Source organism: Peromyscus leucopus, chromosome 2 (assembly GCF_004664715.2).
Source record: "Peromyscus leucopus breed LL Stock chromosome 2, UCI_PerLeu_2.1, whole genome shotgun sequence".
NCBI classification, from domain to species: Eukaryota; Metazoa; Chordata; class Mammalia; order Rodentia; family Cricetidae; genus Peromyscus; species Peromyscus leucopus.
The window spans coordinates 9045801-9117889 of NC_051064.1; the positions used below are offsets into that span (position 1 = coordinate 9045801).

Genomic DNA, 72089 nt, shown 5'->3' on the forward strand with positions numbered 1-72089 from the left:
TTCCCAACAAAAAGCTGTTGGTTACTCATGAAAAATGTGCAGAAACTGAGAGACTTTGGAGCACTCAGTACTAAATGAAATTTCTTCATCAAAACTTTCCTCTCAAGGCCAAAGGATCTATATGAAAGAGGAGGAAGAAAGATTAAGAGTCAGAGGTGGTGAATGACTCAAGGAAACAGTGTCTGCCAGACACAAGAGGACTTACATACATGTGAACTCGCAGAGACTGTGACAGCACTCACAGGACCTGCATAGTTTAAGCCAGATACAATTACAGAGAGGGGCAAGTGGACATGGGCTCTCAAATCTAACCAAGGAGCTATTTGTAATTAATATCTGCTTAACCAGGGAAAATCACTCTTATCCAACAGAGTGTCCGTATTTATATCAATTACACACCAGGGCAGGACCATTGCTCAGAAATATTTGGCTAAAACAAGGTGAAATAGAAATCCATGAGGTTTTGTTGGGGGGGATGGTCTTTTAGTTCCATTTTGTTATATTTTTACATATTTTCATTGATTTTTGTTTGTTTTGATTTTCATTCTATGCTTTTATGCTTCTTTGATTTGTTTTATTTTCAAGAATATACGTGTGTGCATGTGTGAGGGGGTGGGAGAGAGGGAGAGAGAGACAGAGAGGGACAGGGGTGGGGATTTGAGTGGGTAGTGAGGCAAAGAGAATCTGGGAGGAACTGGAAGGAGGAAAACCTGATCAAATATATTGTATGAAAGAAACAGTTTCCATCTATTATTTTCAACCATTTGCTACTGAGAATAACATTTGTTGTCTATTTTTAAGTTTTCTATTAGATTTTTACTCTTTTTAGTAACATGTTATATTCCTATGCTTTTGCTTTTTTAAAATATCACAATCTTTACTGAAAGACAAACAATATGATTTTATAAAAAGTATATGCCGAAGAAAATATTTATCCCATAAAATATGTGCAACTAATTATGTTTGTTTGTTTTGGTTTGTTATTTTTGTTTATATGAACATTTTTGTGATTAATTCAGGGAGAGAGGTCAGGTTCATTCTCTGAAGTTCAGCTAGGTTGAGATTTATTACACTATAGTTACAGTGTTTAAATTTCTTCAGTGGTGGCTACTATTTTTTTTCCATATGCTGAATATGCGGCTTTAGAGGAATTCATCAATATCCTTACTATACTCTCAAGGGCCCTTTATCTCAACACCTTTGCTAAAGAAGGAAATCTATGTTCTGTACCTGTCCCTTAACAATAGAATATATTTTCTTCTTAACCATTTCAAAATTTTTCATTTCTTTCATTTTTTAGGAAGTATGTGTGCCTGAAACACAGAATTAGGTTTCCCAACATCATTTTGCTCATGGTAGCATTGAAAGTCTATGTTATAATAGTGTAATATCATCAATATAAACAGACTTTCTTTTGATATATTTATTCTCCCATGTACCAGAACGACCCTTTGTGTCCTACATAATTGTCAGTAACTATTGTGGACATGGTGTGTGGAAGCAAGTGTCTTAATCTACCCTAATAGTTATTCAAGTTCATTCATTTAGAAGGTTTTAAAATTCAGCAGCATAAACTTTCCAATTTTTACTTACACTAAATTTAAAAATGATCACTAGATAATGTGCTTAAAATAATTTGAGAAAAATTCCTAGTATCAGTGTTTCCACAGCATGTAAATTATCCTCAATTTTTAAAATGGTATACTCATTAACGTACTTGTTCCCTCAAAAAGCTTATGGAGTGTAATTTTTATAAACAATTAGTGCAATGAAGAGGATCCAAATCAGCCAACAATGCAATGTTTTCAAACACAAGTCTAATGAAAAATCTCCAATAATTTTGTAGACAGAAATTCTGGAGGAATCAGAGCTTGCATTATACACTGAGGTTAAATTTATAGTGCCAGTGAATAAATGAAATTCCCAGTTGATAAGTGATTATCATAAAAGGAAAAGACATCATAGTAGATGCCAGTTGGCAAATAGTACATGAATTGGCAGTCTCAGTTGATGCCACAGACTGAGTCAAAATCCTCATGGAACTGTCACCTCACCCATCGAGGTGTTCTGTGTACAACACGGTTAGTACATTTTTCACAGGAAGACTGAAAATTTCTGATGCTTTGCCTATTCAGCAAAGGGACAAAGGAAAACAAAGAGGATTTTGCTTTGGTTCAAATGTATTTTGTGTCTAGAAACAAACTGTAATATCAATTTTTGAAATTCCATTGACAGATACAGTGTATCTTTTAAATGTGCAATATTACTGTGCAAATAGCTTTGAGAATTAAAATATATATATACACTTCCTTACTTGGAACTTTGAGGTGAAATGCACAAAAATGTTTTACAAGTACATGTTTATTGCACTGAAATTGAATAAATTCAAATTGCTGTATATGAAGAACAGTCTCTGTGTGTGAGAGGAAGAGTTTAAAGAAGTGTAATATTTTACTGGAATGGATGGACTGTGGCTCTAAAGCAGAAAAAACTGAGACTTTAGATTATAGGATAATTCTGGAATGGGAGGGGAAGGACAGTTGTCATCATACGAACACCAAACTGACACCTTGAGCTCAAGAAACACTTTTCAATTCTTGACCTACCTTAGCAAGCGACACTTTATTTTAGCCCCATCCTATGGCTTTCCAATAGGCACAAAGCCTCAGACACTTTTCCTCAGAGTCAGTACTTTGCCTGTGGCTAATCATATGTTGTGCTATTTGTAACTAGAGATAAGTGGATTCATTAACAATAGAAAAATTATTCTTAGGAGAATCTTGAATCTTAGTGACTTCTTTTCACACCTGTATGTACAAGATGATATTAAATAAAAAATTATAACTTGTCATTTGTCCAAAAATTAGTCTTTACCATAATTATAATTTTTTAAAACTGTTATAGGTAGATAATTCAAATATAAATATTTGCCCAATGTATATATCATAAGGAAAGTCATTAAAATATTTATAACATACAATAAGGAAAAATTTTCTTAAAATCTATTCATGTGCATGATACATTTTATGTAACTTTGACCCAGTATTATATACATAATACATTGTACAAAATAAAAGTGCACTAACCCATGAGATGCCTCATGGGTAAAAACCCCAGTTGACAAGTCTGATAACCTGAGTTCTAGTCCCAGTGCCACAGGATGGAAGGAGAGAATGGACTCTGTTAATAGCCCTGTGACTTTTACAAGGGCACCATAGTATGTGCACCTCTGTACACATAAATAAATAAGTGCAATAAAATATTTTAAGTACACAGTTTTACTATGCCATACACAAATCTTTTCACTCAACAGCTTAGTGAGACAGCTTTCATGACAATTTAATACACTGGTATGATGCTTTTATTGACACTGTTTACTGTGTATACACACACACATGCACATATATACCACATATTTCTGAATAACTCTTTAAAGATATGTGTATATATTTATGGGCATTCATCATCCCTTTATTTCTTTAAGTGAAATAAATCTGAAAATGAATGCAAACTATATCTCAAAGCTCTAGGTCTATATTCAAAGCTAAAAAGTTACAAGAATGTTGCAAAATATTTAATCATATTTGGATTATTTTTTGATGTGACTATGTAGACTCATATTAAAAAATATTTCTATATTACAAATATGATATATTTTATTTTGTATTTTGTAATATGCAATAATGCCTGTACTTCCATGTTTAACCCAACACTATTTACCATTGGTAAGAAATGTAAATAGTATAAATGTCCATCAACTAATACATAGAAAAAGAAAATGCAATATACATATATATGTAACAGACAATTAAAATAATGAAAATCTTTCATTTGAGACACGGATTGGGCTGGACATCTTTAGGGCAAGTACAGTCAGCCAGCACAGAAAGACAAGTATTTCAAGTATTTCTTATTTCAATGGGAAAAATAGAGACCAAATAGATATAGAGAGCAGATTAGTCCTTGTTAGAGGCAGGAATGGGATAACAGAGCAAATACAGACAGTTTCAATGGAAATAAATTGAAAGTTAGGTATGAGAAATAAGTTCCAATGTTCAATTGCCCAGTGGAGTGATGCTATCATAGATAATGCCATCCCATCATATGTTTAAATTAACAAGAAAAGAAGACTGTGAATGTCATTATTGCAGGTAAATAAAAAAAATGTTTTAGGTAAAGAATGCCTAGTTTGAACATTTCATAATGTGCACAATGTTAAAACTTCATTCTTCACTCATAAATATGTACAGTTATTGTATGCATACCGAAAACAAAATAAAAATTTAACGAAAACATATATTTGAATTAGGCAACACTTACATCCTTACATAAAGCATAGGTGGTTCTCAAAAGGACAGTCAACAGCAGAGCTTTCATTTGAAGACTTGTCTTCATAGGCATCACAGAGTTGGAAATTGATGAGGAACAGAATCGACTATAAAAGACTCACAAAACTGTGGGTCATTAACTTGAGAATCAAAAGTCTGAGAAGGCATAGTCTGATTTTCTGTCTCTCACTGCTGCCTCATCTACGCAGGTGAAGTTATTATCTCTGGGACACTTTTCTTTTCCCCATCTGCAGCATGCTTCTGGATCTCAGTAGTGAGTGAGAGACACACAATGCAATAAAGATCTTCAATTTTGAAATGCTAACTTAAACTGGGACCCATATTCCTTTTTATTTCATATCGATGACATATTCTCTCACAGTTAATACATTTATTGATGGAGATATAATTTACACATAATTCCTGTTTTCTGCAGTTTAGTCAAACTTTAAAATATGTGCAATTAATAAACTAGAATGGAGAAAACAACTTACGGCAAACATTCAAACTACTATTACGCCTTAAACTAACCATACAAATGGCCCAGCTAGGCAATGACATTTCATACTAAACATCAGTACTGTTCATCACATTACCACACAGGATTACTTAGGAGCTGAACTAAACAATTATATGAGAGGTGTAGACAGGAAAATACAGCATTTAATAAGGAATAACTGAATATGTTGAATGAACATTACACTGATTCCCAAGTCTCTATCTTGACTGCCTCATAGGATGATTAAATAAAACAGAATATATTTTTTAAAAAGGTAAGATTCTGCTACTGAGCATGGTCTGTCTTGTTGAAAAGTCAAATGTGATGTCACATGACTTGTCTTTATCCTAAGTATGAGAAGTTGGAATAGATTTCCTGGTTTCAGAGGCCCTGTTAGTAGTGAAGTCAATAAGGCCACCATGAACATCCAAAATGATCTAGGTTAGAAGGAAGCACAGTACAGCATGGGGTGGCAATAAAAGAATAATACAATAATGGAGACTGAGATGGAATATTTAGCTCGAACTACCCAAATGCCATAGGAAATATTTAATACTTATTTTGAGTTGTTCCGTTTTTCTTTATGATTATATAGCTCATGTCTGTTATTTCACTCTGCGGTAGTCAGCAGTCCTTTGAATCTAACCCGCATTGTATCTAAACATGTTGGTTTACAATCGCCTTTTTATGCTTATTAGCAATGACTACTTAGAGCTTCCAACAGTGTCTGCTATTTCATGCATGTGTGTATTTTATTTTTATTTTCAAAGTAAACATTGAAATTAAATTTCTGTAATACCAACCTTTTTATTGTGTATACATTAAAAGTAAAGGGCATATTTAGAATTTTATACTTCACCATAAAGGATACCAGTGTGTTCTCCCTTCCTTTATAGGATGATAACAAATACACTCAGCACGATAGCCACTGTACACACTGATGTGAAACCTCTTGCTGTTCAACAAAGATATTATCTGGAGAAGCAGCTCTTTTTGTAAACAACAAAAAAAGTGTGGCTTTCCCAGCCTCTCAAAGGTGATAATGTGTGTGCTGATCACAATGCCTCCTGACTACAGGAAATCAAGTTATACCTACGGCTGGCATTTTACTGTAATTTCACAAAGTTCCCAATTCCAAGTGAATTAGTAAGTATTCCCCAAAATATCTTTTCTCTCATAGTATTTCCCACAACATAAACATAACTGATAACAAAATTATTTGCTCACAAGTCTGTAAAAATGTAATTGAACTTCCATTATGAAAAGTAAAATCATTTCTTGAAAATAGTTTAATGTCTTCTATTTTTATTAGAATATACCATTTTCAACAACTTACATACATAAAATTCCAGTTTTGTCATGTTGATGTAACCAACTGTCTTATTAAATAAGAAACACAGAAACAATGTAAAAGAGAAAGCCAAGAGGTCAGAGCTCAGAGCTAAATCTCACCCTTCCTTCTGCTGTCCCAGCTTCGCGAAAAGAGACCTACTTCCTGTCGGTTAGTTTTTTTTAAAGTATGTTGTTCTGCCTTCTCATTGGTTGTAAACCCAAACACATGACTGCCTCGTCACTGAATGTACAGCCCCCTAGGTCTTAAAGGCATATGTCTCCAATGCTGACTGTATCCCTGAACACACAGAGATCTTATGGGATTAAAGGCGTGTGCCACCACCGCCACACTCTTGCTATGGCTCTAATAGCTCTGACCCTGAACACACAGAGATCTTGTGGGATTAAAGGCGTGTGCCACCACCGCCACACTCTTGCTATGGCTCTAATAGCTCTGACCCCCAGACAACTTTATTTATTAACATACAATCAAAATAATATTTCAGTACAATTAGATTACCACCACATTTCCCCTTTTCTATTTTAATAAAAAGAAAAAAGCAAAAGGTTATAACTAACAAAAGAAAAACTATATACAAAAGTACAATAACTATATACAATATATACAAGTAATAAATACCTAAACAGGTATTTGACAAATCAGAGAAAATAATTCCATTTTCTATCCTATTTTGGTAAATCCAAGATGTATCTAATGCATTTTCTATCCTAATTAATTTTCAACTATAACTAACTAATCTTCAACTCCCTCAGAGACCCAAGAAGGGAATAATATTAGCTAACAAAAATAAAAACAGGAAGTGCATCCAAGCAACTTCCAAAAAATTTTGTGAGTTGACAGAAACAGCCAGCTGCCTGGGCAGTCCCCTGAGGTTTCTCCGCAGTGTTGGGGCATCATCTTCAGCCTATAGGCTCAGTGTATCTGACAGACTCATTTGGAAGTAGGATGTACACAAGGTCAACAGTTCAACCTCACATTGGGTGAGAGCAGTCCACGTACCAGAAACACCTGAATTCCATTAGTGTTCTGTCATGATTCAGGATTTTAAATTCTGGAAATTGTTGACAGTTTTTAAATTCAACTGTCCATTCTTCTTGGCTGTGTATATATGGCTTCATCTCAGCATCCCCTTCTTCTCCACATCCCTCTATTAAATGCCAGTCTACTTTTGAGAGGCATGAGCTTTCAGCTGCTGTTCCATTGTACAACAGAATCCATCGGCCCTCTGCCTGTTAAGCTGCTTTGAAGAAAAGGGCACCGTACCTTTTCCGGATGCGAAGGCCATTTCAGGGATGGGGCCGTATTGTCCTGGCCTCAGAAGATGCCTTTTGATAAAGCCATAACCACACTTGTTTTGGCAAGAATCAGTAGTCCCTTGTTTCGTGTTCTGTCTGTCCATTTTGTCCTGTTGATTTGAGGATACTTTGTTGTCCAGTGGCTAACTTTTGCCACAAGGAAAGTTGACTCCATATGCAGTTTCTTCAATGCCCATATTTTCCCTGAAGTAGATTAGTACTGCCAGGAGCTGACATGTCTCAAAAAAGAAAATTTTTCTAAGTTATTAAAACATTTTAAATGCCATATTCTGTAGATCTCTGAAGGGTTTGAAGATGACCTGTCTAAAACATCTCTGCTTAATTTTTAAAACATATCTAATATGACTACAAGTTCTATGATAATGTCTAACTACTAGCTTTCATTTCTTTATATCCTAATAGTTGATAATAATAACATTCAAGGATCAGAAATTTGCATTACATTGTTAAATGGATGGAATAAATACAATTAGAAATATACATATAGCATTTTCTAACAATATCAGTTTCAAATTTGTATACAATATAAAACAATCCAATCCAATGTAAAGTATTTAAAATTAGTAATTGTCTTTTTCTTTTCTTTTTTTTTTTTTTTTTTTTTTTAAACAAGAACCTTAAATCTAATCTCCTTTGCTTAGCCTTTTTCCTAACCCTTGACAATAACTTGTAACCAACCCCCCTAAATACTGAAAATTATCCCAGACCCAAAACCCATTAAAAAGACCAAAAAACCACCCGCCCCACACCACCTCTTTGGGAATGTGGGCGTCGTATTCTTAAAATTGCTTCCTGCTGGGTATGGGCGAAGTTTTCTTTATCCTGAAAGAAAAATTTTAGGTTAATTGTCAAATTCTAGGAGAGGTAACTATATCCTTCATTATCCAGTCTGTATATAATGCCAAAGTTCAGGGTTTATCTCAAGTCCTTATTCAAGTAGTCTTTGAGACTGGATCATCTCAGCTAGTCATCTCAAATTTGCTCTGAGCACCTTGTAGTTCAAAGCTGATCTATGGATGATGTTTGTCAGCTTAATGATATTATTATTGTCCACGTGGAATTGTTGTTGTTGTGGGGCCCCATCTTCTTTCTGGAGACTTCAGTTGATGTTAGGCCTGGCCGTGATTTCCTGCAGAAAACTGGTAAGAGACTCGAGCACAAAAACATATATATGCAGCTAGCCTTTTTTTTTTTTTTTTTTTTTTTGGTTTTTCGAGACAGGGTTTCTCTGTGTAGCTTTGCGCCTTTCCTGGAGCTCACTTGGTAGCCCAGGCTGGCCTCGAACTCACAGAGATCCACCTGGCTCTGCCTCCCGAGTGCTGGGATTAAAGGCGTGCGCCACCACGCTGGGCTCTTGCTATGGCTCTAATAGCTCTGACCCTGAACACACAGAGATCTTGTGGGATTAAAGGCGTGTGCCACCACCGCCACACTCTTGCTATGGCTCTAATAGCTCTGACCCCCAGACAACTTTATTTATTAACATACAATCAAAATAATATTTCAGTACAATTAGATTACCACCACATTGTCATACATTGTTATATTGTATATTTTTAATTAAATTTATTTATTTACTTAATTAATATCTCAAACCATAGTTTCCCCTCCCTCCTCTCCCCCCATTCCCTCTCTATACCTCCCCTCTCCCCTGACAATTTCACTCCTCCTCTGTTTCTGTTCAGAAAGGGGTAGGCCTCCCATGAGTATAAACACAGAGTCAGATATTGGGGTGAAAACCAAGAGATCAAGGAATAGGACAAGCCAGAGCCAACCTTACCTTACAAATTCCTCAGCCTCCAGAGAGAGCTACTTCCTTTATACTCATACCTATATTCTTTCTGTGCCCTGCTATCTCACTTCCTCTCTCTGCCCAGCTACATCACTTCCTCTTTCTGCGAGCTCTATCATTTCCTGTCTGTCTGTTCAGACCTCCAGACCACTATGGTTAACTACTGCTGGGGTTAAAGGTGTATGCTACCACTTCTGGCTCTGTTCCCAGTGTGGACTTGAACTAACAGAGATCCGGAAGAATCTCTCCCTCCTGAATGCTAGGATTAAAAGTGTGTGCTATCATTGCCTGACCTCTATGTTTAATATAGTGACTGGATTTTTCCTCTGATTATCAGATAAGCTTTATTGGAGTTCACAAATAAAATATCATCACAGCAAAATATCTATCACCCTGCACAAAATTCAAGTACAAGTGGATCAAAGACTGCAACATAAATCCAATAATACTGAAACTGATAGAAAAAAAGTAGGAAATAGCCTTGAACATATTGGCACAGTGACAACTTTCTCATTAGAACACCATTAGCACAGACACTAAGATCGACAATTAATTAATGAAACTTCTTTAAACTGAGAAGATTCTGTAAGGCAAAGGACACTGTCAATAGGACAAAATGGCAGGCAGCCTACAGTATTGGAAAAATAATCTTCACCAACCTCATTTCTGACAGAGGGCTAATCTCCAAAATACATAAAGAACTCAAGAAACTAGACATCAAAACAACAACAACAAATAATCCTATTAAAAATGGGGTACAGCCGGGTGGTGGTGGTGGCGCACGCCTTTAATCCCAGCACTCGGGAGGCAGAGCCAGGCGGATCTCTGTGAGTTCGAGGCCAGCCTGGGCTACCAAGTGAGTTCCAGGAAAAGGCACAAAGCTACACAGAGAAACCCTGTCTCGAAAAACCAAAAAAAAAAAAAAAAAAAAAAAAAAAATGGGGTACAGATCTCAACAGAGATTTCTCAACTGAAGAATCTCAAATGACCGAGAAACACTTAAAGAAATGTTCAACATCCTTAGTCCTCAGGGAAGTGGAAATCAAAACAAATCTGAGATTCCATCTTATACCTGTCAGAATGGCTAAAATAAAAAACGCAAATGGCAGCTAATGCTGGAGAGGATGTGGAGCAAAATTCCAAAATTTATTTGAAAATATCCAGAATTATTTTTCTTATCCAAAACTGCAAACTCCATGAAATTCCATACATAAAACACAATTTTATATGCCATTCTTTATTGATGGGTGAATTCTAAAGCCACTCCTTGTAGCGGTAATGCCCACATTACCAATACCCGTTCACCATGTCCGAGCGAAGGGCTGCGGATTAAAAATAGAGACAAGAGACAGCGAGTCATTTGCCATGACTGAATGCCGAATGCCGTTTATTGAAAGAGGGAAGAAACCTTAAATACAGGCTTACAACACAAATGGAGGATCCCGGAGGGCAGAAGTTCGCTACCAATGGTCTACATTCTAGACCCAATGTTCTACATTCTTGCATCTAAGTTGTTTACACCACATACAGGATGTAGGAACAAAGAACCTCTGATAAGAGCTCTCTGGTGATCCTTAGGTGAGAAGGAGACCGGCAGGGAATCTGAATAGGGAGGACATCTGGTAAAGGTCAGCAAGCAAGGCGGAAGCCACTCACAGTCGGGGGCCAGGGCCCATGGCGCCCACAACTCCTAATTAGTTTTAAACATTTTGATCCAAGTTAGAAGTCTACAATGGATATTTAATTAGGAATTACTACTTTACAAATACGCAGATTATTAATTTATCAAGCAATTAAATATGCCAAGGTCATCACACACATAGGTGAGTAGAATTCCAATGATGAGCCTATGTACCTGAGGCTTCTACAGAAATCTAAAATTGTTAAAAGGTTGTAATGAATTGTTGTGCTTCTGGAGGTTAAAAGGCAGGTGACATTTTAGCCTACAGTCCTCACAATATCCTGAAAGGTAGATCATTGCGAGCTCTTACTAAAGAACTGAGACTTGGGCATGCTAATGCCATCTGTACTGCCAGCATTCAGGAAGCTGAGGCAGGAGGATCACAAACTCCAGGCTAGCTTGTTTTTCACAGGGAGTTAGACTGTGGTAAAGGTAAAGGCCCCGTGTTAAAAAGTAAATGAACAAAAACAGCAGTGGCAAAATCAATAAAACCTTAACAAGAAAAAAATGGAATGAAAAAGGATAAAGAATTAATATACACAATTTACTGAGTGATTTCTAGCAAACTATTCAATTGGTAAGTTTTTTTTTAAAAAGTTTCATTTGAATTAAAGAATCTTTTTTTCCCTTCTTTTATTTTATTTTATTTTACAATACAATTCAGTTCTACATATCAGCCATGGATTCCCTTGTTCTCCCCCCTCCCGTTTCCTCCCCTCCCCCCTCCCAGCCCACTCCCCATTCCCACCTCCTCCAGGACAAAGCTTCCCCCAAGGACTGAGATCAACCTGGTAGACTCAGTCCAGGCAAGTCCAGTCCCCTCCACCCAGGCTGAGCCAAGCGACCCTGCATAAGCCCCAGGCTTCAAACAGCCAACTCATGCAATGAGCACAGGACTCGGTCCCACTGCCTGGATGCCTCCCAAACAGATCAAGCCAATCAACTGTCTCACCTATTCAGAGGACCTGATCCAGTTGGGGGCCCCTCAGCCATTAGTTCATAGTTCATGTGTTTCCTTTCCTTTGGCTATTTGTCCTTGTGCTTTATCTAACCTTGGTCTCAACAATTCTTACTCATATAAACCCTCCTCTTTCTCGATAATTGGACTCCAGAAGCTCTACCCAGGGCCTAGCCGTGGATCTCTGCATCTAGATCCCTCAGTCATTGGATAGGGTTTCTAGCAAGACAATTAGGGTGTTTGGCCATCCCATCACCAGAGTAGTTCAGTTTGGGCTGTCTCTTGACCATTGCCAGATGGCACATTATTTTTTTCAAATTCAAAAAAATTTTCAACTTACTTCCTGGAAAAAGTAAAAGATAAAAATATTAGAGAGTATTTGAATGTCTATATAAATGGATTTATATCATTCTGATACTGTATGTTCCCTGTATTCCTGATTGTTCCAAGACCTTTATCATGAAGGGGTGTTGGATTTTGTCAAATGTCTTTTCTGCATCTAGTGAGATGATCATGTGGTTTTTTTCTTTGAGTTTGTTTATATGGTGTATTACATTGACAGACTTTCATATGTTGAACCACCCTTGCATCCCTGGGATGAAGCCTACTTGATCATGTTGGATATTGTTTAGTTGTGTTCTTGGAGTCTGTTTGCCAGTATTTCATTGAGTATTTTTGCATCAAGTTCATGAGGTAGATTGGTCTGTAGTTCTCTTTCTTTGTTGTATCCTTGTTGTTGAATCAAGGTAATTGTAGCCTCATAGAAGGAGTTTGGTAATGTTCCTTCTGTTTCTATTGTGTGGAACAATTTAGAGAGTATTGGTATTAACTCTTCTTTGAAGATCTGGTAGTATTCTGTGCTGAAACCATCTGGTCCTGGGCTTCTTTTGGTTGGGAGACTTTTAATGACTGTTTCTATTTCCTTAGGGGTTATTGGTCTATTTAAATAGTTTATCTAGCCTTGATTTAACTTAGGTATGTGGTACCTATCCAGAAAATTATCCACAATTATACACAATTTACTGAGTGATTTCTAGCAAACTATTCAATTGGTAAGTTTTTTTTTTAACAAAGTTTCATTTGAATTAAAGAATCTGTATATTGCAAAAGTAACAGTGTCTTATATTAAAGCATCTCACTAATAAATTCAGGTAGGGACGAGGGTTTTCTCTTAAGTCCAGTTTCCACATCACAGTCATACCCATAGTGTGTTTTCATGTATTTCTTATTACCCCCAAATTACTTCAACTTGCCCAAAATTCAAAGGAACTTTAACATTGTAATTAATGATTATATGATACATACCCCCCACCACACATACACATTAGGAGAATTATTGATCTACAAGTCCCTTTTCATGATTATTACATACACATTTTGAACTAAGCTTTTATTTTTCTGGTCATGCATCCTAAGTTTGAGGGAAACTGCCTGTTTGATGCAAGTTTTCCTGTTAGTATGACTCTCACTGTGCTTTGTGTAAATTCAACTAAAAGAGTGGGAAATTCAAAGACTACAAAATGATTTTTTTTTCCACCAGCTGCTTGTGGCTGACTAGGCAGATTGCAATTAGAAAGCATTCCACTCTAGCTGGTCCTACAAGAATACAGGATGATAAAGAAAATTGTGTACTACAAAGGGTCCAACATCTGCATAATTTTAGCTTGTACAAAAACAAAAGGGATGCAGGGGGGTTGTTTGTGAATACAGAAAAGACAGAGGATCTGCTAAGATGAACTGAGTTGGTGAGTTATGAGAAGTGGAGATGGTTGCACTGTGCTCACCTATGAGCCCTGTATGAAGGTCAACACCTATTTCAACTGAGTTTGCCTCTCCTTTTAATAAGGTATGAACAACAAGAGCCTGTTTTATTAATTTTTGCAAAATGAGACATAACCCAAAGGATATACTGTAAACTACTAAAACTTTAATTAAAATGCTTCAACAGAGGAACTTTATTAATATTTTATATCCTGACTCTAATAAAGTTTCCTAGTACACTGAAAAAAAATCCAAGGATAAATATAATTCCTAATATATAATTATGATTATATATCTTATAATAAAGTAATTGGTCATAGTATATGACACAACACATGATGCTTTGGATTAGGCACTAGGCTAACATTGTTTTTATATGTGTGCTTTTAAGATAACAGGCAGTTTTTGACCAAGTACTATGTATAAAGAAAGCCTCCATATACATTAAAAAATGATCCTGCAGCAGGTATAAAGGAGTTATCTGTAGTATAGTAGATTCCCTTCTGTGGCCCTGATTCTTTGTCCATCACGGTACTCACACCATTTCTGACATGACTTGCAGGATTTCCTACATCCACTTTCATCCACACCCTCAAGCTACTGTAAATCTGGATTAGTGTTGCAGCTTACTTTTCTCTATAGGGTCTCGATATACAGTGTGTTAGCAAATGCAAATATAAAAGAGGCTTGGGAATTGGTTGTGCCTTTCCCTTTATCATTTTTTCTCTATAGGGTCTCGATATACAGTGTGTTAGCAAATGCAAATATAAAAGAGGCTTGGGAATTGGTTGTGCCTTTCCCTTTATCATTTTTCCTCTTCCAGACAATTTGCCTCAGCTGGTCTTTGAGGGAATGAAAGAAATGTTAACTGAGGCAGCTGAAGGCATCATTTGTAAACCCCTCGTTGCACATGTAACACCAGGCAAGGTCAGCAGAGCTGACCAGCGAAACATGAATGAGAACAGAGAGGTCAGCAGAGCCTATTGCTAGTCAGCTGAATTCTGTAAACTCCTGGGCCAAATAAAAAATGTGCCTTTTATACCACTGAGACCGTTCAGCTCCCTGATATTCAACATTCTTATGGCCATAATATGCTGAGCCAATGCATGAAGAGACAAACTATGACACATCTGCAGTTGTTTCCAAATGGCATGTGATATTAAGTGGAGAGGAGACAGCACTTGTAACTTACAACAGTGAGTTAACTTTTTAATAATGTGCAACTCTCTTTTATCTCTTCCTTCTATGTGCACTTTTTGAATGCATGATTTCTCTCAATGAAGAATAAGGCATGATCCATGAGCATCTGTGATGAGTTGTTAAGCCAGCTTGGGGTTTGTCAATCATTACTTCTAGGAATATCGTTGAGGGCATTTCCAGGAGAAACTAACATTTGAAACAGTGGACTACACAAGGAAGACCTGTGCTCACCTTAGTAGAACTTAACAGTTCACACAACTGGCCACTATTTTTCCCAAACCCATAGACATCAGGATTTCAGTGGCTGAATGATGCCTTCAGCTGCCTCAGTTAACATTTCTTTCATTCCCTCAAAGACCAGCTGAGGCAAATTGTCTGGAAGAGGAAAAATGATAAAGGGAAAGGCACAACCAATTCCCAAGCCTCTTTTATATTTGCATTTGCTAACACACTGTATATCGAGACCCTATAGAGAAAAAATGATAAAGGGAAAGGCACAACCAATTCCCAAGCCTCTTTTATATTTGCATTTGCTAACACACTGTATATCGAGACCCTATAGAGAAAAGTAAGCTGCAACACTAATCCAGATTATGGCACACAACTAAAGAGCTGAGTAGATTAAAAAGGAGTAAAACAGCAAATTTATTCTTTTATCTAGAGCTGGCCACTATTTTTCCCAAACCCATAGACATCAGGATTTCAGTGGCTGGCTTAAAGAGTTTGGAACTTCCACCAGCAACAACCCAATACTCTCCAGATTTCTCAGGTCTTTGAAGTTAAAATGAGCTATGTGATAGCTTTTTTAATTTCCTGGCCTGAAGATGCTATATTGTAGGGATTCTTAGCATCTGTACGTACATGAGTCAGTTCCCATAATCTAATCCTGCTTGTCTGTCTAGGGATCTAAAAAACAATCTTTTGGTAGATTTAGAGTAATATGGTACCCTTCACTGGAACAACTTGTTGACACATCTTCTATTGTGAGTATGTGTGTGTAAGAGAATATCAAAAGAAAATTGTGCCAGACAACTTAAAAGGTAATGGAGACTTTATTTAAAACCACAGAAATAAATGAGAGAAATTAACTGGAAGAAACTATCAGAAAGTACCAGAGGACATTAGTGGGAGGCTAGTCATTGTCAAGAAACAGTAACAGAGTCTGCTTCCCACAGAGAAACTGGGGTCCTTATGATTCTACTCAAAGAAAAGACTCTCAAGTCATTAATAAAGACATTCGTAAGTGTGTAAAACTGGCAAAGGTCTGTGAGAAAGTTTGCATCTCAAAGGAACAGAGGTAGAATATCCAATTTTGAGTATTCTAAAGCAAATCCTCTAAGAAAACTGAGTTCATGGACTAATAGGAAGAAACACATTAGAGACTTTTGTGGGGCTGAGGGGAATAATAAAGATGCCTTGGTCCATAGGGCAGGAAAATAAGAGGAAAGGAGGAACTAAAGTATCATATCCAGGTATGTTGTTATTTTCTTTCAACAGGGTTATATTCTTCCATTTATACCTTCTTGTCCCTTATAATTGACTGCAATCTTTGCATAGAATGACTTTCCTGGTCATTCAACATTCATGCAACATAAAAATACCATCAGCACATTTTTATTTGTCAAAGAAATAACACTGACTTGTACTCTGCCTGTGCCTTTGATTCTTGTTAGGTTCTAAAAAAGCACTGCAACCACTGAATTAGAGAAGACTGAGCCATTGCTCCTGGGAGAAATATAAGGATATGAGCCTCTGCTCACAATATTTTTGTCAACCAATCCATACATAATCTTTTTTTATGGGCATGAGTTGAAAGTTGTCCTATTGAATAAATAATGTTGATTCAATAACATCAAAGTGATGGCCAATAGTACTTCACATTTTCTTTTACTATTTCTGCTGCAAAAACTAAAAATTACCTCATAAAACATAATGCCAGAGAAAAGAATTTTGATGTGGCTCCAAATAAAGTAAATATTGGAAATTTTATGGAACAACCTAGAAATTCAGGCAGAAGTATACTTTTGATTTCCTTGATTATAAGATAAATACTTATAATTTTACTATAGTAAATCAGGTATATTAGTATTAGCATAGAAAAACTATCAGATATATAATTCAATATAATTACTAAACAATGTATTTGGTAAAAGGTATGAATGCAACATATATCCTCAATCTAATATCTTTTAAAACAACTTTTACTTATTTTTTTAAAATGTTGTATTGGTTAATTTTCAACAATTTTACACAGCAACCTAGGAAGAGGGAATATCAACTCAGTAATTGCATCCAGCATATAGTTCTGTGTGCACAGGCACATCCATGGAAAATTTTCTTGACTATATTTGATGTCAAATGGCCCAGTCCCACCTAGGTGAAGGTGAATGTATATATATATACATATATATATATATATATACAGTCTTGTGAATGTATATATATATATATATATACAGTCTTGAATATATATATTTCATATATATCTTTCATATATATGAAATCAGAACAAACCAGTAAGCAGTGCTCCTCCATTGTCTCAGCTTCAGTGTTTGTCTCCAAGTTCCTGCTTTACCTTCCTTTCATAATAGACTGTCACTTAGAAAGTTATGATGAAATAAATCCTTTCTTCTCCAAGTTGCATTATGGTCATGGTGTTTATCGTAGCAACAGGAAGAAAACTAAAATATGTGTATACAATTACAATATATCTTGCCCATATCTACCCATTAATTAATATTCCCTTGCAACTCCCCCTAATACCCATCTCCCATTTCATCTTCCTCCAAATTCCAGTCCTTCTTCTGTCATTTATTGCACAAAGTATCACCATTCCAGGTTTCAAGTTATAATTCAGAGTTAGAGTAATAAAAAAAAAAAACCAGCATGATGTTGGCATAAAAACAGACACATTGATCAATGGAATAGAATTGAAGACCTGAGCTCACACTCCTACAGTCACCTGATTTTCGTCAACTGCTCAGCAATTCTGATTGGAGAAAATACAACATCCCCAACAAATGGTACAGGGTAAACCTGAAAGCTCTTTATGGAAAAATTAAACTGCATCCTTATCTCTTACCCTGTGCAAAACATGATTCAAAATGAATAAAGGAAGTCGGCAAATTGTATTTTAGTGAGTATGGTCATGAACAGTTTTGAATTAGTCTTTTTCTAGATTTGTTCTATCATCAAACTTTTATATACACGTGTGTGTGTGTGTGTGTGTGTGTGTGTGTGTGTGTGTGTGTTTATATGAAATGTTTCAAAATCTGGAGAGCCTATTCTTCTTTTCACAATTATGTACAACTAACAATTTTGATCACAGAGATATGGCATTGTCAAAATTATCACTGTTATTAAAATACATGGCACACCAGGACACACATTAAATTAAGTATGTTTATTTCTATTCTATAATATAATTATTACACATCATCTGACATGATGGCATATACTTGTAACTCTATTCCTCAAGAAGTTCACACAAGGGGATTTCTGTGCCTTTAAAGTTGGAGAACAGCCCAGGCTACATCCTGAGTGGCAGGTCAGGTAGGACTACACAGATAACATGAAGGAAAGGAAAAAAAAGAGGAGAAATGGAGGGAGGAGCAAAGAAAAAAGAAGACAATATGACTACAAGTTCTATTGTAATGTCTAGCTACTAACTTTCATTTCTTTATATCCTAATAGTTGGTAATAATAACATTCAAGGATCAGAAATTTGTATTACATTGTTAAATGAATGGTATAAATATAATTAGAAATATACATATAGCATTTTCTAACAATATCAGTTTCAAATTTGTATACAATATAAAACAATTCAATACAATGTAAAGTATTAGTAATTGTCTTTTTCTTTTCTTTCTTTCTTTTTTTTTAAACAAGAACCTTAAATCTAATCTCCTTTGCTTAGCCTTTTTCTTAACCCTTGACAATAACTTGTAACCACCCCCCCCCTAAATACTGAAAATTATCCCAGACCCAAAACCCATTAAAAAGACCAAAAAACCACCTGCCCCACACCACCTCTTTGGGAATGTGGGCGTCGTATTCTTAAAATTGCTTCCTGCTGGGTATGGGCGAAGTTTTCTTTATCCTGAAAGAAAAATTTTAGGTTAATTGTCAAATTCTAGGAGAGGTAACTATATCCTTCATTATCCAGTCCGTGTATAATGCCAAAGTTCAGGGTTTATCTCAAGTCCTTATTCAAGTAGTCTTTGAGACTGGATCATCTCAACTAGTCATCTCAAAATTGCTCTGAGCACCTTGTAGTTCAAAGCTGATCTGTGGATGATGTTTGTCAGCTTAATGATATTATTATTGTCCACGTGGAATTGTTGTTGTTGTGGGGCCCCATCTTCTTTCTGGAGATTTCAGTTGATGTTAGGCCTGGCCATGATTTCCTGCAGAAAACTGATAAGAGACTCGAACACAAAAACATATATATGCAGCTAGCCTTTTTCTAGAATTAGTTAGTACTCTATATGACCATTCATATCTTAACAAAGTTTAAAATGTATATATATCTATATATCTTTATATGTTAATCTTGTAAATTTTGATATAAAATTCATACTTTAAGAAAAGTTTAAAGAATCAGAATAGAATCAAAGAGTTGAGATTAGTAATAGAATAGTCCCTTAATTAATTTTGCTTTTGTCCTGTACCATAGCAGAAGATGGCTCTTATTCTGGCATGATACAGGGAGTTTGCATTTTCCTTTTAACAACATGCTTGAGTTTAAAGAAGGAGAGAGCCATTCTCCAACTCCAAAGTCAGCTTTAAATTTTAATTGAACTGGGACTATTAGAAAACCAATAGTGTTAAATCTTTAGAGAAAAGCAGAAACAAACATTTAGGAAGACATAAAATTTTTTAGATAAGATATACCCATACACCGTTTCATTCTGTTTCTTGGATAGATGATTTGTCCCTTTTCTTCAGTTGTCTCATTTGTCCAGTGTTCTTCAGATTCCTTAACCTTCATTCTCCTAAAAGACAAAAACAAAAACCTTTCCCCAAGACTAATTTTGGGATGTTTCCTTTTGACAAGTTATTATCTGATTAAATGAAAAGGCATGTGTTATTGATACAAGTTAGTTTAAATTGGATGTTCATGCTGGTTGATGAACTATCACCTCCTCAATTAAGAGGTCTCTCTTGTTCAAATCGAACCTTTATCAATTTTGATGGTACCCACAGCTTATCTTCTCCTGTAGAAACAAAAGCAAAACCTCGTCCCCAATGTAATACATACCCTGGTTTCCATTCTGAGGTCAGCACATCCTTAAAGTATATAGGCTGATTTAATTCTGTAGTTTTTTCTATTATCCAATGTCTCTCTGCAGCTGTTGTTCCTTTCCCATTGGCATTCAGAAAATTCAAAGTTAGAAGAGCATTATGCAGTCTATTTCTGGGGGTTTTTGTTACCCATTTCTGTTTATTTAGCATATCCTTTAGAGTTCTGTTTGATCTTTCTATAACTGCTTGACCTGTAGGATTATGTGGTATGCCTGTAATATGCTTTATATTGTAATAAGCAAAAAAACTGTTTCATTTTAACAGAGACATATGATGGAGCATTGTCAGTTTTGATTTGTGCAGGTATACCCATGATGACCATAACTTCTAGCAAATGAGTGATTACAGAATCAGCTTTTTCAGAACTCAAAGCAGTTGCCCATTGAAATCCTGAATAAGTATCGATAGTGTGGTGTACATATTTCATTTTTCCAAATTCTGCAAAGTGAAACACGTCCATCTGCCAGATTTCATTTCTCTGAGTGCCCTTTGGGTTACATCCTGCTGGTAATGGCGTCTGATTGTAGAAGGAACAAGTAGGACATTTCTTTACTATTTCTTTGGCTTGTTGCCAGGTTATGGAAAAATCCTTTTTTAAACCTTTACTATTAACGTGATGTTTTTTATGAAATTCTGAGGCCTCCAGCACATTTCCTATCAATAATTTATCAATCTCATCATTGCCTTGTGCTAGAGGGCCTGGCAGACCAGTATGGGATCGAATGTGAGTTATATATAAAGGATGATTCCTTTTCCTGATTGTATCTTGTAATTGAATACATAGTGAAGTTAATTCTGAAGTATCAGGGATAAATTCTGCAGTCTCAATATGTAACACCACTCTTTCAGCATACTGAGAGTCAGTTACTATATTGAGAGGTTCTGAAAAATCCATTAATACCAACAGAATAGCATACAATTCTGATTTTTGAACTGAATTATACGGACTTTGAACCACTTTACTTAAATTTTCTGATTTGTAACCTGCCTTTCCTTCTTTGTTGGCATCTGTATAAAATGTACGAACTCCAGATATGGGTTTTTGCCGTACAATTCGAGGCAAGATCCATTCAGCTCTCTTTATAAGATCAATTCTATTGCTTTTGGGATATTTGCTGTTAATTTCTCCCAAAAAATTACTGCAAGCTCTTTGCCAAGGTTCACTTTCTGTCCATAATTTTTCAATGTCCTCCTTAGTTAATGGTACGACAATTTCTGCTGGGTCTATGCCTGCTAATTGACGAAGTCTCAGTTTTCCTTTGTAAATCAAGTCAGAGATTTTTTCCACATAAGTTTTTAATTTTTTATTTGGTTTATTTGGTAAAAATATCCATTCCAATATAATATCTTCCCTCTGCATTAATATTCCAGTAGGAGAACGCCTAGAAGGTAAAATAACCAAAATGCAATCCAGCTTTGGATCAATACGATCCACGTGTCCTTCATGCACTTTCTTTTCTACCAAGGCTAATACTTTCTCAGCTTCAGGTGATAATTCTCTTGGACTATTTAAGTCTTTGTCACCTTCTAAGGTTTTGAACAAATTAGTCAGTTCATCATTTTTTACCCCAACAATAGTTCGTAGATGAGAAATATCTCCAAATAATCTTTGAAAGTCATTAAGAGTCTGTAGTCTATCTCTCCGAATTTGCACCTTTTGGGGTCTAATTTTTTGTAGCTCTATTTTATATCCTAAATAATTAATAGAATCTCCTCTTTGTATCTTTTCAGGAGCAATTTGTAATCCCCAGCAAGGCAAAATTTTCTTTACTTCTTCAAACATTATTTCTAAAGTATCTGCATTTGAGTCAGCTAGTAAAATATCATCCATATAATGATAAATTATAGATTTAGGAAATTTTTTACGTATCACTTCCAATGGCTGTTGTACAAAGTATTGGCACAGAGTTGGGCTATTCAACATTCCCTGTGGGAGGACCCTCCATTGAAATCTTTTAACTGGTTGAGAATTATTATAAGTAGGTACTGTAAAAGCAAATCTTTCTTTGTCTTTTTCTTGTAAGGGTATTGAAAAGAAACAGTCTTTTAAATCAATAACTATGAGAGGCCATCCTTTTGGTAACAGAGTAGGCAAAGGCATCCCAGATTGTAGAGAGCCCATTGGCTGAATTACTTTGTTAATTGCTCTAAGGTCTGTCACCATTCTCCATTTACCAGATTTCTTTTTAACAACAAAGACAGGAGAATTCCAGGGGCTACTTGATTCTTCAATATGCTGAGCATTTAACTGTTCTTCTACCAGCTCTTCTAAAGCCTGGAGTTTCTCTGTTGTTAAAGGCCATTGTTGGACCCTTACAGGCTTGTCTGTTAACCATTTTAAAGGTAGAGCTATTGGTGTCTTTGGAAGATCATCAGTTATTGTGCCCTGTTCTTGTATAATATGGATGGCTGGTGACCACTCATTAGAATAATATCTTCTAATATTTCTCTCAGTAACATGTGTTAGGTTATGATTTGTTTCTGAGATTGGAGGGATGTTAATCTGAGTATCCCATTGTTGCAACAAGTCTCGACCCCACAGGTTCATAGTTATGTTAGCCACATATGGTTTTAATTTTCCTCTCTGTCCTTCTGGACCTATACATTCGAGCCATCTTGCACTCTGTTTCACCTGAGATAATGTCCCAATTCCTAACAGTTGAACGTTTACCTCCTGAAGAGGCCAAGTTGGATGCCAAAATTTTGGTGCAATTATGGTAACGTCCGCACCTGTGTCTACCAGACCAGACAACAAAACACCATTTATTTTTATCATTAATTTTGGTCTTTGTTCATTAATAGAAGTTTGCCAAAAAATTTTCTTTATGTTTTCTCCTGAATTTTCTATTCTCTCTGTTTCATCAACCTGACCAGCATGATTTATTCCAATAGGCATTTGGTTATTTAATCGCTCTCCAGAGCAGGGATTTTCTCTATGGCTGCAGGAAAGGTTTGAACTGGATTTGCACTGGGGTCTGCACGAGGCCCCTCTGGGAGTTTCCCGAAGACTGAGGCAAAGGATTACCCTGTCTGTCCTTTGTTGATCTACATTCGTTGGTCCAGTGTTTTCCCTTACCACACCTTCTGCATACTCCAGAAGGAAGGGGCATTCTGTTGCCATTGTTCCTTGAAGAAACATTGCTTCTAGGAATGACCTGTTTACAGTCCCTTTTAAAATGTCCTTGCTTTCCACACCCAAAACATCTAACATTCCTCAAACCTTTTGAAATTACTTCTCCTACCCACGTATCATCATGCTCATCAACCTCAACATTAATTGTTTCTCTAATCCAATCTTCCATAGGTGCAGATCTTGCCCTTAATGGCCTGATTATTCTTTTGCATGCTGCATTCGCATTCTCAAAGGCCAAAGATTCAATTATTGCCTTACCAGCTTCTGAATCCGAGACCGTTCTCTTTACTGCTGAAGCCAGTCTTTGTAAAAAATCTGTAAAAGACTCTTTTGGGCCTTGCCTCACCTTTGTAAATGACACAGATTTTTTTCCTGGTTCCTCAACTCTGTCCCATGCATTCAAGGCTGCCGTTCGACATAAAATTAGGGTTTGGACATCATATAAACATTGTGTTTGTGCTGAAGCATATTGACCTTCTCCAATAAGCTGATCCTGGCAAACTTGTATTCCTTTATCCCTCCATTGTTTTTCTATGTTTTTAGCCTCCTCCTTAAACCAAGTCAGAAATTGAAGTCTCTGGCTGGGTTCCAGAACACCTTGTGCAAGGTCCCGCCAGTCCTGTGGTATTATCCTATTATATGTTGACCAAGAGTTTAACATTTGCTTTACATATGGGGAATGCATGCCATAAGATACTATTGCCTCCTTAAACCTTTTTAAATCCAACATTTCAATTGGAGCCCAATTATTTTGTGTAGCCATCATTTGATCAGGCATCTGCTGTACAGTTACAGGATAAATTAAGGGTGACTGTGTGAAAACAGGCTTTCTTTCTGTAACCTTATGATCCAAACTTGAACCAACTTCACTGTTAATTTCTTCTGTCTGAATTTTTACAGGTTTAACAGGTTTTTCTAAAGGTGTTATCCTGGCACTTAAATCGACTATCTTTTTAAATAGTAAAATGAGAATAAGCATGGTGATAAACTGCATAATTCCCATAATACTAATCTTTTCATATAGTTGTTCCATTGTCAGACTGCCTCTAATTTCAAACAAAACCCATTCTTCCAATGTACTCAGGAAACCCATTTTTTTAAAATGTGGAAAAAAATTGTCTTTTAAATAGTTTCCTTTATGACTTACCAAATCTGCGTAGAACAGTAGAAATCCCAGTGAATTAAATCTGCGTAGAACAGTAGAAATCCGAGGGGATTTTCAAAACAGCCACCTAGTGTCCCAGGTGTAAATCCAAAGAGAAAGAGAGAGAGAGAGAGAGAGAGAGAGAGAGAGAGAGAGAGAGAGAGAGAGAGAAAGAGAGAACAAGAAAGCGTAGCTGGCTAAAGTTTAAATGCAGCCACGTGTTCCCTCTTGTGCCGAGTCAAGGCTTGGGTCTGGCTTCCTTAAACTCTGACCACGTGCGTTGGCTTTACAGGCAGGGCCCTGTTCGGCAGGGCAGGTCTGAGTTGTTTGTAGCACCGGCTTTAAGCAAGCTGCTCACATACCTAGGCCCGGGCTAGAAGCTGCCGCTGGGACTAGGAAGCCGGCAGCTCAGACTAGGAAGCCGGCCGCTTCCTGCCGCCGCCTGCCGCCGCTTGCCGCCCTTGCGGGAAAGCGGACCTGCCGTCAAGCCAAGCGGTTTTTAATGGATTCTTGTCACGTTGGGCGCCAGATATAGATGTAACCAACCGTCTTATTAAATAAGAAACACAGAAACAATGCAAAAGAGAAAGCCGAGAGGTCAGAGCTCAGAGCTAAAATTTCACCCTTCCGCCTGCGGTGTCCCAGCTTCCTGAAAGGAGACCTATTTCCTGTCTGTCTGTCTATTTATAGTATTTTGTTCTGCCTTCTCATTGGTTGTAAACCCAAACACGTGACTGCCTCGTCACTGTCTGAATGTACAGCCCCCTAGGTCTTAAAGGCATATGTCTCCAATGCTGACTGTATCCCTGAACACACAGAGATCTATGGGATTAAAGGCGTGTGCCACCACCGCCACACTCTTGCTATGGCTCTAATAGCTCTGACCCCCGGGCAACTTTATTTATTAACATAAATTCAAAATCACATTTCAGTACAATTAGATTACCACCACAATAAAGAGTACAGATGAGTTTAATGAAAAAATATTCCCTGAAACCTATGATGATAAACATGGACAAAGTTTTCTAGACTTTGTAAGTCAGTGTTGAAGAGACTAAGCATCTATCACTTCCCATTGGCCACTGTGTTAGTGGTACCTCTTATTTTGACAAAAGATCTGACACAAATAGCTGAAAAGTAGAGCAGTTACTTTGGTTCACTGTTTCATAAAACTTGTTCAATGACAGCTAGGGAGTCATGCTGGATAGGGAAGCTTCTTCTGTAGTTAGGGTTGCGTGGCGGACAGCTGTTCACATCTTAGTGGATCAGCGGGAAAGGTCACAGAACTGGAAGCAGGGTCAGACTACCACCGTCAAAACTCGACACAGGAATCTACCACTACAGGAGCCTACTGTCTCCCGAAGTTTTTACAATCTCGCCCATCAGCTTCATAGCTGGAAAACAAGTAGTCAAACACATGAGTTTGTGTATGATGTTTCATATTCAACTATACATCCATCAGGTAATACTTTTGGTAGCAATGACCTGATGAAATAATGAAAGTATAAATGTTACTGTTTCTTTAAGATTTATTATACACAATATAAATTAATAGAAAATTCAAGGACCAAATCAATCAGTAGTGTATAAAAACATATAACATTAAATATAACGTGTATTCAGTACTTTATTTACCTTATAAAAAACAAAAAGTGAACCAAACCTTTTCCAAGCTATCTGCCTGTGACCTGTAAACTTGTTTCTAGAAAAGAATTTCTAATGGGCCAGACATGAAAGCTTGCCCCTTTAGGGTTGTTCAAGCAAGCAGCGTTACAGGATAATCAGGCTTTAATGTGAAGGTCTGTACATGTGGTAGGAAGATGGACAAACCTGGAATTTAATCAACCCTAGTACCTTTAAGGGACCATCACTGAAGACACATGAACTTTCAAATGAAGGGACCCACAAATATGGGAAGCTCTGAGGAATATTTCACAATAGCAAAAACTTTTCCAAATCTAAAGCTATGAATTGCTTATTTTTACCATTAAAAACTGACATAACGCTTAAGGTGATGTCTTTAAAAAGTGCTAATATTAACTCTTTTAATTATAACATCTTGTCATATATATATATGTGTGTGTGTGTGTGTGTATACATACATGCATACATATATACATATGTAATCATTGTATCATACAATCATTGTAAGGAAACAAAACTGTGTTAAAACAGCATGACATATGTGGAACTATATCTTTTGGCTTTATGAATGTGTGTATGCTTTTTGAATTGAGAAAAAAATGAGATTTGGATAGTATGCTCTTGTTCATAGCACTTTACCACAATCATGGTATACCTAGAAGTAGTTAGAGATGCACATTATGTACTATGCTGGGATTTATACTCAGTGAACCAAATACAGACTGACAAGTAATTTTGTGCAGTCAGAGGTTTAAGAGTGTTTGATGCCTTTAGATATTGAATATATTAAATAAAATACCCGACTTAGAAAAATTACTTAAAATTGAAATATCAATACCCTTAAATAACTTGTTTGAAATATATTCACAGCTATTTATACACGTGTAACTTAAAACTGCTTTGTCCTAAAATAACAAATACATTATTTGAATATTATTATTTCACAGTTCACAAAATAGAAATTATTTACTAGCTGACTGTTTATAAAAAAAGTTCTTGGATCCTTGTTCACTATAGCAAACTGATAAACAGAACAAGCTTTTACATACTGATTATTAACAAATGATTATAAGTGAACATTTGTCCAGTTTTACTTTAGGCCTTTCATCACATAATTATATCAGAAGAATGGAGGCAAAGAGATGGACAAAAGCAGGAGCAATCCACTACTGCCTGAAGTCTCTTTTCCTTTTCCAAAATGCATAAAGCTTTCTGGAATGACTCGTCTACAAGTAAAGAAGAATATATAAAAGGAAAAGGACAAAGAGAAAGAGGAAAGAATACCCAAGGATAAATGTCAAAGTTTTAATATCTCAGAGCCATACTGTTCAAGTCTTCTCTGTTTATGCCAGTTGGTAGCAAAGAATCTAAATAAATTTACTCTGAAGTAAGTAGTGATGAATTTCTAAAACGTGTAATGTGTTTCCAAATGTGGATAATGGGTCAATTAACGTGGTAGGAGAGGAAATTGCTTACTTGAAGACTTGCTGATCCCATGCATAGGCCTGTAGTTACCTCAAGGGTGGTCTTCTCCCTGTGCAGAAAACCTAGAGGCAGCATATCTATTTAATAAGGACAAACACAAGATTTGGGAATGAAAAATAAAGTGAACCACTCATTTGTCCAGAACATGTAAATGAATAAATGTTATTTTGCTTATCTTACAGACACAGAGCTTATTTATTCATAATTTCTCTCATCTAAAAAAATGAAAATGTTCTACTGGGGCTGAACATTTTTCTACCTTCAGTGTAAAATTTCAACTTTCACAGATGTTAATGAAAGAGATGTAAGTGTATGGAAAAGACAACATGCACTGAATTATTTATAAAGGGAAACAACAAAACAGCCTAAAGAATACAGGCTCCTTAGAAGACCTGATGAAGTATGGAATGTTTTCTTTTTGACTTCTGATGCAGGCCTTGATTCATAGACCTGTGCACTCATCAGATTTAACCAACTCCTTTACCAGGATGCATATATACATTTACAGTGAGAATGACTAATTTGTTCTTCTTCTTATAAATAGCTTTTGTTATGTTATATCCAAAATTTTCCTTAGAAATGAGCATCCATAGCAAATTAAATCTGATATATGTTGCACATCACCAGGAAGGAAGAAAAACATGTATTGCTAAAATTGCCAGCTTTATATTATCCACAACCTTATGAACACTGAACTAACATTCCTAATTCATTCTTATTTAATAAGGTGATGTGACAGAAAAGAAGATACAGGTTAGAGATCCCCCAGCAAAGCAGATCAGGGCATATGGCACATCATTACCAGACTGGTTTTAATGGAGTTTTAGAGCTCTGAGTTTCACATCACAGTTGGTACCATTATGTATTTTATTGTTACTGCTTTCTCTTTGCCAAGTAAATATAGTAGGTGATTATAGTGGATTTTGAGATTTCAAAACAATTTCTATGGTTAACTTTGATTTTAGTTTTTGTATTTTTTAGTCATTTTCAACTCCAATTCATATGAGCAATTATTAAACATTTAATTAAAACCTGGAAAAACATTGTAAAAACTGTTTTAACACTTTAGTCATTTAATGTCAAGTTGAACTGTCCAATATTTTTTCAAATCAGCACATTTTTATTTTTATTATGTAATTGCATTTATTATAAAATTCAAATTATATTAAAATATTTATTTCACAATTTACATTAGTTCTTGCCAAATAATTTAAGGAATAAAATGTGAAAATTGCATAGGTTGATTCACAATTTCAGAATTTTTCCAGTTTATTATAGTCATAATTTCTACCTTCTCTCAACTATTATGAGGTACATATAGAGTCATTACTTTAAGAAAATTTATGATGTTTGAAATGTTTTATGCATGCATATATATATATATATATATATATTTCATAAAAATGAATACATAATCTTCCTTCCATTGCATTTTTTTATATATAGAATCACTGTAAAAAAAAAAAAAAGTCACACTCGGCAGTTTGAATCGTGGTACGACGGAGGAGTGGGCACCGGGATCTCGCTGTGCGTCCGCCTGGCCTCGTCTCTTCCTCTCTTGTCCGATCTGCAGCACGGTCTGAGATGGCTGGCGGTAAGGCTGGAAAGGAGTCGGGAAAGGCCAAGACAAAGGCAGTTTCCCGCTCGCAGCGAGCCGGCTTGCAGTTCCCTGTGAGCCATATTCATGGACACCTGAAATCTAGGACAACCAGCCACGGACGTGTGGGCGCGACCACCGCTGTGTACAGCGCAGCCATCCTGGAGTACCTCACCGCAGAGGTACTAGAGTTGGCAGGAAATGCATCAAAAGACTTGAAGGTAAAGCGTATTACCCCTCGTCACTTGCAACTTGCTATTCGTGGAGATGAATCATTGGACCCTCTGATCAAAGCTACAATTGCTGGTGGTGGTGTCATCCCACACATCCACAAGTCTCTGATTGGGAAGAAAGGACAACAGAAGACTGTCTAAGGATGCCTGGATTCCTTATTATCTCAGGACTCTAAATATTCTTAACAGCTGTCCAGTGTTGGTGATTCCAGTGGACTGTATCTCTGTGAAAAACACAATTTTGCCTTTTTGTAATTCTATTTGAGCAAGTTGGAGGCTTAATTAACCTTCCAACCAACCAAATTTCTGCATTTCAGTCTTAACCATATTTAAGTGTTACTGTGGCTTCAAAGAAGCTATTGATTCTGAAGTAGTAGGTTTTGATTGAGTTGACTGTTTTTAAAAAACTGTTTGGATTTTAATTGTGATGCAGAAGTTATAGTAACAAACATTTGGTTTTGTACAGACATTATTTCCACTCTGGTGGATAAGCTCAATAAAGGTCACATCCCAAAACTAAAAAAAAAAAAAAAAAAAGTCACACTCATTTCTTCTGAAATCAGATGATTTCTTCTAACTAAGAGAAAGGAGGGAGAAGATGGAACTTAAAATTTTTGGAAAAGAATATAAAGGAGAAAACTATTTATTGTAGAGAATTGTCTCCACTTCAGACTTTGTATAAAATGAAATGAAAGCATTATATTAGGCTGTACATTTGTATGTTTCATGTGTTAACTTGAAAGAAAAAAAAATGGCACAGAAGAATCACAGTGACTTTAGATGGAGTGATGACCAGTATTCCAAATGATAGAAACTTGGAGTCCTTAATTCATTTCAAGAACACGGTGAAAGCATTGAAACCAATTCACAAGAAACAAGCTTTCTAAAGATCTGAAGTAATTTGTAAACAATTTCAGGCCATTAACTTATAAATTCAATGTGTCATCAAATTAAATTTTACAGAATGAACAACTGAGCATTCTGTGAGTAATCAGAAATTGAACATTATATAAAACATGTTAATATTAGCAGTACCGGTATAACAATATTCATAAATTCTTACTTAATGGAGGATATAATTACAGACTCCAAGTTCTTAGGGCAATATAAAATTTATTTTTTTCCAGCCAGGTATAGTAGCTCACACTGGAAAACCTAGGATACCCAAGACTGATGAAGGAGCATTGTGGGCTCAAGATAAGAATGGTCTGAGTAGCAAGACATTGCCTCAAAAGAACAAAAATTATTTGCTCTACTTCATAAGTTGTCTAAGGAAAGACCATCCTCTCTGTCCTCAATAAAAGCTTGTATTATAAATGAGTGATTTTCCTCTTCACATCATCAACCTCACCCAGCCTCAGAGAAAGCTAACAGCCCCAGGTGTTGAAGAAATGTGAGTTAAATTGTACAAAAAAATAATAGAAGAATATACCTTGAGCCATTAAGAATCTGTATTTGAGAAGTCATCTACATTCTAAAATGAAAGACATACACACACAAACACACACACACACACACACACACACACACACACACACACACATACACACACACACACACCACAATATGTTTCTTTTCCCCTTGGATTCTTCACATATATGGAGAAGGAATGTTACCCTTGAAACCACAGCAAACTTCCTTCTATGGATGTATGAATGAAACATGATGGTGATTGCCAAGTTTGCCTTAAATTGTTTTATCAGCTGATCTTTAAACCACTTAACTGCCCATACTGATCTCTAGATTTTCTGTAATATACAAAATATATTTTCTTAAATTAAGATACCTTCAGTTAAATATTTCAGTTAATTTCAGGTGAAACATACTAACTGATGTTCCAGAGACTTTGCTAGTTCTTAAAAGGTTTAGGACATAAACACACACACACACACACACACACACACACACACACACACACACACACACACACACACACACACACCGTAATGCCATTGTCAGTGAGAGACTGCCATTTTTTAGGTACAATTTAAATTATTTGAATGTATTCTTTCAATAAGTCTACCACTATGCTGGTTTGAATGAGTAGGTCCTTCATAGACTCAGATGTTTGAATATCCAGTCTTCAGTTAGTAATGCTGTTTGTATAGGTTTAGCATGTACAGCCTTACTGTTGGAAATATGTTACTAGAGGTGAGCTTGGTGGTTTCAGAGACTTCCACCATTCCCAGTGCACTCTACCAGCTCCTGATCACACTTAAAATTGTGAGCTCTCAGCTGCTATTCCAGCCACTGCACCCAACTCCACTCTACCATCATGGAATTATATACAATCTATCCCTTTGGAACTATAATTCCAAACAAACTCTTTCTTCTATAGTTGCTTTGGCCATACTGTTTTAACACAGCAATAGAAAAGTTACTTATGCAACCACCAACATTCATTAGATAAGATTTGTTTTGATTGAACTCATGTTTTAAAAACAGACACTATGACTCTACTGTACCATATTCATAAAATTAGGATTAGAACTGTGTTGGTTCTCTACAAGGCTGTATTTCCAAACAAGAATTCCAAAGTCACTGAGTTCTATGTGTTATAGCAGACATGCAATCTACAAGTCTGAAAATGGGGACAATGTAATTAAGGATGCAAAAATTGAGTTGAAGGTAGAAGAAAGAAGTATTATTTGTGTAGGCTTATATAATGTATAAATGATCGAAAAATTGATTTCTCATCATTCTGGAGGTTGAAAACACCAAGATCAGGGCACTCTTTTATGTTGATGGGCCTAACCATTGCTTTTATAATGATGCTTTGAATGCAATGTGCACAGAATTATGGAGAATACCATGAGGCCTGCCATGTTTTCTCATCCCTATCCTAAGGAATTAACCTCACTCATGAAAGAATGGATTCCTCATGACCTGAACATCTCCTACAGGAACCATTTAATGCTATTGTGTTGATAATTCAATTTCCATATGGATTTTGGGGAGATCACTAACACTCAAATTTTAGAAGAAAAGAATATAAAAGCAACCAGAAGTAGGAAGAAAAACATACACTCCACATGGAGATTTAGACCTACCCTAACTAAGATAAAGGTGATACAATGGAGTTTTACTAGATTATGTGGGGGATCAACCTGGTCACATGAGCTCTCCACGTCATAGAACTTTCTCCTGTTGAGATGCTAGAAGAAAAGAAAAAGAGAGAGACCTCCAATTTGAAGTGCTGGAAGATGCAACACCATTTCCTTTAGAAGGTGAAAAAGTTCATCATAAGACAAGAAACATAGATTGTTTCAATTACCTGGTAACATTGACAAACTTCAGAAGACACACTGGCAACAGCTAGCAGTAAGAATTCATTCTCAGAATCTGAAGGAAAGATCTCGGACCTGCTCCATCTAAACCCTGAATTTAGGATTTTATAGCCCTGAGCAGAGAACTTGCTGAGCTACACTCTGCCAGGACTGCTGAATTATGGACTAGTAAACCATAAATAGTTGTACTACTTTAGCTACTATATTCTCAGTTAATATTTTATAAAACTATCAGAGGTTCCAAATAGATACAGGACACTGAGACAGCAAATTTATCAAAATGTTATGCTAATGTCTGTCTCCTACACAGGGCTCTACTGAAAAGTCATTCTTTGAAACAAAATATTGGAATAAGGCAAAATAAGAAACTATTTGAAGTACTTAATTTCTTTCATTTAATTCTACAAATGATGTTAATATGAACAACCTAAATCAAGGAATATGTGGTATTTTAAGAGATTTCTAGAATTATAGTTCCTTGATTGTACTATAGACAACTAATATTATCAGCTCAGTTACAATTATATGCAAGTCAATAGTAATTTAAAATTATAGCAATCTACACTTTATGATGATTTAAATTCGGGATTTTTTCCAATTATTTGACCATTTCTTACACGTGGATTTTTCTCATCGTTTATTTTTACTTCATTATTTCTTTTTATCTATTCATTATTTCATATACTATCTTAGCTATAAGAATTTTAGAAACATAGTAAAATGTTTATAGATGTAAAATCTACAGTTATTACAGTTAGTATGGAACAACATTCTGGAATCTCTAAAGAGATTATATATTGGGTGTTTTAGTTTTATAAGATTGTATGGCAAAAAATATTACATTAGAGTATACAGTTTAATATAGTTGCTCAAAAGTTTATGATTACAAATAACCAGAGTGTTACTCACATTGGCATAAGAGTATGTAGTCTCTGAACAACCAGGGAGCTTGCATGGGACCTACCTAGGCCCTCTACATGTATGTAATAGTTATGTAGCTTGGTTTACTTGCAGGACTTCTAACAATGGGAGCACAGGCTATCCCTCACATTTTGGCTCGGTCTTAGGAACCTATTCCTCACACTGAATAGCCTCACCCAGCCTGAATTCAAGAAAAGGTCCTTTGTCTGACTACAACTTGATATGCCATGCTTTCTTGATATCCATGGGATGCCTGTCCCTTTCTGAACAGAAACAGGAGGTGTGGATTGAGGAGGCCAGTGGAGCAGAGGGAAGACAGAATGGGAAGGGGGAGGGAGAGTAAACTGTGGTCAGGATGTAAGACAAAGAAATAAAAAAAAAAAACATACATACATACATACATACATACATACATAAATGAATGAATAATTAAGGGATGGAAGGAAGGAAGACGAAGGAAGAAAGGGAGGGAGAGAGGGAGGGAGGGAGGGAGGGAGGAAGGGAGGGAGGGAGGGAGTATTCTCTCCTGCTTGACAATTCAGCACTTCAAACTTTGCATAGTCGAGGAAATGTTTAAATTAATTATTGAATAAAATAAAAGAGGAGTATCAACAGAAAGCCAGCAAAGTTATAATGAATAAAGAAATAAATCAATACAAATGGATTATTAAACACAGCCGAAATCAATAGCATATAATTTACCTGTTGATGTCAGATAATAGCAGGTATTCAAAGACAAATCAACAGTCTAATATCAACAATCTCACATATTTCTGCATATAAGAAAAGCAGTTCAGAGGTAGATATATTTAAATGTCTAATTAGATAATGGCAGACAATAGACTATTATATCAAAAACAGATGTTAAAGATATATTTTTTAAAATATGAAGTATTTCTTTAGCTTTATGTCATATATTTATTCATGTTACATAATATACTAACAGAAATCAAGATGTAGGAGTTTGTGTCTTCTTCTTTTCAGCTTATTTTTCAATAATACAATTATATATGGTTAATATAAATTTTTATTACCCATACCAATTAGAAATATCAGGCTAGCATAAAGAAACAGTGCTTGCTCTAATCCATATCATACAACACATACAGTGACCCTTAGTCTTGTTCTTACACTTAAAAATGTCCATCACTATTTCTACAGCATGTGGCCTAATGCATCCTTTACAGATATGAAACCTCTTAAACAACTAAAGCAATTTATGCAACTGACAAAGTATAGCAAACTGATTTGTTTTCTATGCCAAATAAAATTCAACTCAGATCAAAGTTATGTTTTAACTCATATCAAATACAACTTTGAAGTCATTTCTTGCTACAAAGGATTTTAATACAACAAATTCACTAGTTAACTAAATACAAAAATTGGGGATTGGGAGATAGCTCAAAAGTAAATAAATACACTGGTTGCTCCCCTTCACAGAACCCAGGCTGATACCCAGCACCTACCTGTCAACTCATAGAAATCTGGAACTGCAATTCCAAGGAACACATGCCCTGTTCTGGCCTCCAAAAGCACCAACCACACTTGTAGTGCACAAATTTACATGCAGGCAAAACACTCACACATATAAAAAAGAAAGAAAATAAAAAGAAATTGGTAGTACTAATGCACTTAGAAATGATTATTGAGAACTTTATACCAATAACAGTATGCATTAGGATTTTTCACACAAGAGCCTTTGCTGATATGAATTTATTTTAAATTATTAAGTTTTTCTTAGTAGTAAAAGACTTATGGTAAAATATAATTATAAATATTTGCCAATTTTTGTGATTCTATAATTTTATATTGCTAATACCTTTTAAAATATAATATTGTAAAATAAATATATTAACTATTTTAATTTAAGTGTGATTTTTCCCTTAATATTGTCCTGTTTCATAATAAAGGCAATTTACAGCAAGCCAACAGACAACATCAAATTAAATGGAGAGAAACTCAAAGCAATTCCACTAAAATCAGGAACAAGACAAAGATGTCCACTCTTCCCATACTTATTCAACATAGTACTTGAAGTTCTAGCTAGTACAATAAAAGGAGATCAAAGGGATAGAAATTGGAAAGGAAGAAGTCAAACTTTCACTATTTGCAGAACATATGATAGTATACATAAGTGACCCCAAAATTCTACCAGGGAACTCCTATAGCTGATAAACTCCTTCAGTAATGTGGCAGGATACAAGATTAACTCAAAAAGAAAATAATCAGTAGCTCTCCTATATACAAATGATAAATGAGCTTAGAAAAAAATCAGAGAAACATCACACATTACAATAGCCAAATAATATGAACAATTACAAATAATATAAAATGCCTTGGGGTAACTCTAACTTAGCAAGTGAAGGACCTGTATGATAAGAATTTTAAGTCTCTGAAGACAAAAGTTGAAGAAGATATCAGAAAATGGAAGGATCCCCCATGCTCATGGATAGGGAGGATTAACAGTAAAAATGGCAATCTTAAAAAAAGCAGTCTACAGATTCAATGCAATCCCCATCAAAATACCAACACAATTCTTCACAGACTTGGAAAGAAAAATATCAACTTCATATGGAAAAACAAAAGACCCAGGATAGCCAAAAGAATCCTGTATAATAAAGCAACTTCTGGAGGCATCACCAACCCTGACATCAAGCTCTACTATAGAGCTATAGCTTGGATATACAGACCAATGGAATCTAATTGAAGACCCTGACATTAATCCACGCACATATGAACACCTGATTTTTGACAAAGAAGCCAAAACTATACAATGGAAAAAAGAAAGTATCTGCAACAAATGGAGCTGGCATAACTGAATGTCAATATGTAAAAGATTACAAATAGATCCATATCTGTCACCATGCACAAAACTCAAATCCAAGTGGATCAAAGACCTCAACATAAATCCAGTTACACTAAACTTAATAGAAGAGAAAGTAGGAAGTACTCTTGAACCCACTGGCACAGGAGATCACTTTCTAAATATAATACCAGCAGCACAGACACTGAGCAAAAAAATTAGTAAATGGGACCTCTTGAAACTGAGAAGCTTTTGTAGGGCAAAAAGACATGGTCAATAAGACTAAAAGACAGCCTACAGAATGGTAAAAGACCTTCACCAACCCCATATCTGACAGAGGACTGATCTCCAAAGTATATAAAGAACTCAAGCCAGGCGCAAAGCTACACAGAGAAACCCTGTCTCAAAAAAAAAAAAAAAAAAAAACTCAAGAAACTAGACATCAAAATACTGAACAATCAAATTAAAAAATGGGCTGAAGAGCTAAACAGAGAATTCTCAAAAGAAGAATCACAAATGGCCGAAAGACATTTAAAGAAATGTTCAACATCCCTAATCATCAGAAGAATGCAAATCAAAACAACTCTAAGATACCACCTTACATCTGTCAGAATGGCTATGATCAAAAACACTAATAACAGTCAATGTTCGAGAGGATGCAATGCAAAGGGAACACTCCTCCACTGTTTGTGGGAATGCAAACTTGTACAACCACTGTAAAAATCAGTATGGCGGTTTCTCAGAAAATTGGGAATCGTTCTACCTCAAGACCCAGTCATACCACTCTTGGGCATATACCCAAGGAATGCTCAATCATACCACAAAGATATATGCTCAACTATGTTCATAGCAGGACTATTTGTAATAGCCAGAACCTGGAAACAACTTAGATGCTCATCAACTGAAGAATGGATTAAGAAAATGTGGTATATACACAATGGAGTATGACTCAGTAGATAAAAACAATGACAGCATGAAATTTGCAAGCGAATGGGTGGAAACAGAAAAAAAAAAATCATCCTGCACGAGGTAACCCAAACCCAGAAGGACAAACATGGTATGTACTCACTCATAAGTGGTTCTGGATATAAAGCAAAGAACAATTAGACTGCAACCCACAGAACCATGGAGGCTATATAGCAGGGGAGACCCTAGGATGACTGTGGCTTATAATAAGTTTTGCTTTTACTCAGTTAATGGGCAAGCCTTAATGAAACATTTCGCAATTAGGATAAGAATTTATACTGTATCAATCTGATAATAAAAAATAAATTTTAAAAAGTGAAAAAAATTAAAATATACCTATATATATAAATAATCCAATAAACTAGATATCAAAATACTGAAAGTCTAATTAAAAATGGGCTGCAGAGCTAAACAGAGAATTTTCAACAGGAGAATCACAAATGGCCAAAAGACATTTAAGGAATTGCTCAATAGCCTTAGTCATCAGGGAAATGTAAATCAAAATGACTCTGAGATACCATCTTGCACCTGTCAGAATGGCTAAGATCAAAAACACTGAAGACAGCTTATGCTGGAGAGGATATGGAGCAAGGGGAAGACTCCTCCACTGTTGGTGGGAATGAAAACTTGTACAGTCACTCTGGAAATCAGTATGGCGGTCTCTCAGAAAATTGTGAATAAGTCTTCCTCAAGACCCAGTTATATCACTCTTGGGCATATACCCAAGGAATGCTCAATCTTACCACAAGAACACATGCTCAGTTATGATCATAGCACCATTATTCGTAATAGCCTGAACCTGGAAACAACTTAGATGCCCCTCAACTGAAGAATGGATAAAGAAAATGTGGTACATATACACAATGGAATACTACTCAGCAGAGAAAAACAATGACATCATGAGGTTTGCAGGCAAATGGATGGAACTAGAAAATATCATCCTGATTGAGGTAACCCAGACTCAGAAGGACAAACATGGTGGATACTAGATGTAAAGCAAAGGAAAACCAGACTGCAACATACAACTCCAGGGAGGCTAGCTAACAGGGGAGATTCTAGGAGGAATGTATGGATCATCCAGTAAAGGAAAAATAGATGATATCTGCATGAGCAAACTTGGAGTGAGGGGGTTTTAATAGAGGGCAAGGAGTGTGGGATGAGAACATAGGGGAATGGGAGGTTCCAGCTGGAACAGAGACAGAGTGGGAGAGCAAGGAAAGAGATACCACAATAAATGTGGAGCCCCCATGAGACTGTAGTAGGCCCTAAGGATAGGTGAGATAGCTGTTTAGCTTGAACTGTTTGGGGGGCACCCAGGAAGGGGGATCAGGATCTGTCCCTGGTGCGTGAGCAGGCTTTTTGGAGCCCAGTGCCTGTGGTAGGACAACTTGTGAAGCCTTGGTGCAGGGAGGAGGGGCTTGGACCTGCCTCAGCTGAATGTACCAGGCTCTGCTGACTCCAGACTCCCCATGTGAGGCTTCACCTTGCAGGAGGTGGGAATGGAAGGTGGGTTGGAGGGGAGGGCTTGGGGACAGAAGGAGGGAGGAGAGGGGAACCTGTGCTGGATTTGGTTTGTGTCCTCTGCACTATCTTGTCATTTGTTCTTGTCTCACAACTGGAAGTTCACCTACAAACACAGGGTGAATAGAATTTGCAAACAAAAATTTCCACTTTGTGACCAAATCCCACCTGATCTTCACTGTGCTTTACCTATTATCTCATGAAGTCCAACTGTTTCATGGTGCAATGTTAAGTGATCAGATCTCACTGTCACCCTCCTAATGTGTCCACTTTTAGTTCCGAGGTTCTGTTAGGAGATAGTGTGTTTTCCAGTAAGAACTATTATTTAAATCCATTCTCTCAGTGGGAATGACCAACTGGTTCTTTTTAACTCTGATATTCCTTATGCTTCTACTCACTGTCACTCCCCTACAGAACACAACCAAGCCATATCATTATATTCTGCCGTATTCTTCCCTGAAATTCAGTTGATAGAGAAAAGACAAGAAAAATAGTTGATTTTCTGCCTTCAATAGTTAATGAGTTTTGAAACAATGAGTCTGATATCAATCACTACAAAGACAACTAATGAAATATGTGTGCAGTAAGTATGAGTTTGACTATTGGTATGACAACTCCCAGCATGCTATAGTCATAATGTGATCTTATTGCTCTCAATTATTAGATTTGGTTCATTCCCTAAATCTAACCAGTTTATTCTTCAATCATAGAAACTCTTGTTTCTTTTTTATATGATGCCCTTAGACCTTAGTAGACTGCTTGCTTTCTCTTTATCCTCATTCTTGAACCTCCTTAGGAATTCTCCTTTTAGCAAAGTATTTTAACATTTCTATCACTTCAAATAGAAATATATATAGAAAGAGGTGGGAGGCCCATCACTTAGGAGGTCAAAATCATCTTTGACTATATACAGTAAGTTCCAGAACACCTTGGGCTGCATAAAAGCATCTAAAAACAAGAATAACAAACAGAAACATGAGTCAAGCATAGTGATGCATACCTTTAATCCCAGCATCAGAAGATCTCTATGAACTTAAAGCCAGCCTAGTCTACAAAGAGAACTCCAGGCCATCAAGGGTTACATAAGGAGACCCCAATTCAAACCAAGAAATGAAAACAAACAACTTAAAACACTTAGGAAATGTTGATAGAAAGACAGTTACACATATAAGCAAAGGTATAGAGAACAGGACACCACATTTATAGGACAAATTTCTGTTCAAATTGTATATGCTATATTTATTACAATATGGTGTGGTGATATTAGGTTTGTGATTTAACAAATAAAGCTTATGTGCTACAATATGGCTAGAAGAATATAAATAAATATATTTCAAATAAACCAGAATGATTTTACTGAGAAATGGTAGTAAGACACCAACCACAGTTATTGGTGCTAAAGACATACTTAGATTGTTTTTGTCCCAAGGAGTTTTCAGTGTCTTGTTGGGGCACCATTCTATTGGAGAAAAAAAATGATATTGAATCCTGATGTTTCAAAATTCAGTTTAGGATTATATAAGATTTTTGCCTGACTTTTTAAAAATATTAATCTGTTGATTTCAGTACTGAAAGTGTAGTATTTAAGAACATTATAATTTTATATAATTTCATTCATGTCATAAACTAATTCTAAGAAATTTGAATTGAAATTTTATCACTAATAAATAATGAATGAAATAATAAATAAATTCCCAGGGGTTGTTTCATCATTTTGATATACTGTATAAAATACATAGTGCAAATATGTTGTACTATATAAAACCAACATTACAAGTTCAAACTAATTTTGTGTGATGCAATTATCAATTGCATATATGTACATATGTAGTTGGGATCAGTTATCTATGACAGCTCATCCTGTTTGTTAGTTTTGATTGTCAAGTATCTTTTCAATGTTTCTATAACTGACATGCTTGGAAAACTGATTTAAGACCTCCCTCCAGGAAAAGAAAAAGATATTTTTTAAATGGAGTGATGAGTTTCTCCTTTAATGTGAGTTCAGGACAGTTTGTAATTGGTCCTCTAGTAAGATTTAAATTCCAGAACAGCTCAGTATATTCTGCATTGACCTCCAGCACTGTCTCCCATGGAATTAGTGAGGCAACAAAAACTACAACAGACATGATGTTCATGTTTCTGTGGTGCCATGCATGACAGAAGATCTCTCCTGTCCTAAGCCAATGTCTTCAGCTGTCACTGTGAAACTTGGTCAATCTAGTTGAGATAACATCTTAGATTCTTCATATTTTTTCCATAGAAGTAGCCTGTATCTTTTTTTTTCCAACTTGTTTTAACCTTGCTCTCTTTCCTTTCACCTTTTTATTTTGGTTAGATTGTAACTAGAGAGTGAATAGGCATGATCCAGAGAAACATAACTACCTTTCTCTACCTTCAGCTTTAGCAAATGGTGGCTAGACATGGTCCATGATATTCTATTTTAGACATGAATTCTTATTCTATACTGTGTTGTCTAACTCCTACTATACTATAAATTTCGTCTTTAAATAATCTCTCTTCTTTCTCACTTCACAATTATGCAGCAAAAAGTAATGGCATAACAGCCTGAATTCTTTGCTCCTAAGATAATTATTTCTTCCATCAGATATTTCATCACTCCTCAGTTACACCTTTCCCAAAGCCATGAGTCACAAACGCAGTTAGAGCAAACTTTATAACTATCTGGTGTTTTCTTTAGTTTCCAATCATGTTCAGTACAATCTGAGACCTCATTGGTGTAACCTTTGCTGTCCATGTAGCTATCAACACTGTGATCATAGTCATTTAATATTCTCTGAGAAATTCTCAGTTTCAAGGACATCTAAATTTTCTGAATTTTCTCTGAAACTGTGCAACATTGCTGAAGTCACTATCTACTACCATATTTTCAGGTATTATAACAAGAACCCCAAATCTCGACCAACATTTGTGATAATCCATTTCCTATTTCTAATAGAAAATTCAGAGGAATGCCAGGTTATAATGAAAATTCCTTTTTTGTCTCCTGGTTTCAGAGGCTGAGAAGTCCAGGAACATCACATTGAAGATAATAGAGTCAATTAATCCATGAGACTAGGGTCTTCATGACCTAATCACCTCATATTGTTCTTATCTCTTAATTAAATCACAATGGAAATTAACTTTCAAAATAAATTTTAGAGGGTTCATTCAAGCCATACAAAAACAGCAGTTATAAACATTAATAAAGGGATGTGTGTATGTGTATACAGTATGTACACAGTATGTAAACACCACATACATTATGAACCATTATATTTGCTACAATACAGTACACACACACACACACACACACACACACACACACATATTCTATATTAGCATGTAGGAAAGGTTTTTTAAACAGTAAATACCAATAAAATGTCTAGTATAATTGTTATAAATGGATTATAAACAATTAAAAATTTGCCAAGAAGATAACTTTTCAATAATATTGAAAATATATATTTAAAAAATATTGTTTATAATTTTAATAGAAAATTTTTTACTATTACTATTGGTCAATACACAAAAAATATAAAAACTGAAAACAAACTTTCAAAATCTGAGTAGAATTTTAAAATGTTAATGTTTTAAAGTCAGCATTCAACTTACTAAAGAAAGACTGTACAGATTTTCTTTGAAAAATGTTATACCCAAATAAAATACAAAGTCTATGAAATAGTAATAGTGATTTTTCTCAAGGTTAGAAGAATGCGCTACTTTTTTTATGTGTTACTCTTCTGATAAATGTATTAATGTTCTAATGAAACAAAGGTCAATCTGCAAATAAAACATATTTATGAGAACATAAGACATTAAAGCATAATGACATTGAAGAATTCATGGGTGCATTATTATCTAAACAAATGAAAGGATTTTATTAAATAAGAGAGATTATGGGTGATGTATACAGTCATAGCACAGTAATATGATAAATGTGTGAAAATAATAAAAATAAACCCATTTTGACTCTTAACAAATGACAAAAGGTATAAAAAAGTGGCAGACTCCTAAAATTTTTTGTACAAAACATGATGTTGAACAACATTATAAAATCTTTTTAGGAATTAATATATTTAAAGGCAATTTGAGTGGTGCAGCAATATGAGCAGGGCCTCCTCCGTGGGAACAGTTGCCAAGACCCCTGTGCTCATGAGCCTCTTTCTTGAAGGGAATCAGTTATGATGAGCTGAAGGAGAATACAGATTAAAGTCTGCATTGTGTGGTGGAGGTAAGGCCACCCGTGAAGAGCTCACTTTGCAACACCCCTGTGGTACAGTCTTACATTCATATTTCTAGATTACAAAAACTCACAATAAATGTGAGTTTTAATAACAAACAGAGCCTGGTGCATGCAAGTATTATTTTATTTTATGGATACTAAAATATCCTAAATCCTTGAGATGACTCTGTGAACAATGACAGAAAAGCAAGAAAAAAAAATCAAAAGAAAGTGTCTAAAGCCCATGAGCTTTATTTGGCTAAAGGGCAGAGATTTGTGCTGGCAGCTTTGAATGAAAAGACTAACAATGCTGAGTTGCAAGAAAGCAAAAAAGAACACATTTTCATAATCACTACCTTACAGAAAAAATTCCTCAGAATTGAATAAGCAATTGTATAATAAGACTACAGTGCAAGTGAAACAGAAGAATAGCAAACTGAGGTTTATAAGACTTTAAAGATCAGCTCAGTCTTTGGAAATGGTATAATGAACATAATATACAATATAATGATAATATACAATATAAGCAATTGTACCACAAGATCAAAATTATGCATAACATTTCTGTAGAGTGCTGGATTGCAGAACAGAACCCACTACACATAATATAAGCCAAGTAGGGTTTGCTACATGAAAGGTAGTTAAGTAGTTAGCATGTTCAATGAGCAAGATCAGATTAAGAAATCTCCGTGTTCTCTGGGCCCAGCCAAGCCCATTTTGTAGGAGTAGGCTCTTTTCTTCCCCTTAGATGAAATCTCGCACAAGCCCTATGATTTTCCATTCATTTTCTGACAATAAAAAAGGCCTCCGGGTTCAATAACAGCTCCACTCACTCCTGTATAACAAAATAAACTCCAACTTTCATTTAAAGGTAAATCTCCAGGTTAGAATCAATATTCTGTATCCCCAGTACTTTGTTTTGAGAAACTGAATGAAAGTTGAAGGTAGGAAGAAAGCACTAGGAGAGAGACTCTAAAGGTCATCTGAAGGACAGAGTCCTTGCCCCAGGATCTGTTTCCAGCAGGAGAGCTGAGAGGATACACCTGGTTACCCTTTTCCTTCTTAAAATCTCCCTCTGACTACCCCAACGCCGAACAGGAAACAGGGAAGTAAGCTGAAGAAAGGAAAAGAAATGTCCTACTTGAAAGTGCCAGTCTCATCTGACTTCAGTTGCTGCAGACCTGTTCTAGTGTTGGATGCAGACTCGGTTTCTCTTGGTGACTTTCCTCTCTGGACCTTACTGATAGCAACTGACATAAGACAGGACAGCCTTTTCTTCAGCGGGTTGCTGGAAATCTCCCCAGAATCGTTCTGCATGACCCTGATACCACTTAACTTGGGACTCTCGGGAACAGCACACCTTGGACCTACAATCAGGGTGAACAAGACCGCGGACATTCTTTCCTATCGTCCTGATGCTTCTGCCCCTGCCTTCCATTCGCCAATAAGCGTGAGTCTGGCGTTTGTCTGCCATGACCCTCACAGTTCAAGAGACGCTTGTAAGTCATCCTTTGCGGCTCTAGCCTGCTTTCCTGGGCCTCAGGCGATTGAGCTCTATTTTCCTCACAGCATAGCAAGCAGATGAATCCTGTCACAGCATTCTTAGCTAAGAGAGGCTCCACTCAGTCCATGGGCCACTTCCACTCCAGTCCTCTTCTACAAAAGCAGTCTTCTCATGTCCCTTTCTAGCCCGACCATTAGTCTGTGAGTTCCTGCCAGTTCTTCCAAATATTTCCTTTGAGTTTCAACCAAAACGAAGACAAAAGGTGGCATAATTTTTAATACTGTAATGAAAATTACTAAAGCAAGGGCGAGTTTGGTTTTGCACACATGAAAGATAACCCATGTAGTGCCAAAATCCTATATTAACGGGAAATTGTGAAATATAATATTGATAAAACTGCACATTGGACTACTTCTTTCATGATCCAAGGATGTACTTAAAATATATATTGATACATTTAATTTTAGTAAATAAATGCAATAAAGAATGAAGGGTAGAATTTAAATTAATCAGGCAGTTGTTTCCATGAACTTGAATTACAGCAGACTCCAATACCCACTACATACACAGACACACACACCACCACCACCACCACTACCACCACCACACATAGCACTGATTAAATGGACAACTGTTTTGTGGGTGTGGGTGTGACTTGGAAATAATTCAGGATATGTGAAAATTCCAAGTGCTTTCAAAGGTTTGCATAATGACAATGGTACTTAGGATACCCAGTAAAATCAAACCAACACAGTGCATGTATAGAAACAAAAGTAATGTGGGTAATTGAAACAATTATCTTGGGCATTCATGCTTAATTTGCTGAAATAATCCCTAAAATATCCAGATAATTAACAATTGCAGACTGTGAGTGTAAATCGCCTAGAGAGGGAAACCATCTCAAGCTAGCACTGCACTGCTTGGCAACCAGTGTGCTTGTTTGGGGGCACAGAGCAGGGACAGAGGCTTTTAAGATTATCTAACACATGGCTACCTAAACAAAACCAAAACAAAACCTTACTCACATACATGAACAGAATAAAGTCCACTGGAAGTATCTGATGGCAGAAGTTAGCCCACTAGTGATTTGATACTTAATAATGGAAAAAAAACTTCAATTATTTCTGCTTTTCCTGCTGGCTAATGATTTCTTGGTTGCTGGCTTTTGCTCTTCCTTTCTTCCCATCCACCCTGCTCTCCCTCTTCTCTCAGGTGCCTCTCTCCCTTCTTGTCTTCTTTCCTTTCTTCCATTGTCTGTTGATCTACATACACAAGAATAGAACATACGTTTGTAATTAAGCTCAGATCAGTTTTCAGTTTTCAGAAGTTCGGAAGAAGTCATCTCATTCTCATCCTGCACAATCTTACATTACCAGAAGCCTTTGAAATACCAAAAAACCTAAACATTGCTATATTGCTATTAACTCAGCTTATATTATGTTATAGTAATTTTATTAGGAAATTTTTTTCATTCATGTTATATACCAATCAAAGATCCCCCTCTTTCCTTCTCCCACCCCCAGCCTCCCCTCCCAACCCACTTCCCACTACCCACAAAAAGAAGGGAAGGCCTCCCTTGGGGAGGCACATCCAGTAGAGTCAATTCCAAGATCCTCTCCCTGCCTCAAGGCTGCACAAGGTGTCTCATTATAGGTAGTGGGCTCCAAAAAACCTGCTCATGCACCAGGCATGGATTCTGATCCTACTGCCAGCTCCTCCTCACCCTCAAGCAGATCAAGCTACACAATTGTCTAGCTATGCAGAGGGACTAGTCTAGTCCCGTGCCGGGTCCACAGCCATTGGTCCAACTTTCATGAGTTCCCACTAGTTTGTTTTGGTCATCTTTGCAGGTTTCCCCAGCATGATCCTGATGCACTTGCTCATAGAATCCCTCTTCTCTCTCTTTGACTGGACTCCTGGAGCTCTGTCCGGTGTTTAGCTGGGAATCTCTGCATCTGCTTCCACCAGTCTTTGGAGAAAAGCTCTGTAATGACAGCTGGGTATTCACCAATCTGATCATTGGGGTAAGTCAGTTCAGGTCAGGTACCCTCTCCACTATTTCTACTAGTGGGACTACATTATAGTAATTTTTGTTCTCTTCTAGGACCTACCTCAGGGTAATGTACTGTAACTAATCCTCCTGCTTTCTTTATCTAATCTGTGGCAATTTCCCAGATTTCTTGGGGGAACTTTGACAGTTTTGTGAATACAGAAAGGAATGTTTCCAATGTGCCTCAATTGGAGCTTTTGTTTTGTTTTGTTTGCTTGATGGATGATCAAGACTCTAAGCATCTAGAATGACTATCATGGGAACGGAGTTCTTGCCTCACAATATTTAAAGAGAGCAAATTAACAATGTTATCCTTGAGACCCCAGGCACAGCAGTGTTTGAAGAAATTCTCAACTGTAAACTGATACAGTTTTCTTCTTCCTGTATGTTACTTACTCTTCATAAGGAAATTATTAATTGAAGCCAAGACTGAGATGGATGAAGGAGGGAAAGACACATTCAAAAGTTTGTGGCTGTCTTTGCTGGTCACCTAGAGTTGGGCACTCACATGGAGCACTGGGTGCTTGTTTTAGCTTCACCAAATTTTATTAGGAAAAAAGCAATAGCAAGTTGCTTAACTTGGCATTCCAGTACAGATACTTTTGACATTTTTAGTGGTTGACATTGTACAATGACACAAGATTAAGACAAATATTTTCAATATGCTTTTTAATAATTTAAGGAAATTGTCTATTCATAAATGTACAAATCAAAATAAATGTTATTATTTGCTATTCTACCTAAGAAATGAATATCAATATAAATAATATTTATACCTCAACACTTAAAATAAGAATTTTTGTTGCATTCAGTATCATTTGGTAATATCTGTGCTTTGCCAAACAATATAAATTAAATGAACATGAAGTTAATTTAAATTGTCTATGATCTAAATGTATGAAATTATAACTGCCTGATCATCAACTAGGTGTTATATATCAGTAAGTATTTCTATTCAAAATGTCTTTAGAAAGATTGGCCCAATTTACATTACTCTCCTGCCACATACTTAGTGTATTTTTTCTTTTATAGATGATATAAAAATTAGTATGTAGTCCAACGAGTAGGTCACCTGGTCATGAATAATTGGGAAGACAGTTCAAGCTTACACCTGAGAAACCATGCTGCATACATTTGGCACAGAATTACCTCTTGATGAGATAAATGTCCTAGGGCCTGTGTGTCATCAGGTGGACTGTGAAGGTTGCGTTAGGACTTCAAGCTACACTGTGGTGAGATAGAAGCAATACAAAAATGTACAAGCTAGATGCCAGGCTAGAACTAGATAATTATCTCACTGGGAAAATATGAGACACACAGGAAAATCATTATAGGCATGGAAAATACCATTTTAAATTCATTTGTAAAACAAGGCCTCACTGTGAAAGTAATATTGAGGGAATACTTACAGGAGCAAGTCAAGGGTATTTCTAGGAAAAGGCATTCTGAATTGGATACAGCGTGCTCAAAATCCCGAACAGGAGCATTCACAGTTTAATGAAAACTAGCCAGAACACTGGAAACAATAGGGTAAGTGAGGGAGCCGATTTTGGTTTCTCCCGATTCTGAGGAGGTTTCTGAGGATGGGCTGACAAATGTGATTTATTTTCCCAGGAAGTTATCCTAATTAAGAATGATTTCTGGGATAACAGAGCATGATAAACAGCAATGCAGGAAGTGTGCAATGGCCTATGTGAGTCTTGACCCAGTGTGGCAACCACAAAAGAGGAGGAAAGTATTCTTGTCCTGAATGTCTATTCTATGTGTGTGCCATGTGAGAAAGGTGTTCATCCTCTGGCCACGAATAGAAAAACTCAGAGCTAGACAACAAGGGAATCAATATTATGAGATTTAGTGGTCATAGAAGAGCAATTTGAAGAATTTAGAAACTATTAAAATTGCTTTTTAGTGTAAGAAATAATTTCTACTAGTATAACAGAAGGGAATTGTTTTGGTAACAAATATGGTACATGCTAAATAGAGGTCAGTGAGAAACATCATTTTCATATACCAAAACATGACACAAAACCTAAGGGGCTTAATCTCTAGCTATGTCTCTCACCAAGGGTACTTTATATATCAAACCATCCACCGTCTGTGATAAATGTTATCAGCCCTATTACAATGTTGAAGCAGTATATTTGGGAATTCTTTATATTTTACTTTGGAATTTTAGCTTATAAAATCTCTGGGTAAATATATCATACTAGGAAGAGAAATGCATAAAACAATTAAAAGTAAAATTGGTTTTCGTGAAGCTAAAATTGGAGAAGAGGACCCTGGTTCATTTATACATTCTCTGTTTTATAGAATGTGTGATGTATCACAAGAGATATTTGGGGCTCAGGATTTCACAGCATATCACAGATTAAGAAAAGAAAATCAAAAACAAAGATAACCATGATACCATTAATAATGAGAAGTAGAAGAAGCTGGAGACACTGGAACAATTCTTCTTTCTACATATTTAGTACTCCAAAAAAAAAAAAAAAATTCAATGTTTCCTAAGAACTTTCAAAGCTGTGTAACAAAAGCCTAGGTCAGAAGTTGGGATCATGAGTGAAGCTTGTCAGCCCAGGCTCTTTAATGCACTGGACAGAATATCTGCCCAGTGAGCTGCACTGTTAACCTGCAGATTGAAGTAGACCATCACAAAATATTTCAACCATTTTTTTCAAGAAACATTTGAACTTTTGAATCTGAGTTTTAATAAAGAAATGTCAGAAAAATCAATCATGATTTACTTGAAGCTACTTGTCCACTTTCTGTCATTCTAACCCAGTACACAGAGTTCGTTGACAAGAAAAGTGTGTTTATTTCATAAATAGGAGGCTACAAGGTAGGACACTTGGACTGTTAGGAATAAACATTAAGCAGCTATTGCTGCCTCATCAGATTCTCATCAGTCAATAACAATTTTGGCTCTATCTCGAAGGATATAAATAATTAAAAGCTTTAAGATTCTGTGCTGTGTATTTTAATGCACAACATGGAGAGACAAAATGATGTCACCAGGAGTTAACCAGACCTCAGGTGTCATTAAACAAACAAACAAAGATTCACACATTTACCTTGATTGTGAGTCTGTTTATATTACATGTGTCTCTGTCTGTGTGTAGGGAGGTGAATTGTTTTAAATAAAACTGGATCACAATGAACAGGTTCAGTACTTGTCTGCAACTGCAGAAAAGACTAGTACAAAACATATCACCTTGGTGAGGACTGGAGTCCTTCCCCCAGGCTCCTTTATTCATTTTTCCTTATCAATAAAGCTTCATTCTGCTCAGTTTTCTCCCTTTCTCACCAAATCTCACAATTTCAATTTCAATGAGTCCCTAATAGTTTCTCTTTATCACAACATTTGAGATCCTCCAGCCTCTTTCTAACACACACATGCTTGTGTGCCTGTGCAAACATACACATGCACACTCACTCATGTTCACATACATACATACTCTCCCTCTCTCTCTCTCCCTCTCTCTCTCTCTCTCTCTCTCTCTCTCTCTCTCTCTCTCTCACACACACACACACACACACACACACACACACACACAAAGAGGTAAATGTGTGATCTCTATAATGATATCTGAGATCTTCCTTTCACACCAGCTTACAAGTGCATCTCTGTGTACCAATCAACAGATTTTTTAATTGTTTCTTAAATATGCTTAAGTTAAGGTCAACAATTCAAGTAGTTAACAGCTAATCAACCATATTTTGGGGTTATTTACTTCCTACTCTATGTATTTTTTTCTCTTTCTTCATGGAAAATATTTTATTTCTATCTTCAAATATTCAGTATTTCTGTTTTAAGCAAATGGACAATGACTGTGAAGAGCTTTGCTTACTGATTATTGATAATTTTGCTAATGCAGGTATTTGTGTGTAGGAAATGTGAGTTTGAGTTGGGAGTATTTCAGTCAATGCATCTGCATCTCTCTAAATGTTATATTCACTGATGGACTTGTTTTTGTGTCTACAGAGGGACTGAACTTCAGAAACTGTGTAACAACTTCTACAACTTATTTTTGAACAATTTGCTGCCTTAAATAAAAGCCAGTATAAGAATCTCAATAATTAAACAAAAGGTGCAAATTTAGCTAAATATGAACCTGCCAATGTTAACTCTTCAAGCTAAAGAACATCATATGAAAAAAATATGCCCTTGACCAGAAAGAAATATAGCCCCTACAGACAAGGCAGTTAATATGGGGAGATGGTCATTCCTGACCAGGCAGACCTGCAATCCTGTGCTGTTGGCTGCAATCAGCATTCATCACTGAGGGTTCCCTTTGCTGACTCAGAAGTTCATAGTTCGGTTACTACAGTAATGATGAAATGTACTATGGAGTTTATTTTAATAGCAGAATTAATTTTAACAGCTTTATAAATTACTTCAGTTCTGTATTTATAGACCCATTAAGGTTATAAAGGGGTCAGTCACATTTTCACGTATATTTTACTGTATTTACAAAGAAAGCTATATTTGTGGTTGAAATGAGTGAATTAAATGGTTTCAATAGTTCTGGGAATTTAGCACTAAAAAAAGCAAGAGAGAGAGAGAGAGAGCTACTCTGGCGATGTGTGGTGGTACACACCTTTAATTCCAGCACATATGAGGTTGATTGAGGCAGTGGATCTCTGAGTTTGAGGCCAACCTGGTACACATAGCTTGTTTCAAGACATTGAGAAATGCGTAGCAAGATTCTTTCCCACCCCAAAAACAAAACAAAACAAAACAAAACAAAACAAAACAAAAAAATCTATACTCTGCTCTAGATCACAATGTGTGTCTTCTAAAACCCCAGCTGCTAAGACCAATAATACATGTGACAGTTCATGCTAGCCATGATGTGGAGCAAAGTGAACATTTCTTCATTGTTGGTGGCAGTGCAAACTTGTATCTTGCACAGCCACTATGGAAATAATTATGGCAGTTCCTTTGAAGAATTGGAATACATCTACCTCAAGACCAGTTATACCACTCTTGGGGATACACCCAAAGGATGCTTCATCTTACCATAGGGATACTTGTTCAACAGTGTTCATTGTTTCTCTATTTATAACAACCAGAAACTGGAAACAAATTAGATGTCCCCCAACAGCAAATGGATAAATAAAATGTGGTATATGTATACAAAGGAGTATTATTCAGCTGTAACAACAACAATGACAACAAAATGACACCTTGAAATTTGTAGGGAAATGGATGGATCTAGAAAAAAATCATCCTTTATGAGATAATGTTGGGTGCACAAAAGTCCTTATGCCCATAAATCACTAGGGATACTAGCAATATTAAACACAGAGGGGTCTCTTCTCAATGGAGGAGATAAAACGCCTATTTTCCCACCTGGAATGATGGGAGTAGATTTTGTTAATGACCAGGTGAACGTTTTGCTATCTGTGTAGGCAGACTTTACCCACCTTTTGTTACAGAGCAGCAATTCTCAACATCTGAGTTAAGACTTTGGCAAACTGCTATCTCCAAAAATATTTTCATTATGATTTATAACAGTAGCAAAATTACAGTTATGAAGGAGCAACACAACAATTTTATGGTTGGGGGTCACCATGACATGAGGAACTGTATTAAAGGGTCTTAGTATTAGGGAAGTTTAGAAGCACTGCTGTAGAGGCACCCCTAACCCAAATCCACAGAATGATTATATCAAACTCTTCCCTCCACACCAGTACCCTTTCTTAGGGGACATGTCACATGTACTTTTTGGCCTTCTATGTTATCTGAGTCAGAGAGCACATTAGATTCTAGGCCCTTTAACTACAGAACCCACCCTCGTGGTCACACACACTTTGAGGAAGAGTTTTTATGTAATCACACCTAAGCTTTATTGTGTACCTGGAATTGGACTGATTGTTGCCTAGAAAACTTTTCCCAAATTGCACTGTTTTAAATATGCTAACAATGAACCACCTGGCATTAGACTCCCTGAAGTCTGATTCAGATTGATGAAGTCAGTCTTCACTGGGTCTACATTATCACCTTTTTGTGGGTTCAAGTTACTACCTGAACACCTACTGCATCTCCCTCAAGGTAATTAAGACCCTAGAATATGAAAATATGACTGTGGTCGGCCAGGCGGTGGTGGCATGTGTCTTTAATCCCAGCACTTGGGAGGCAGAGCCAGGCGGATCTCTGTGAGTTCGAGGTTAGCCAGGTCTGCAGAGTGAGTTCCAGGAAAGGCACAAAGCTACATAGAGAAACCCTGTCTCAAAAAACAACAACAAAAACAAAAACCAAAAACAAAATGAATGTGGTTTGTATTTGCTTATATCTATTATTGACTATTAAATAAATATTAGCCATTAAATAAACAATAACTAACCTACAATCCATAGGACTATAGAGGTAAGACACAAAAAGGACTGAGGGAACACATAGATCTCCCTGTGAAGTTGAAATAGAATCAATTTTATGGGTGGACTATTGTGGGGTATGGGGGAGACAGGAATGGGAGGATTGGGTAGGAAGGGGATGGGAGATGAGACTGAGGGAGGGAATGAGGGGTGAGATAGCTGGAACTGAAGATCATTTAATGAGCATTTGGGGGATAGTGTGAAACCCTAGCGCAGTGGAGTAGACATTATACAGAGAGAACTTGGAAAACACACAATTAAAGGGGATTTCTTCATCAAATACCCCACTCTGTTAGAGCTCCGAGAACCCTACAGAAAATGAGGCAGGAAGATACATTTTATTTTGTTTTGTTATTATCTGCTAAGCCTTTTCTTTTCTTTTCTCATGAGAGACAGAGTAGAGAGAGTAGATCCCAGTGGGAGAGGAGGTGAGGAGCAACTGGGAGGAATAGAGGGAGAGAAAACTGTATTCAGGTGAAAAAGAAAATTATACATTTATATAGGTGTGTATCCCAAGCTTCAACCACTAGGTTTATTTTACAGTTAGCTAAGTAATTCTCTCCAGCATCAGCTCACTCATGGGAATCAACAAATTGTGAAAAATCTGAACACCTTTAAAAGCAAAATGCTGATTAACCAATGGTACCACCAGGCTTCTTTGTAAGTGCCTCCATTGTTTTGCTTTTTCATCCATCATGTCCTATTGCTGTAAGCAGAGGCTGTGACCAGCCAGAGCAGATAAGAAATACAGCAGCAAAGTTAAAAAAAAAAGGGGGGGGGATCCTATATGCCTGTTTGTTCCAATATGGAAAAATACAAGAGTTGTACTTGAAACCAAAGAAAGTAAGCATAGTTATTTAAGAGAGCATAGGAAAAGAGGCTGTTATTACAATGAATGAATGTTAAAATGCCTGTGATTATATACATTGACATCTCAAGCTCATGTTAAAAATTAACTGAGATATTGTCTTAAGAATAATTATCTCTGTGACTATGGGTTCTAGGAAAACCACAAAGAGGCTGTCAAACATCTTTCAGTAAGCAGCAAATGAACCTTGCTTGCAGACATAAATCATTAATCTTTAATCACTAGCCAATTTCTCAATAAGCTCATTGGCATGGAAACTCTAAGATACTCAAAGGATAGTTCTCACAGATCTGGCATGCATGGTTGGCTTGTGGGTTTAATTACTGTTTATGCATCAGCAGAATCCAGGCTTTGGTATGTAATAAATAGAATGCTGTCTTGGTGGCCAGATGGTGTTAGATGCAAGGCCCAGGGAGCATTTGTGGAGATTACAGGACTGATTTACCATCTATTTCTACCAGTTCAATTGCACAAAAAAAATAAAAAGAAGAAGAAAAAAGAAAAATAAAGCAAGAAGAAAAGAAAGGAAAACAAAAAGAAAGAAAACCATGCACACCTAGAACTCCAAATGATAAAAATAAGTGCACTGCCACATGAGTCATTTTAAAAGACATCTGTACTCAATTTGATCATAACAGAACTTTTACAATCCCCCACAGCCTCTGAATCAACTAAGAAAAGCTCATATGAACTCACAGAAACTAAAGCAATAAGCACAGGGCTTACATTGGTCTGCACCATGTCCTCTCTATATATATTATAGCTTTCAGTTTAACATTTTAATGGGACTCCCGAGTGTGTGAATATGTGGAGCTCTAATTCTTGTGCCTTCTGTTGGGGTTCTTTTCCTTCCCTTGGTTTACCTTGTCTAACTTCCTTGTGATGGTTTTTATTTATCTTATATTTTATTTTGTTAGCTTTGGTTGTTCTGTATTAGACCTATTATTTTCTAAAGGGGGACAGAAGGACAGTGGATCCAGATGGGAGGGGAGGTGGGAAATACTAGGAAGAGTAGAGAGAGGAGAAACTGTAATCAGCATATATTGTATGAGAAAAGAATCTATTTTTAATAAAATGGGAAAATAGTCCATTCATATATTTCTTGAAGAACATAGAAAGAAAATACCTGGTAAGAGTCTAAGTACTGCGACATAAATGGCAGTGATCTCTCTCTCTCTCTCTCTCTCTCTCTCTCTCTCTCTCTCTCTCTCTCTGTGTGTGTGTGTGTGTGTGTGTGTGTGTGTGTGTGTGTGTGCGTGCTTGTGGAAGTCATCACATGGGTGCTGAAAACCCATCTCCAGAACTCTGCATGACTAGCAAGCTCTCTTAAATGCTGAGCCTTCATTCAAGTTCCCTAAACAAAGCTTTTAAAATAAATGAACATAAAAAGAGTTGATGCCTGGTAACACCTGTAAATAATCCCCTTTTCAGAGTTCAAAAAAAAATCTCATTAGTCATCATACACTTCTGAGAGTAAACCGTGGAATAAATTAAAGTATATTTACTTGTGATGGCTATTTTTGATTGTCAACTTGACTACATGAAGGATGTAGTCAACTAAAACCCAAGAAAGGAGGGACACACCTATGAAAGATTTTTACTTAATTTGAAATTGGAGGATATACTTGTAATCCTAATCTTTGAAGGGGCCAGACGTTTAATCTGAATCTTTCTTTTGAGCTGGGAATACTCACCTTTAATCTGGGCCATATACAACTAGAAGCCTATGTAAGGACATAGAAGGAGGAAGTTTTGGCTCTTTGTTGCTTTCCCTGGTAGTTAAGACTACTTTTTCAGCATTCCAGCATATAATTAAGACCAGTGGAGATATTCAGTTTCATGGACTGAACAACTACTAAATTCTTGGACCTTTTGTTCATAGGAAGCCATTGTTGGATTAGCTGGACCACAGCCTGTAAGTCATTCTAGTAGATATCCTTTTTACATAGAGAGATTTATCCTATAAGGTCTGTTACTCTAGAAAGCCCTGACTAATAATACAGTACTATATATCACTTTCATTGTGGCATACTTTATTTGCATGTTATATATTTTTTACTAATAATACGTTTCAGGCAACTTTTATGTCAACTTAACACAAGCTAGAGTCATTGGAGACAAGGGAGCCCCAAGTGAGAAAATGCTTGTATAAGATCCAGCTGTCGGTAAACCTGTAAGGTATTATCTTGATTAGTGATTCATGTGGGAGTACTGAGCCCATTGTAAGTAGGGCCACCCTTAGGCAGGTGGTTCTGGATTCTACAAGGAAGCAGGCTGAGCAAGCTGTTGAGTAAGCCAGTAATCTGCACCCCTCCATGGCCTCTGCATCAGCTCCTGCCTTCAGGTCTCACCCTGTTGTTACAGTTCCTGCCCTGGCTTCCTTTAATGACAGACTAAGATGTGGAAGTATATGCCAAATAGACCTTTCCTCCACAAGCTAATTTTAGTCATCATGTTTCATTACAGCAACAGTAACACTAGCTGGAAAAATATTATAAAATAAAATTCCAAATATTTAGATAAAATATTTACAAGTTGGTAATTATATTTTTCCCACAGAATCTTTGTTTTGTTTTTAAATCAGGTCCAAGTTGTTAAATTCCTGTTGTAGGGTTGAGGCTTTAGGTCTGTGGTAGAGTGCTTGCCTAGCAAGTGCAAGGTCCTGGGTTCGATCCTCAGCTCAAAAGAAAAAAAAAAAGAAATTCCTGTTGTAAACACAGATTTTTTTCAACATGGATTATTTAACATCTTTTTCTATTGTTTTATTATCTTTGAATTGATTTATTTTCACTTTTATGAAATGGTAAGTAGCAGTGAATTAAAACTTCATTTTCAAATCTTTTAAAACTATTTTTATTTATTCATATATTACATCATGACCACAGTTTCCCCTCCCTTTCCTCCTCCCATCCCCCTACCCCATGTATTCATTCTCTATTTCCCTTCATAATGGGCAGGCTTCCCAGGGATATCAACCAAACTTAGCATATCAAGTTGCAATAAGACTAGGTATGTCACTCATATTAAGGCTGGACAAGGCAACCCAACATGAGGAGTAGGCTCACCAAAGCAGATAACAGAGTCAGAGACGGGCCCTGCTCCCATTGTTAGGAGTTCCACAAGAAGACCAAGCTACACAATTGCACCATATATGCAGAAGGCATAGCTCAGTCCCATGCAGGCTACCTGGTTGGTGGCTCAGTCTCTATGAGTTTTTATGAGCCCAGGTGAGTTGATTCTGTGAGTTTTCTTGTAGTGTCCTTGGCCCCTCTGGCTCTTACCATTCTTCCTCCCTTTCTTCAACAGAATTCCCTGAGGTCTGCCTGAAGTTTGGCTGTGGGTCTTTGCATCTATTTTCATCTGTTGCTCGATGAAGCCTCTCTGATGATGATTATGCTAGGCTCCTGCCTAAGAGTATAGCAGAAAGTATAGCAGAATATCATTAGGAATCCTTTTATTGACTTTTTTTTTAACAGTTGTGCTTGGTTCCATCCTAGGTCTCTGGGCTATCCAGACTTTGGTTCCAGACTCTCCAGGCAGGTGTCAGGGGTGGCCTTCCTCTTGTAACATGGGTCATTGATTGGCCACTCCCACATTTTTTGCCACCTTTGCAGCAGCACATCTGGTCAGTGGGACAAATTGTAGGTTGGAACTTTTGTGCCTGGGTTGGTGTCCCAATCCCTCCACTGGAAATCTTGCCTGGTTACAGAAAATGGCTAGTTCAGGCTCCATACATCTACTTACTAAGAGTCTTAAGTAGGATCCTCCTCATAGATTCCTAGCAGTTTCCATTGAATTAGGTTTCTAAAATACTCCCAATACCAGTTGTCTCTTTCAGTATTCTCTCCCTCCATCTTTTCCCCACCAGATTCCTCCTGTTCCCATATACACCTGCTCCCAGGCCACACATGATATTTATTCTGTATCCCCTTTCCAGGGAGATTTGTGCATCCCCCCTTTTGGCCTCCTCATTACTTAGGTTCTCTGGGTCTTTGGACTGTAGCATAAGTATACTTTCTTTATAGCCAATATCCACTTATAAGTGAGTACATACCGTATTTGTCTTTCTGGGTCTGGGTTACCTCATTCATGATAATTTTTTCTATATTATTCATTTGCTTGAAAATTTCATGATGTTATTTTTTTAATAGTTAATACTCCATTTTGTAAATGTACACTATTTTTATCCATTCTTCAGTTGAGGTACATCTAGGTTGTTTCAAGTTTCTAACTATTATGAATAAAGCTGCTATGAACATAGTTTCAAGTGTCCTTGTGGTATGGTTGAGCATCCTTTGGGTATATTCCCAGGATTTCTATAGCTGAGTCTTATGTTAGATTGATTCCCAGCTTTCTAAGAAACTGACTTCCAAAGTGGTTGTTCAAGTTTGTGCTCCCACCAGCAGTGAAGGAGTGTTCCCCTTGCTCTTATCCTCTCCAGAATGAGCTGCTACTTATGTTTTTGATCTTAGCCATTCTTATAGGTGTACAATGGAATCTCAGAGTTGTTTTGATTTGCATTTCCTTGATGGCTAAGGATGTTGAGCATTTCTTTAATGCTTCTCAGCCATTTGAAATTCCTGTGTTGAGAATTCTCTGTTAAATCTGTACCCAATTTTTAAAATTGGATTATTGAAGATTAAAATTACAATAAGACTTTAAGACTTAAGCAAACATTTTTAAAGACATCTAGAATTAAATTTTATTGTGTTTTCTGAAAAAATACCCATAAAAGGGACATTATTATAAAGCTTAACTTTTATAGTTTTGACCTGAATTAATCAGCTATCCCCTCCTTAATTTAGTTAGCATTCCTGATAAAATGTTGGAGCATTTTTTACAATAAACTTTAAATATTTTATGCTACAAAACCCATATTGTCAGAATTCATTCTTACAAGAAACCTAGCCACTTTTAAAAATAAATTGTGATCTTTAATCTATATATATTTCTCTATAGAAAAAGAACATAAATTCATACTGATAATGTAGTGTTTGAGGGTTTGAAATATAATTGGAAACATAATGGACAATCACTGTTCCCCTGATAAGTTGCTTTAAGAACAAATAACCCTTATGTAAGAACCACTGAAATCCATGGGGCAACTAATAAGTCCTATATCCATAAAAACTTGATAACGTGTGAATTTAGGAACATAGATACATGGAAACATAGATTGGAGTCTGGCTCCACAATGTATATTGAAAGCCAATTGTAGCTAGCTTAACTATTCTGTATCAGGTCATTTGATTACTTTTAATATATTTACAAAGATTGAAAACAAATTACTCGGATTTCTCAGCTACTTTTCTATTGTTATGATAAGTTTCCATGACCAACAGAATTAATAGAAGAATTAACTTGGTGATAACAATTTCAGAGGGTTAAAATCTACGACCATGATAGAGGGAAACATGGCAGCAGGTGGGCAAGCATGGCACTCAAGTATTAGTAACTGAGAACTTATAGCTTCTTCACAAGCATAAGCAAGAGGCAGAGAGGGAGCTGAATGGTAATGATGTGAACTTTTGAATCTGCAAGTCCCACGCAGAGTGATACACTTCCTCAATCAAAAACACACATCCTAATTCTTCCTAAACATTTCCACCAAGTGTGGACCAAATATTCAACTTTATGGGGGCCTTTCTAATTTAAACCACCACCACAGAGATGTTCTTTGTAATAGGACAAAATTGTAAGCAACCCTAATTCTGTAAATAGTACAGAACACAAGTTTAATTTTAGTATGTATATACTTCACAATGTATAAAATATTCAAAAATACAACATTGAAAATAATTGTGACTAAAAAGTATATACAATATAACTTAATTATGTGTTTCAAAAACTTGAAAATTAATCAGTTGTAATAAATACTGTGCCGATAGTTGGCTGGTCATGGCTGGGAAGGAACATAGGTTGTATTGCAGGTCCAGTGATGTTTTAAAAGTTAATTTAGATACTGTTTATATGTGTATGTATTTTGTGGAGTTTGAGAAATATAGGTATATGGCATACATAGTCTCCATATGATTTACCTTCTCTGTTTCATAAATGTTTTGCTTTACCAAGTTTTAAATTATTACTTCCATTTAATTAACAAAAGTTTTGATATTTATGTCATAGAATAGCCTACCTTCTATTTACCACAAAACAGAAAAAGTAGTCTACAATTGAACTTCATATGTGACATTTTAGATGTACTGAATTCATTTATAGGACTTTTTATACTTCTGAATCACACAAAAAGGATGTAGTCTTTATTTTTATTACAGCACAATCCTTAATTGCATGCAACAAAATACCCTTTAATCCTAAGAAGAACACTCAATATCCAGAAAGATTAGAGTTTGAGGTATGTAGAAAAAGCCTTATCTTTTATTGAAGAATAAGTCTTAGACTGAAAATAAAGATTAAAAAAAAAAAAACACTGAAATTTCCTGTTCCCACTGCAAATAAGGAGTATGTCTTTATTAGTTAACCTGAGATGAAATATGCCAGTGAAAGATGCTCCTCTAGGCCAGTTATAGGACAAATAGTTTTATAATCCCATATATAAGTAATAAAATGGATTGACATTTTGCATTTGTATTATATATTTTGACTTTCCATATGCTAGTATTTGAAAATAAAATTGGATGTAATGATGTTGTCATAAAAATTCTGAGATCAAGCATTTCCATTCCATAGACTAGCAAGAGGTTTTTAGAGAAATTTGTAAAAGTTCATACAACCAAAATTTTTAATTACTTTTTAGAGAATATTATTGGTTTGCAATTTTAAATTACACTCAGCTCTTACATTTTTATAGATACCCATAATATTTGAAAATGAGGCGAGTATATAGATTTAAGCTTGGAAGATTTCAAGACATCAGGTTTTCCACCTAGGTCTTGTTACCTAGCTGGGTAGAACTTTTGACTATGGCAATAAAATGTTGTCAGATACTTTTTTAACTGGGTGTATAGGAAGTCAGCATTAACCATTACTCTATGCTCTCTAAAGAGTCCATTAAGAGAATACTTTAGCTAAAATGCCAGGTAAAGATGCAGATATTTCTCTGAGGAAAAAAAAAATGAAAAAAATGACTAAATCTACTTAAATACTTCCTCTTCCCATAATCCCTTTTGATTCAAATTTTGACTTGAAAAAAAAAAGCTTCGCATAGGCTTCTGGAAGAAGCCCAATTTAAGAGTGTGAATGGTGAACACCCTGAGACCCACAGGCCACTCCTGCCAGGAAAGCAGGTAAGCTGACGGCTGATTTTTTCCTTCCCCTCTGTTCCTCCGGATCCAACGCCCAGTTTCATCTATAGCTCTGCATCAGAAAGCCTGAGGCAGCCCCAGCCCCCACATTTTGGTATATCCCACAAATCTTCCATACCTAACGTTCCTCCTCATATTCTTTTCATTATCCCAACCCCCATCTTCAGCATATAACCCCTGAGATCTCACAGGTCATCCTGGTCAAAGAAGCAAGAGGCTAATTTCTGAGCTCCACGTCTCCCTCTGCTCTTCAAATCCATTTTTATCCCAGCTTTGCAGCAGAACGCCTGCTGCAGCCTCTTGCACCCATAGCCAGTGGACACACGAATCTACCCCCAAACTTACTTTCTCCGACCCATTGCCATGCCCCAACCACCTCCCTGCTAGTTCAGCATGCACTCTCTGGGAACCCACAGGCTACTCTGGCCAGGGAAGCAGATAGGCCAACTGCAGACCTTCATTTCTCCCTCCATGCCTCCAAGTCCAATCCCTCAGTCACACCCCAGCTCTTTAGCAAACCTGCTTTGGCCTCTCCTCACTTTATCTCCTACCCAGTGGAACAACTAAGCAGATACTAGGGGAACACCCTAATTTTCTCCCTCTCATGAAGCCTCTCCCCTGCCCCACGATCTTTCCCATTCCTGAGGCTCAGGTCCCAATACATATTAAACTGGAAAGTCTAGTTCCCACAAATATCAAGACCCCAAAAGATTTTCCTAACAGGCAACACATAGCCACAATACTCTCCAAAGATGCAGAGAGGAAACAGAAACCAAGGAAGAAAACAGTTATCTAAAAAAGATGAGACCAGATATCAGCACCTAGAATAAAACCTTCCCAGTCCCAGATGCCTAGACACAATCCTAAAAAAAAATACAATCATTAACAGCCAGGACAACATGTCTCCACAAGAGCTCAGCAGCATGAAAACAGCTGGCCCTAAATATTCCAAAAGAGTTAAAGCATAAGAAAAAGATCTTGAAATAACTTTCACGTATATGACAGAGGTCTTTAAAGAAGAAATGAATAAATTCCTCAAAGAAATTTATAAAAATATAAACAAAGATTGGAAGGAAATACAAAAAAATTTAAAGACCTGAAAGTGAAAATAAAATCAATAAAGAAAACACAAACTGGGAAAAATCTGGTAATGAAAAATTTAGAAACTCAAACATGAACCTCAGAAGAAACCTACCCACCAGAACATAAGAGATGGAAGAAACAGTCTTAAGCACTAAAGACATGATAGAAGAAATGAATATGAAATGGTCAAGAAAATGTTAAATCTAAAAAACTCCTGACAAAAAAGGTCAGGAAATCTGGCATATTATAAAAGGACCAAATCTAAGAATAATAACATTAGAGGAAGGAGAAACACAGGTCAAAGACACGGAAAATACTTGTAACAAAATCATAGAAGAAAAATTCTTTAACCTAAAGGAGATAACTATCAAAGTACAAGAAATGTACAAACACCAAAAAGAAAGGAACAAAAAGAAAGTCCCCTGGACACATGATAATCAAAACAATATACATATAGACCATAGAAAAAATATTAAAAGCTGCAAGGTGGTAAAAACCAAATAACATATAAAGACAGACCTAGTAGAATTGCACCTGACTTCACAATGGAGATTCTAAAAACCAGTAGTGCCAGAAAACAACATTTTGTAGAATCTTAGAAACCACAAAAAAAAAAAATCAGCCCAGACTATTATACCCAGGAAAATTTTCATTTACCAGAGATAGAAATAATAAGACTATGATAAAACCAAACTTAAGCAATATCTATCCACAAATCGAGTCCTACAGAAGGTTGCTAAAAGTAAACTCTGACCTAAGGAGGTTAACTACATATAAAAGCACTGGGAGTAAACAATCCCAAACAAGCAGAATAAAAAAATAAAAATAAAAGACTATACAGACACACTAAAAAAAAAAAAAAATAACAGGAATCAACAATCAGTGGTTACTGATACCTCTCAACATCAGTGGTTTCAAATGTCTAATAAAAAGATACAGACTAACAGAATGGATGAAAAAGGGATCCATCCTTGCACTGCATCGAAGAAACACACTTTAACATTAAAGATATACATAACTTCGTGGAAAAGGAACACAAAAAGATTGCCCCCCAAAATGGGCTTAGAAAACAAGTTGGTGTAATTATTTTAATATCTGATAAGTAATAGACTTGACACTAAAACTGGCAAGAAGATATAGGGAAGGACCCAAGCTACTCATCAAAGAAAGAATCTACTGAGAGTACACTGTAATTCTTAACATCAATGCACCAAACACAAGGGAATCAAGGTTTGTAAAATAAATACTACAACAGCTTAATTTACAAATTGACCCTTGCACACTGATAGTGGGAAACTACACTACCACATGCTCATCAATAGACTGGTAATAATCCAGACAAAAACTAAACAGAGAAAAGCTGTTACAGGGAAGTTTTAATCCATTTGATTTAGATGGATTAAACCAATTCGATTGGACCTAACAGATATTTACAGAACATTTCATCTCAGTACCTAATGGTACTTTATCCAAAATTGATCATATACTTGAACACAAAGCAAATCTCAACAGATACAAGAAAATCAAAATAACACCCTGCATCCTGACCACCATGAATAAAGTTAGATATCAACAGCAACAGAAACTAGAGAAAGCTTACAAACTCATGGAAACTGAACAACTCCATACTGAATGAAAAATGTGTCAAGACAGAAATAAAAAAGAAAGTAAAAACTTTCTAGAATTCAATGAAAATGAATATACAACAAACCCAAACTTATAGGACACAGTGAAGTTGGTTCAAAGAATCCAGTTCATAGCACTAAGCACCTACATAAAAAACAAAAAAACAAACAAACAAAAAAACAGAAAGAGCACATATTAGCAACTTACTTAACAGCACTCCTAAAATCTCTAGAACAAAAAGAGGTAATGACACTCAGGAAGATTAGACTGTTAGAAATAAGCAACTCAAGGCTGAAACCAATATAATAGAAACAGAGAGAAAAATACAAAGTATCAATGAAATGAAGAAATGGTCTTAGCGAAATATTAACAAGATAGACAAACCCTTATCCAAACTAACTAAAAATTAATGAAGTCAGAAGCAAAAAGGACATAACAACCAGACACTGAGGAAATACAAAGAATCATGAGGTCATACTATTAAAATCTTTTCCACCAAGTTGGAAAATATAAAAGATATTGATAACTTTTTTGATATATGCCACTTACCAAAGTTAAATCAAGACCAGTTAAGCAACATAAACAGACCTATAACCCCTGGTGAAATAGACGTAGTCATTTAAAGTTTCCCAGGAACAGATGGTTTTGGTGACAAATTCTATCAGAATTTCAAAGAACAGTTAATGCCAAATTAAATTACTCCAAATGCATATCACATTACTCAAAAAAAAAAAAAAAATAGAAACAGGGGCATTACCCAATTCATTTTATGAGACCACAGTTGTCCTCATACCCAAACCACATAAAGATCAAACAGAAAGAGAATTATAGACCAGTTTCCCTTATGAACCTAGATTCAAATGCACTCAACAAAATACTTGCAAAATGAATTAAAAAACACATTTTAAAAAAAAAAAAAGATCAAATCCCTTGATCAAGTACGCTTCATCCCCGAGAGGCACGATGGTTCAACATATGTAAATCGACAAATGTAATCCACCATATAAACTAACTGAAAGAAATGAACAACACATGATCAAATCATTAGATGCAGCCTTTGACAAATTTCAACACCCCTTTATAATGTATGCCCTAGAGAGAGATTAAGGGACATACCTCAACATAATTAAGGGAATTTACAGTAATCCCAAAGCAAACATCAACTTAAAAGGAGAGAAACTCAAAGCAATTTCACTAAAATCAGGAACAAGATGTGTTTTTCAATTTCTTCTATAACCTAGTTGATATACTACTTGAAGTCTTAGCTAGAGCAATAAGACAACTGTCAGAGATCAATGGGATACATATTAGAAAGGAAGAAGTCAGTGCATCTTTATTTAGAGATGATATAATAGTATATATATAAGTGGCTATAAAAAATCTACTGGAAACTTCTACAGCTAATAATGAGTATCAGTAAAGTAGCTGGAAACAAAATCAACTCACAAAAATCACTAGTATTCCAATATAAAAGTGACAGCTGGATTGAGAAAGAAATAACCTCAAATAATGTAAAATATCTTAGGTTAACTCTAACAAAGCAAATGAAAATTTTGAAGTTAAAAAAGTTACCAGAAGATGGCAAGATCTCCCCTGTTCAGAGAGCAGTAGAGTTAATATATTTAAAATGGCCATCCTACCAAAAGCAAGCTATAGATTCAACACCATGCCCATGAAAATTCCAAGACAACTATTCACAATCTTGAAAGGACACTTTTCAACATCATATGGAAATATGAAAAACCTAGGACAGATAAAACAATCCTGGATACTAAATGAACTGATGGAATTATCACTATGCCCAATTTCAAGTTGAAGTACAAAGCTATAATAAAAACAGCATGATATTGACACAATAACAGACACACTTATCAATGGAATCAAGTTGAAGCTCCAGATATAAATACACACACTATGGACACCTGAATGAGAAAAAAGAAGCCAGAAATATACAATGGAAAAAAAAGAAAATATCTTCAACAAATGGTGCTGGTCCACGTGAATGCATATACAAGAATGCAAATAAATCCATACCTATCACCCTGCACAAAATCAATTCCAAGTGAGTCAAAGATCTCAACATAAAACCAGATATACTGAACAAGATAGAAAACAAAGTGGGCAATAGCCTTGACCTCATTGGCACAGGAAACACTTTCTGGACAGAAGCACCAAAAGTGCAAGCATTAAGATCAACAATTAAGAAAAGGGACTTCATGAAACTGAGAAGCTCCTGCACAGCAAAGGACATTGTCATTCGGACAAACTAGAAGCCTACAGAATTGGAGAAGATATAAATTAATAACTATACATCCGATAAAGTGCTAATATTCAAAATACATAAAAAACTGAAAAACCTAGATATCAAGTAAAAATGAGATACAGATTTGAACAGAGTTCTCAATAGAGGAAACTCAAATGTCTGAGAAACAAAGAAATGTTATGTATCCTTAGCTATCAGAAAATTGCAATCAAAAACACATTTATATTTACACCTGTCAGAATGGCTCAGATCAACAAAACCAGTGGCAGCTTATGTTGTTGAGGATGTGGAGTAAGAGGAACATTCATATGTGGCTGTTGGGAGTAGCAACTCCACACAGCCACTGTGAAAATCAGTGTGGCAGTTCCTCATGAAGACAGTGATTCATCTTCCTCAAGATCCAGCATACCAGTCTTGGGCATATCCCCAAAGGATGCTTTATCCTACCATAGAGACATTTGCTCAATCATATTCTTTGCTGCTCTATTCATAAGAGCCAAAAACTGGGAACAACCTAGATATCTCTCAACAGAAGAATGGATACAGAAACTGGTACATTTTTTCATTTACATAATGGAATATTTCTTGGCTGTTTAAAAAAATGACATCATGAAATTTTAAGGCAAATGTATGGAACTAGGTAAAATCATCCTGAGTGAGGCATACCAGGCCCAGAAAGACAAATTATGCTATATTTTTGGGGATTTCTGCTGTATGTCAATAATAACAAAGTGTGGGTGTAGAGTAAGTGACAAGAGGAAACATAGATCTCATTAGGAAAGGGGAAAATAATAGATAATTATGGATGAACACAGGGTGGGATTGTAGGATCAATTAATTAAGGGGAAGAGAGGGAGTTTGGAGAGGAAACGGGAAGAGACAGCTAAAATTTAAAGTGCATTTGAAGGGTAATATAGAAACTGAAACAGCAGAAACTTCTAAATGTATAAGTATATGCATCTGATCTAAATGAAATTACAAAATAATGGGGAGACACAGTCTCAGTTGCCCATCTACTCTAACCAAATGGAAATTTTAGTACCAGGATTTGGTTACATATATTTGGGTTGTTGACAAAGTGGGACAGATGGGTATCCTAAACAACCCAGTTTCTCACTTAAACTATATGCTACTCTTTATAAACTGACAATGAAACCCATTTTGAAGACAACACCTACAAATCATTGATCAGGAAGAATTTGAGCTAGTGCCTACATAGTCTTCACCCCTACGTTATAATGTCTTTGGTACAGGAAGATACTCTGCCTGATACCAAAAGAGAAATGTAAACGCCAAGCCAGCCATAAACCTTTGATTTACAAGGGTGTACAGCTTGCAAGATATACTGGGGCTATGGTGGCACAAAGCTTGCTTTGGAGTAACCAACCAATAACTGATTTGACTTAAGATCTCCTCTAAGAAAGGGAACCAGTACCTGACTCTGCTTGGGTGATCAAGTACCAAAGACCAGGTGGCCCAGAGACCTTGGGTAAAGCCAAATAATAATGTTCTAAAAAGGGAAAGAAGGAAAGAAAGGAAGGAAGGAAGGAAGGAAGGAAGGAAGGAAGGAAGGAAGGAAGGAAGGAAGGAAGGAAGGAAGGAAGAGAAAGAGAGAGAGAAAGAAAGAAAGAAAGAAAGAAAGAAAGAAAGAAAGAAAGAAAGAAAGAAAGAAAGAAAGAAAGGGAGAGAAGGAGAGAGAGAAGAGAGAGAAGAGAAAAGGGAAGAAAAGGAAGATACATAGTGATAAAATGACTCATAATGATATTCTGCTATACTCATGGATCAATGTCTTGTTTAGCCATCATCAGAGAAGCTTCCTCCTGCAGCAAAAGGCAAACAGTATAGAGACCTACATCAGACATTATGTAGAGAGTGAGAGACCATGGAATGCCAGCCATAAATGGGATGTCTCTATCAAAACTCTCTCCTCATAGCTCAGGGAGTCATACCAAAGAGGAGTCAAAAAGAGCATAAGAGCCAGAAAGGATGGAAGATACCAGCTGAACAAGGTCCTCTAAATCAACTGAGCAAGCTCATATGAACTCACAAAGACTGGAGCAACTTGCACAGGGCCTGCACAGGTCTGCCCAAGGTCCTCTGCATGTATATTATGGCCTTTAATTAGTCTTCTTATAGGATTCCTGAGAATGCAACTGAGTAGGTATCTGATTCTTAGGCCTTCTCTTGGGCACTTTTCCTTCTGTTGGTTTCTCCTGCCCAACTTAGCTGTGGTAGGTTTTGGTTTTTGTTCTTGGTTTTTTTGTTGTTGTTGTTTGTTTTTTTGTTTGTTTGTCTTATGTTTCATTTTGCTATATTTTAAAAATGAATGAATTAATGGGTGAATGAAACAAAATATAGCCACTAGGGTAAAGATTAACAACTGAACTATCATATGTACTTGCTGGGAGAGAGAAAAATCTGTTTTCTCCATTGAATTGATACTGGGTATGCCAACCATCCCAAGGCAAGCCTCATGTTCAGGAATAGTTGACTAACATATAATGGACTCCTCAGAATTTGTGTGTGTGTGTGTGTGTGTGTGTGTGTGTGTGTGTGTGTTTATTTTGTTACATTTTGTTTTGTTGTTGTTAGTTTGTTTTTCTGTTTCAGTGTTGTTTTATTTTATTTGGGGGTTGTTTTTCTATTGATTTTTTGTTAGGCTTTTTGAGAAAGAACTTAATGTTTGGTGGGTAGGGAAGGGGAGAGGATCTGAAAGAAGTTGGGGCAGGGGACAAACACAATTAAATCATTTTTAAATTTTAAAACTGTTTTAAATAATAAAATTTAATAAAAATGAAAAATTTTATAAATGGCAGATTGTTTTAATGTAACATATTTTCATATGCATTTGCATTATATGCTTTTACTTATACTATATCAAATATGCCTATGGAATTTTTTTTATAGCAATATCCACTGAAATAACATTTTCCATCATGGAAGGAAGCTTGAGAATATAGGATGTTCTAAAAAGAAGTGAAACATGCCATCCTGGAGTAGACATTCTTTATGGCAGAGGAAGAAAATGACTCAACAACGTCAGAAAGTCCTGGAAACTGACCAGATTCATTAAACTTCTTTATCCCCAAGACTCTAAAGCTGCAAGAGCTGCTGAGAAACTTCTTAGAGAAGCAGAACTTCTGAGAGGGTTGGCAGGCTGGATGTCCAGGAGAGACGCTCACCAACCTTGCACTGCGCAAGCTAAGCAGTGGGTTCTTGATTCCCAGATTCCATGAGAAGGTGGGATTGTTTGACACAGCTGTCTTTTAGTCTCTTCTGCTCCTGCAAACAATTTCTCATCCAAACTCTTGTAAGATAACTCAGTAAAACTCTATGGTTCACAAAGTTAGATTTTTGACATTTGTTATTTTGGTTTTTTTCCCCTCACTTCCCTATGTCAGACTAGTAGGGGTTTGTTCATGTATATCTAGAAATGGTGTCACATAGCCATTTTATAAGATGAGCACACAGTGGGTGAGGATATGGATCTACTAGTAAAGAGTATTCTTAGCATGTGTGAGAACTTACGTTCTTGTTTGTTTGTTTGTTTTCGAGACAGGGTTTCTCTGTGTAGCTTTCCACCTTTCCTGGATCTCACTCTGTAGACCAGGCTGGCCTTGAACTCACAAAGATCCACCTGTCTCTGCCTCCCCAGTGCTGGGATTAAAGGAGTGCGCCACCACTGCCCAACAGAACTTATGTTCTTAACCCCAGAATCCATGTAAAAAAAAAATCAGATGTGGTATGGTAACCTATAAACCCAGTGATGTCCAGGTGGGAGTTGGAAACCAATGGATCACTAGAAGCTTTCAGGCTAGTGAGCCTGGACTCAAGATATGATGTTCTAGGCCAAATAAGGACCTTACCTCAAATCAGAGGTAGGAGCCACCTGAGGACCAATACCTAAGTGTGTTCTATGACCTTCATACATATCCTGTGCACTTGCATATCCCCATACAGGAACACATACACTAAATAATAGTAACATCATTATCATCATAGTAATAAATAAACATTAAGGTTTGTTTTATAGAGCACATTATAATTCTTGTTGGAATGGGTAATAGAAATATTATATTCAGAAGTAAATATTAATGTACCATAGTACCACATTTAGTTTAATTATATTTAAAGTAAGATTTGTATGAAAAACTTTGACAAGGATGATTGATGATGAACACAGAAATACTGTTTTAAGATATAGATTCTTCTATTCTCTTTTTTTCCGTTGGTATTTTAGCTCAAGTATTGGTAGCTACTTTGTCCTATGGAAATGATGTACTATGAGAGAAGTACTGCCCAGAATCTTCAAGACTGAGTGGCCAGTACAAAAACTGAGTGAATAGAATCCCTGAGGAAACTGAGAAGAAAAAAGTAAGACCTATTATTTGCTGTAAATCTTTGAAAGCTTGTTCTATAATTTACTAAAACTGGGATTTGAAAATATTCTGTGGGTGAAAGAGTAAAGTGAATTTCAGATAATTTATCCTAGAAAAAATCTGACCCTAATGTTTGTTTACATGAAATCACATAAATAAATTTATGCAATAGCATTTTTCTATTTTCAATTAAGGTAACGATTGTCTGGCCAAGCGGTGGTGGCAAACACCTTTAATCCCAGCACTCGGGAGGCAGAGGCAGGTGGATCTCTGTGAGTTCAAGGCCAGCCTGGGCTACCAAGTGAGTTCTAGGAAAGGTGCAAAGCTATACAGAGAAACCCTGTCTCGAAAAAAAAAAAATAGATTGTCTGAATCAGCTATGAAGAACTGAAATGAAGCCAACTTGTATTTAAGAAACATACTTTCAGTTGTCTGCTTATACAACCCACAAGAGAACAAAAACACCCCACCCAAAAGGACAATATGTTGCAGGCACTTTGAAGTTATCAGAGAATTGATTTTTAAAGCTCAAGCTAACAGGGGGATTTGCCTTAATTTGGCTGAGAAAAAAAATCATATTTTCTATAAGCTTTGGAAGGGGACATTGTCAACACCCAGCAATTTTACAAGTTCATACTCAAGGAAATCTTGTTAAGAAAAGAAAGCATATTGATGTTATTATTCAAAAATAGATTTCAAAATAAAATGAAAAGAGAAGTGACCTCAAAAATTGATAAAAGGAAAATTATGTTGAGTCAAGCACTGAAATAAATAGAGTTTCAGATGTCTTGAACATTTTAATTTATATTTGATATTTTTTTTCTGAATGTCACATCTTCACCTTATAAGACTACATGTATTCTTCCATTCTTCAGTTAGGATACATTAAACACAACCAATGTAGGAGCGCCACTCTATAAAAATATGGAATGAAAAATTTCATCTTCAAGATTCTCAATCTATAGAATCAAATCCTCAAATAATTAATAACTTTAAGGTATTTTTATTATAATATAGCAGAAGGAAGATTATATCTCCTACTTTCCTTCTCAGAAATCACTCAAAATTATTATAAAGGAGAGAAGCAAAAACTCAATTATCACCTTCTGTGAGATTGATAGATATCCCTGTTTCTGAACCATGCTAGCAATAGAGGTCAAGAACTGCATGAGAAGATAATTACTGCTGATATCATAATGTTAGCAGACAAAGCTACTCTGGAAAAGAGGCACGCACTTAAAGATGATGAAAATAATTGCAAGTGCTCACTTCCTGTTCCTCCTTCAACCCAATAAGTAAGTCAAATTGACAGAAAGTTGATAGCTGAATCATGGTAAAAGAAGTCACACTGTGAAGAGAACTATGGCCTTCATTTCCTAATGTGGTGAAGAGTGGATCTTAAAATAATTCTCTTTCCTCCTCACCTTTTCCCCTTTCATTTCTTACATAATAGACAAATACAGAAAACACATCCATGTCACAGGGAACTGTTTACACTAGAAAGCAGGTTGAATCTTTTCC

General features: G+C 36.2%; 1 protein-coding gene across 1 annotated transcript; it reads left to right on the forward strand.

The window, feature by feature from the left end:
• The first annotated feature begins 29106 nt into the window (after positions 1–29106).
• On the forward strand, positions 29107–29935 carry LOC114709010 (histone H2A.Z-like). The gene has a single exon (XM_037202280.1). It carries the CDS (start codon positions 29187–29189, stop codon positions 29571–29573), a length of 387 nt encoding a protein of 128 aa, XP_037058175.1. The 5' UTR covers positions 29107–29186; the 3' UTR covers positions 29574–29935.
• Positions 29936–72089: the final 42154 nt, after the last annotated feature.

What these genes read in the sequence shown, in the direction of transcription:
- LOC114709010 (XM_037202280.1), top strand. Translation starts at nt 29,187, where the DNA reads ATGGCTGGCGGTAAGGCTGGAAAGGAGTCGGGAAAGGCCAAGACAAAG.